Below are 72089 nucleotides of genomic sequence, written 5' to 3'. Positions count from 1 at the left end.
TTCTTAATTACCACCTTATAACACCAGAAGAATCATCTTTTCTGGGGCAGCTTCTTCTCCAATAAAAAATGAGTCTGTGTTGTGGAGTAGCTGCTGCTTCTGAAGACCTCGAGTCCTGTTCCTGCTTTTCTTGCAAAACCAAGGCCTTGAACTGGAGAAACTCTTGGCTGTACTCAACAGTGGAGTCAACAAGACACAAGTAGAATGCATGATTATAGTTTTTATAGTAAAATCCAGTCAGTGAGTGGCAGTATCCTATATTTTTTATTTTCAGGACAAAATATTAACACTTTTTAAGGCTGTAGCTGTGATAAGTACATGTTGTCTTTTCCCAAGCTCTCCCCTCCCATACACACGAGAGGTACTTGGATGTAGATGGAACCAAGTGAATAAGAGGTTATGAGAGTTTGGAGCTATTAGGTTGTTTTCATTTGGCTGGGGAGTTATTTAAATTTACACTTATCCAGAAAAACAATTAGAGACATACTTAGGGCTTGCCTTTTCTTGAATCTAAGCTTTTAAAATGTGATGTTCTTTTATTCTGTAATTAGCTGTGTCTTCTTTAACTAAACTTTACCAAAGTTCTGTGAGTCATTTTGGAGGATCAGACCCCAGATTTGTAGGATTTCTCCTGATCATTGACAGATATCCTTGGTATAGTCCAATAATACCTCCAGGAATTTTCAAACGTCTACCTTCTTATGTCTGTCAACAAGCAGCTTGTGCAAAAAAGCCCTTTGGCACATGCAAACTTGTGATGAAAAAGGGAGCATATGCAGCTGTGTGTGTCCTGTTCACAGACAATGCAGGGAAAACCTGAAGAAAATTGCCATAAAAGAGGAAAAAGTTTCCCTGACAGAGTCAATTTAAGTTGAGAATCAATGAGAACAAACAGCAGGTCTACATTAGTTATACCAGCCTGGATACAAAGAGATAGTGTTATTTCATGGAAGTACAGTACTGCTGGCTAATGCACAGATAACAGGGGAAGTTCAAGTTTTACTGGATTTTGTCAGTACACAGGAGAAGAACTTACTTCCTCTGCAGTTAACTGAAAGGAGAATATGCTCCTGTGCACACCTAAAGTCTCAGCTTGACACAGGCAGCCTTGAAAGAGAATCCTCTTGAAGAGACTTTGCTGAGAGTTTATATTAGCTCCCACATGAATTGAAAGCTATTCCACCTGCTATCTGGCCGAAAGGCAATGTGCATAATTAAAAGCAGACATTTCAAAGACTATGAGTACCCAGCATGATTTTGAATACTGAAAGTAGTGAGGCATTCTACTTCATCTACAGCCATTCCACCTTTTAAGGACTCTGGAGAAATTAACTAGCGATATTTGGTTATTAATCCTTTTTACAATGGAAAGAGCATCTCAAAAAAAAAAAAGTTTGGTGCCAAGAATCTGTTGTTTCAAGCAGTGCACTGAGCAGGCCCAGACACTGAGAACCCTCCCTAGTTAAAGCTTCTGTGGTTTAATTTGGTCCAGAGACTGGATCAGTAATGATGGGAAGGTGAAAATTCTGGTTTGGGATTAAATTTAGTTGGACCGAGAAACTGGGTTTTTTCCAGGCTCAGAAAAGAAACTGACTGGCATAGAATAGACTCTTCCTAGGGAAAAGATTTTATTGGTATCATAGCCTAATTTGTATTTAGGATACTAATTCCAAGTTACATTTTCTTCAACAAAGCCATGTTATTAGATACTACAGACTTACAGTTATTTCATCCCAAATGTGCTTGCTCTTATATCATCTGCTCTGAATAACTGATAATATTGCAAAGTCAGGGAGTCTAATATTTTTAATAAAATAAGTAGTGGCAATAAAAAGCAAATCACAGAGTAATAGAATGATTGATATGATGATGATGAAATGAAAATATAATTGCCTGCCCACTATAAATTTTCCATACTAGGATACCCAGTAAACAAAAATCATTTTTGGTTCAGAAATGGAAGAGCATTGCATACACTGAAAAAATAAATACTCAAAGAAATCACATGCTGATGACATCCCTTATAGGCCATATGGTAACAGAGCTGTCTTTTTCTTCTAAGAATGTGAAGATTAATCACTAAGTACTGAAAGTGTATTTTATGTTAATTAATCTTAATTAAAAACGTAGATTTTCTTTCAATCTTTTTCATTACAAGCCAGTCCTCCACATAGCCATGGACTAGAAGACCACTTCACACCTCTCCAAGACTCATACTTATTCCTCTAAATTAAAATCAATATTTTTTTTTTAAGTATTCCCATCTCATCTTAGAAATATTGTACTTTTACTGGTTCCCCCTATTGTACTTTTACTGGTTTCCCCATATACGAGGGATTCCTACATAATCTCATACTTTGCTGTCTTGATCACAGGATCACAGTATCACAGTATATCAGAGGTTGGAAGGGACCTCAAGACATCATCAGGTTCAACCCCCTGCCAGAGCAGGATCACTTAGGGTAGTCCCCACAGGAATGCATCCAGGTGGGTTTTGAAAGTCTCCAGAGAAGACTCCACAACCCCCCTGGGCAGCCTGTTCCAGTGCTCTGTCACCCTCACTGTAAAGAAGTTTCTCCTTATATTGAGGTGAAATCTTCTATGTTCCACTTTGAACCCATTGTTCCTTGGCTTATCACTGTGAACCACCGAAAAGAGCCTGGCCCCCTCCTCTTGACACCCACCCCTCCAATATGTATAGACATTGATCAGATCCCCTCTCAGTCTTCTCAAGACTAAACAGCCCCAGGGCTCTCAGTCTCTCTTCATAGGGGAGATGCTCAAGTCCCCTAATCATCCTCTTGGCTCTCCGTTGGATTCTCTCCAGTAGTTCTGTGTCTCTCTTGAACTGGGGAGCCCAAAACTGGACACAGTTTTCCAGGTGTGATCTCACCAGGGCAGAGTAGAGACGTAATTTTGTCTGATTATTTGGTCTGATTATTTTGTCTGCAAAAAATATTGCTTTTTTTTTAATGTATAAACCATGTAAAAAAATAGCATTGGTCTGACAGTTAGTCATATGAATACATGTATTTCCATATGAGCAGGGTTGTAGAATCTGGCCAGAATCATGCAAGTCACCACATAATGATGGATTACAGGATTGGAGATGTATAACTGCATGAATTTGTAAACCCTATTGTATTCTTGATGGTATTTTGAATCTCCTTTTGTATTAAATGTTTATGAGTCATAAAGACACCCTGTGAGAACTGCCAGATAGTGCTTTAGTGAATATAGATCCTGCCTGAGGAACCCTTCTACACATGCATAAGTCAGATTCATTTCTTCTAGCATCCAATTTCAGCTGAGGTTGAAACCTGTCAGTACAAGGAGAGTCCTGATGTTTGTTCTATGGAGTACTTTAAGTGCTGGGACTTATTGCAAGAGTGCTCTAGGCCTTTATATATGTGAATAGCAGATGAGTTGTTTGTATATGACAGTCAAAAATAGGCAGCTGGCTAACAGAAAAATTCCTGAGTTTTATGAGATCAGTAAAGCTTGTTGTACAGAGCACTTGGCTTTCACTAGTAGTCTCTTACATCAGCTTTAATCTGGTTTCTTCCTACAACACTGAAGCAAAGGAGGCAGCAGCACTGTGAGTTTCTTTGGCAGCTGTTACAGAAGGTCCAATCTAAGTCCAGGCTTAATGGCCCACTGGAGTGAATGAAGCTTATGGTTGCACTTGAGTGCTTTGCTGAACAGAAGCCAGCCTGGGTGATGATTCCAGGCACCCAGTCTCACTTGTTTTGGAGGCATGTCCATGGTGTGAGATTTTTTTTTCCTTTCATGTGCTATTTTTAGGATGCTTTTAGGTTTTGGGGGGTTTTTTGTTTGTTTGTTTGTTTGTTTTTTGTAATCGAGAGTAAGATCTCCAGGATGAAAATGTGAGATATTCTCTTGTATATGGAAATTTTCATAAATAAGAACAGATGGTCCCAGCACAGAGGCATTAGAAAGGCATTTCTTTTGAAAACAGCAGTTAGGGACTCTTCATAACCCTCCTACCTTTCTTGGATGATGAAATTATTGAATACTGAGACCTGATCTGGAAAGGCCCCCTAATCAGTTCCTTCCTCTATAACATAGACTCTAAAGAGGAATCTGATTTAAATCCTCTCTTCTGCTCATTCTACCACACACCTTGAGTCTGAGGTCAAAACCACAGAGGTCAGCTGGATGATTCCTCTGCAGTTCAGGGAATATTGTATCTGGTATAGACTTGGAAAATGTCAATGAGGCATTCCTGGTTTTGCTAAGGATGTGGGCTGCTCTCATTACTCATGGCCTCAGAAACAGACAACCAGTGCCACATTTAAACTTAAAATTTAGAGAAAACCAGAAAAGAAAGTCAGAATGAACAATGGGCCCATTTGCATTCAATCCCATTTTTCACATCACCAAAACATAAAGCAGGGCCTAGGAGGATGATTTAGTGTTGGCTTCCTTCTAACAAAGTTGTGACTAATGGCATTATGCGTTTTTATTTTATTTTTTAGACCAAAGCTAAAATGAAAGAACAGGAACAAAAAAAAAACTTCTTACAAATAGCTCACATTATGCTCATGGCCTGTCAGGCAAATTGCACAATGGGTGCATCCCTTACCCCCTTCCTCCTGAGGATAAATCTCCTCCAGTTTCCCTGGTTGTTCTTGTTAAATCAAAGACTGCTGTACACTGCTCATCTTTTCACTGAGAAGACTGTATTTTTGCATTATTTGGGAACCTGGATACAAGTCCACACCTCCAGCAAAACAAACAAACAAATGGGAAAAAAACCCACAAGGCTCATATTGTAATGTCAGCCTAGATGTAATACACTTTAGAGACATTTTACTCAAACATTTTGTCTGAACAAATCCAGCAGAATGAGGTTCTGAACAGACTGTTCATATACCAGTGCCATTTTCACTTGGTTTGAGCTGGTAGGTAGCAAAATTAATTCAGTCCCTGCATTGTAAAATAAAACATAGTTCAAGACTGAATGTAGCAAATTACCCTCCCTTTTACTAAAAGTAAAACTTAGGCTTTGAAGTATGTAAAACTTATTCTTTTTAATGGTATATGACCATTTAACTTACCTTATTGGGATAGATAAAAGCTGTTTTATTTGAAACTCTGGCTTAGCTGAGTCAGTAAATATTTGTACAACCAACATCAGCAAAGGAAAAATTATGCAAGGCAAGTTTGCTTTTGTTTAGGCAAACAGAATGATAAAAATAAAATTGTGTCATTTAAAATGAATGCTCAGTGAAATCTTAGTTTTTCAAGTACTGTTATTAGGCAAAGCTGTAGATCTGTCAGCATAGTACTAATAGTAAATGCATGAAACAGAACTTTTCAATGTCATAGCAATATTATTAACAGAATCAAGAGGCACATGCTTTCAGACACGTAAATGCATATGAAAGAAAACTGCTCTTGAATTGGCTGGGTACCAAAGAGTTCTTCTGTTCCAAGATTTGAGAACAAATGGAGGGAAAGATGCAGGAGAAGAAAAAATAGGCTAGCTGAGGTCTTCAAGGACAAGTGAAAAAGCTCACCTTTTCACAAGTTTTCCACAATCACCTCTAATTTGTCACAGTAAATCCACATTGTGGTGATTTTCCAAAGCATACTATTCTGAAAGATTAATAAATGTATTCTTAAATAATTTCAAGTCATGGAAAACTCCATGACCATTTCTCAACCACCTTCAATGGCATTTAAGATTTCCAGAAAGGCCTCAGAGTCTTACCTGGAATGTGAGCATGAGAACCTGTGGAGAAGGTTTTGCTGCCATTTCCCAAAAGCTCTCATTTAGGTAATTTGCACATACTTTGACTAAAGTTTATTGCAAGTTTGGATGTTTATCAAGTTTGGATAAGTGTCTGCCATGTTCAATGCATTCTTAACAAGCCAGAGAACTAAACCCAAAGTGCATCTGAGTTCTGAAAGATTCCTCATTTCTCTCAGTGTCAAAGCCACTCAGAATATTCAGCTGAAATTACATCAGCCTACCTTTTCATCTCCTGTGTACTTTGATAGTTTATGAGTGTGCAAGCTAAATGGATAAAAACCTGACCTCAAACAAGATAAAAGGAGGAAAAAAAAAAAAAAGAGAGAGAACAAGGCCCTGAATAGAATGAATTAACAGAGGGGATTCAACAAATAGTTAATGAGGAGGCCAGAACATCCTTAGAGGCATCAATATTGCCTCCTTCCCCACTGACAGACAGCTGCCTTGCACCTGCATCCCGGGTGCAGCATGGTCTGTGCAGCAAGAGGGGTAACTGGAAGAGATGGAGGGGCCAAGGCAGCTCCTCACCAGCCCTGGCCTTGAGGACAGCGCTCCCAACTCTCACACCTGCTGTGTCTGGGACTGCAGCCCAATATTCTCCTGTTTTATAGGCCATCAGTAGGACCAAAAGGAAACGATTTATTATAATGGGGGTCACCGTGTTCCCAGGTCAGTCTTATACATCCGTCTCTGGCTACTCGTGAAGGTGACTTTCTATCCATGTTGAAATGAAAACAACTTCCTTACTGCATTCTAGGAATTTGTTCCTCCAGCCCAGGCTCTCCAGATGACTCTGCCCACGACACCTGATGTTACAATATAGCAGTTTTTCTTAGATGCTCTTGGAAAGCAGAGTAAGATGAACTTCCCTGTGCTGCAGTGTCATGCAGCAAGGTCTCAAATTCCCTGATAAAGAGGACCTTGGAGAAACAGGTCCTACCCAGGCTCCTTGTTTGATTTAAGCCCCTTCATGAAGAATTTCCCATTATTGGCCTGATTTCATGTTTGTCTACTAAATCTGCATAGCTTTCTGCTGTGACTACTTGATGACTAGAGAAGGAATAGAGAAATTTGCAATAAAAATAGCAGTGGCAGGGTATAAAACATTAGCTTTTGAATCTGCTTAGTTACCAAACACAGCACAGAATGTCTACAGATTTTTGTGTATGTGCATGAGACACTGGGTATTTCAAGACCACTTCACTGTAGGCCTTCAGCTTGGAAAGTTGTCTAGTTTCCAGAAAACCTCTGATTAAGAGTTGCAGTCTCTTTTAACTTTTCCAGGTAGCAAATCTGTTTGCTTTTTGGGGTTTGGCTTTTTTTTTTTTTTTAATTAAGGAACTTTTATTGTTGTCATGATAAACAACAAGAGAAGGTCCCAGCCCTTAAAAGGAAAAAAAAAAACAAAAAACACCTCACATAACCTGTAGCCAAATAAGCTGAAGGCAACTTCTCCATTCCTGCTTACTCCACACAGCTCTGTGGCAATGAAGAGCTTCCAGGTAGAGCAACAAGCCAAATGTGACCTCCCCTGAGGGATGCTGCTAGAGGCAAATAGCCTCTTGGGCAACTGGAAAGAAAAGGAAAGAACCAACCCACTCAGCCAGGGCAGGAGGAGGCTCAAGCAGAGGACACTAAATGCCTGTGATGGAGAGAAATGGGAATCTGGAAGCAGTACCTGTTAGTGACATTTTAAGAAAAGAGCAGCCAGCTAGAGCTGGAAAGGGTAGAGTGTAACAAATCACTGAAGGGTCACAAAGATCTTGCAGCATTCTGCAAAGGTTTTGCAAAATTATTTCCTATCCTTTTGAAAGGGTTTCCTTGCTTTCTTGAGTGGATGCAGTCGAGAGACAAAATAGAAAGCAAAGCAAATACAGCCACTAGATACTGTTAATAATCATTATGAACTGTGACCTGAGTCAGTAAAATACCATTTGACTCAGCCCCAGATTAAAACATTACCTAACAACCTTTTGGAGTGCACTCTTTCACAGCAGAGAGGTTTCATTTTTTCTGTTTTCATTTTTGGGGGAGTTTTTCAAAGGTACAGACAGTATCAACTTAATGTGAAAGACACAGTCATCCAGGGGTCTTTTCAGGAAAAAAAAAAAACAACAACAGAACAGTTATTTTGCACTGGGTTTTGTGTAACAAAATTTTCATAATCATTCATCAAACCTCTGATAGAAAGACTTTCCACTACGACTTACCTCCTACTTCTGTAAAAGAGTTGTGAAAAAAGCTGGTAAAATGGTAACTTTGAATTGCATTTCAGTAATGTTAGTAAGCTGCCAACAAGGAACTTTACCTAAAGAATCTTTCTGAGTCTCAAAGAAAACAAAGCCTATCTTATCTCCACATCAGCTTACATTCTATAATACAGAATGCTTCCACATTTCGTTTGAAGAACTAAAAGAAAGGTTTTACAGGAATTTCCCTTATTTTAAAGTGTCCTAATTAGTCCCAAAGTTTGCATAGATTTCAAATAAAAAACCAAGTGCAGTGAGACATAGATGTTCTTTGCTGTGTTTACCAATCTGTTTCTCTGCATTAGGAGCAGAGGAAATGTGGCAGAACTATTTAATGCAAATGGTACTGAGAATATGGAACAAGTTACTAAGCGTTGGGAGTTAGTGAAGAACATACATGTGTTCAAATCACTGTAGATTTGTTTCTCTGGTAGGGAGGATTGAGGGATGAGAATGCAAAACCCTGGGATTCTGCTAAACTAAACAAAGGAGTTGATACTAAGTTTTGGACCGGATGCCTTTTTCCTGAAAAGGTTTTGCTTCCAAATGATTCAGGTGCAAACTTGTCTGCTGAGACTAAGAGCCAAGAGCCCTTGATAGTGCTTCTGGGCGTGACACGTGACTGCAGGCAGGGGGTTTCTGGTTGTTTTTCTCCTGATGCAAGTCTTACTTTTTTATCTGTAAAGTGTGTGCACTAGGAAAGGAGTCCTACAGGCTTTAGCTGAGGTCTGGATTTTGGCCAGGCCTGAGTGGGTGCAAAGAAAGGGAGAGAAAGACAGGTTGGGGGTGGAGGTTGTTGGTGAGCTGCAGGTGGAGGTTTTTGGTGAGCTGCCTCATGTTCAACAAGCAGGCTACTGGGTGCAAGGATGTTGCCTGAAACTAGCTGTAGATAAAGCATCAGTTCTGTAGAAAAATCTGTTTGGCAAGAGCAATTGTTACGCCACATGCGCAAGAGAAAAGAGATCTATGTAATCGCTTACATGGTTTTCTTTTGAGGTAAAATTCCTTTGACATCCACGGAGGCAACACAACTCTGAATCACCTGAGGACTGAGGTTTACCTACAAGGCATCAACCCAGATGATTGCAGAGCTTTGATATTAGCTCAAACACAGAACTGAACTAACATGTCTGCAGGACTTCTAAATTAGAGCTGGCGTACGTCCAGGCAGTTCGAAGCATAAGCAAAGGAGCCTCAGGTCTGTCTGAATTGTCCGTATAGATGGATTCTCAGATAGGATGCTCTGAAGTGTTGCTTCTTGTGGTTACAGTTAGCATGTGGGTGGCTGAGTTCTCTGAATCACACATTGTAAAAAACAGCAATTTGACAGTTCCATTAACAATACAGATGAGTTTGGTTTCAGTATGAAAATGCTTCTTTTGGAATTCCCCAGATCTGCAGAATGGGTCAAAGGGGGGAAAAAAAATCTGATTCAGAACTTGAAAGGAATTCATGCCTTTGCCACAACATTTACTACTGGGAAACATTACTAACTTTTACTATAAGAGGTATTGACCAATAACTCTCCTAGTGTTTCTCTGGTAGCTCAGCAAAGCATTAAGTAAAAAACCCTACAGAATTAGAGTGGTTTTGTTTCCTGTATTAAAACATAAAGTAAGATCCTCACCTTCTGCAGGCAAATATACGTGCATACGGAGTAGCTTCAAATCTGCAGAAAGAGTCTGAAACTCAAAATAATGGCAGAGCCAACCAAAATTCATCAGGCCTTGTGAACACAGGGTACTCATACCACAATATAATGAAAGCCATCAGAAGTCCAATTTCATGTGGCTTTCATGGACCCACGGCATCTGCTTGCTTTGTTTTGGAATTTTGCTTCTATCCTATGCAAGTCACTGCTTCAAGAGAAGTATGTGAAGGAGTGACTCTGGGTCTACAGAGCAGGAACAGGAGGAATATCCAAGCTGAATCATTCTAGGTGCTTGTTAAAACTGGTTTAGCCAAATGAGAGGAGAAAGGTCCACAAGGGTTATGGTGCAGAGAACACAGTCTGATAAGCCACTGCCTTGCATTTTGTGCCTTCATTATTTTTCACATGTTCAGACTAGGGGTAAGACTCTGCTGCATCATGAATCTTTGGACAATTATGGTGGGGACTACTCCATACAGATTAAAACAAAACAAAGCAAAACAAAAAACAATCCAAGAGATTAGAGGGCCTCAGTCAGACTTTACTTCCAAGGAAAAGTACATCTTATGCACAATGATATGCATCAAGGCTTTCTGTCAAGGCTACATGGATTTTCCTCACCCACTAAATGTTTTCTCCTTGATACTTAAAACTCAGCAGTGAGACTAGTATATTGCTCTTCACTTAAAAATCGTCTGAACAGCACCAGTGAGTGATGAGTTAAAGATCAGAGAAAAGAATGGACAGATGCTTTAATTAGAAGAAGAAGAAGAAGAAGAAGAAGAAGAAGAAGAAGAAGAAGAAAGAAGAAGAAGAAGAAGAAGAAGAAGAAAAAGAAGAAGAAGAAGAAGAAGAAGAAGAAGAAGAAGAAGAAGAAGAAGAAGAAGAAGAAGAAGAAGGAAGAAGAAGAAGAAGAAGAAGAAGAAGAAGAAGAAGAAGAAGAAGAAGAAAAAAGAAGAAGAAGAAGAAGAAGAAGAAGAAGAAGAAGAAGAAGAAGAAGAAAAAAGAAGAAGAAGAAGAAGAAGAGAAGAAGAAGGAAGAAGAAGAAGAAGAGAAGAAGAAGAAGAAGAAGAAGAAGAAGAAGAAGAAGAAGAAGAAGAAGAAAGACGAAGAAGAAGAAAGACGAAGAAGAAGAAAGACGAAGAAGAAGAAAGAAGAAGAAGGAAGAAGAAGAAGAAGGAAGAAGAAGAAGAAGAAAGAAGAAGAAGAAGAAGAAGGAAGAAGAAGAAGAAGAAGAAGAAGAAGAAGAAGAAGAAGAAGAAGAAGAAGAAGGAAGAAGAAGAAGAAGAAGAATAAGAAGCAGAAGAAGAAGAAGAAGAAGAAGAAGAAGAAGAAGAAGAAAGAAGAAGAAGAAGAAGAAGAAGAAGAAGAAGAAGAAGAAGAATAAGAAGAAGAAGAAGAGAAGAAGAAGAAGAAGAAGAAGAAGAAGAAGAAGAAGAAGAAGAAGAAGAAGAAGAAGAAGAAGAAGAAGAAGAAGAAGAAGAAGAAGAAGAAGAAGAAGAAGAAGAAGAAGAAGAAGCAATCTGCAGTGAGAATTCACCAAGAAGAGTTCTTCAGAAGATGCAAACAGGAAGGATCAGAAGTTTTTATGTTTGTTTCTTTTTTTTTTTTAACTATCTGAGTCCTGTGGGTAGAAATATATGTGAGTAGCAAAACCGAGCTGGAGTGAGGTCAGCAGACAGAGGATATAAAGGAGAAAGTGCCCTGTATGACAGAGAACTATTATCCAGCCTTATTACAGTGTAGTTGCTCAGTGTGATTCACATGGATTTGCCTAGGCATAGAAAATATGCAGCGAACATTGACTGTGTTGGAAACAGATAGACCTCAACATGTGATTGTAAAGAAGAAAATCAAGCAAGATTTTCTGGATGAATACCAAAGAACACAATTCTTGGCACAACACAATTCAACATTTTTATCAGTGACCTGGAAATAGATACAAAATCATAAATTAAGATGGAGAGAAACTCTAAGCTTTAAAATGGGCTGGACCTTGACATGAAGAACTTGACAAGAAGCATCCTGAAGAACAAGTATTGAGCAGAGCAGTACATCTGGAAATGAAGACCTTAGAAGAGGAACATTTTTTTCAGAGCAGCAGGTACTACATAAAAGCAAAAGGAGAAGCTGCTACTGTTAATGAGCTAACATGAGTTCCTGGTGTGATGTCAGAGTTATGGCAAGTCATGCTGTATGGGTATTTTACACTGGCGTGAGCAGCATTGTTTTGTCCAGCTGCAATATCCACATCTTAGAGAGAACTTTGATAAACTGAAGAAGTCTAGGGCAAGGACCCTGACTGAAATATAGAAAAATAGATCTTTGTATAGGCACGAGGTCCTTACCATGTTCTAGCCTCCCCCTCAAAAAAAATACTAGTGATATGTCTGTTATCTATAATTTTACTGACTAGGAAAAAGAAATAGCTGATCCTTCAAACTATCAAGGAAAAGTTTAACAAGGTGTGATAGCTGGGCACTGCAGCTAAAGGAATGCAGATTATAGCTCAAATGCAACTTTTTAACAGTTAAGGCTAGTAAGTATTGGAATAATTTACCAAAGGCTATCATTTCTTCCCTGGAAATATTAAGATATTGATTTTAATTATTCAGGTGGGTCAAGCTGAGCATTTTGGGTGTGAGCATCTCATTGACTGCAAACTTTATGTGTGCACTCTTGCACATACATCTGGAAGCTCACATTTGAGAGCTTCCCAGCCACATCAGGGAAAGAGGCTCAAGCACAAAGTATCCTTTAACATTCTCTGCCTTCCCACTGTCTTGGGCATAAGTCAGTGACCAAGGAAGAAGGTGGTAAGGCTGAAAACAGGCTGACTTACAGCTGCCAAATACAAACATGGTGCTAACACTTCCTCACACAACAGGAGCTGGAACATTGTGGCGGACCAGACGGTTGCACTGGACAGTTTTCCAGGATGAAAAGGGTGGGGGTTTGTTGTGGAGGGTCATGGGTGAGACACTGTTTTGTTATATTTTCTTTTAAAACTTGTCACCATATGGTTTGCATGTTTTGAAGCTGTGAACTCCTGCTCTGTGCAAAGGAGAATGGTTTTCCTACACAGGGAATGGGTGAGCTTTTATGAACCACGGAAAGTCATGCTGTTCATTGGCAAGGGCTTGAGTACACACATTTTTCAGTTCATACTGGAGAATATAAACCCCAGTAAACATCAGGGAGGAAAGAAGGTTGCCTGGTGTGGTTGCGATCTGGACCATGACGTGCACATTTCAAAATGTCCTCTTGAGAGAAAAGAAAATCTGAAAATATTGCAGTCAAGGAGGCAGAGAAGCGGAAGAGCTCTGAGAGAGTGGAGGTAATTTGGGGAAAAGCCTGGAGGCTGTGATGAAATCTCTGTAACTCAGACTACATAAGAGAGCAAAAGTTTGTGTTGATTTAGAGGTTCCTTGCCCTGTTCTCTCAGCACCTTGAAAGGCAGGCTGCCTCCATGGGTGTGCTTTGCATACTCATTTGTAAATCTATTCCAGGTCACATGAGAAAGCAATGGCATTTCGTAGCATGAGGTATAGTGGAGGTAGTATTGCTATTGAGTGGACCAGCTCTGTTTTTAACCCTGCTGAAGATCACAGTACATGGGTTTTGAAAGGACCACTTGTTCAGAAGAACTGAGGATCAAGCTATTCTCTGCTCTGCCCATATGTTATATCTGCTAGGCACTTTATTTATTTATTTGCAAATTTCTTTGCAAGACAGCTGAGGAAGATTTTCAAGAATCATATTTTACAATATTTTGGGTGTTCGGTAAAGAGGGAAATAATCTCATCTGGTACATTGCCGTTTCATTTAATTGAGCTCCAGGAAGATTTACCCATTCCTTTTAAACACACTCCCTCCTGGAACAATGGTGCAAATGGAGTCACGACACTTGGTGATTTCCACCATTTAACTTCCTGAAATGAAAACTATAATGAAATACCATGCACTTTATAGTACCGTATGGTCAGGGAAACTAGACAAAGTCTTCCATTGTACCAGTCTGGTTGTTAAGGGAGAGGATCTGCCTACTTTGGTGTAACAGGATGTACTGCGTATTTTGTAGCTTTGCCCAGTGCTCCAGTCCTGGTGGGCTAAACCTTTTCAACAAGAGCAATAAAACTGAAAAAGAAATAAATAAATAAAATTAAATAGAATAAAATGACTGAGGCCCTTCTCTTATACTACTTTTATTTTAAGGGGATATTAAATACACTCTCCACTCTCGGTGGAAATTGTCCAACTGACTCCAGGATACTGTAATCATTAGGAACTGGAAAAACTCAAGCTGCCTGTCTGTAGTGGCTTGGATAAGACCTGCTGGGTGCATTCCAGAAATGAATATTGCAGCTGTGATGAGACTTGTGTTCAGTCTCTTCTTTCAGGGTGAATTGTGCCCTTGTGCCCAAGGCAAGGATAAGCCTTGTACACCATTTGAGATACATTTAAGCCCTTAAAATTAGACTAACCTACCAGTTTAATGCTATATGGACCTCCTAGCCTTTTTGATGGAAGTGTGTGCATTACAAGATATGTGCTAATCGTTAAAATGTATGCTTTCACTGCTAAAGACAGGAAAAGATATTCAGAAAACTACCTCCCTGTCTTACATATATGCCCTTTTCTCATTTCTTCATACAGCACTCTTGCCTATGAGTGTCTAAAACACTTGCATCTGAAAAAGAACACTGTAGAGCCTTTAGCTGATACTACAGCTTGTTTGTGTCCCTCTGATGTTCCTAAATAGTAGTAACAGGACTGAACAGTAGTAGGACTAGGAAGTAGTGCAGCTGGATAGGAGGTGATCTGGACAGCAGAAAAGCTGGTGCTAAGGATGTGATATCCACTCAGTATGACTTTAGATGAGTTTATTTGGTCTAACACTACTCTAGTTCCATGCTTGTATGCTAATGGGAACATATCTGCTGGTTTAATTTCACCTGAAAGGAATCCCAAGGTGCTCCATGGTTTGTACCTGGTACAAACCAAAGCACAGTAACTGGAGATAATAGGGAAGAGTTACTTGAAAAGCACATTCATGATCCTACCCTAGATGCACCCTGTGTGCAGTTATGTGACTTCTTAGTGTACAATACAAACAAGTGCTCACAATATGATCATACTTGTGGATTAATGTTACAGAAGTATCTACAGAGAACAATTTGCAGGGTCTCCACTTTTCCCTTTCATGGCAAAGCATTCTAGGATTCTCTGGTTACTATTTTGAGTAAGGACAAGCCAGATGAAGCTTTGTGCCAGGCATTGGTGCCACCTGATAGTGCTCCCCCCAAGCCCTGCCTCAGAGGACTTGCAAGATACTGTCCCCACAAGTTTCAGGGCAACCAGGCTTCAGGTGAAAAAATCTGTGAGCACAGCAACATTAACTTGATATCTTAAGTGGTGCAGTGTGTGCATTAATGCCAGGTGAGATCTGGCAAGTGAATGTTTGTTTTAAATTTCCCTTTCATCATTCTTACAGTTTTAACTTTGAAGTCTAGGGAAGTACATTTTCTGGTTTATGCCTCAGATGACTTGGAAAAAAAGATATTCCACCTACAGTACTGGAATATCATTTATAGATGTGTAAATTCATAAAGCTATGCCTCTAACAGTTTGCCCACATGGTACTATCCCAATTTGCACCGACTGAGAACTTGACTGAAAAAAAAAAAAAAAAAGAAGGAACATTTGAGGCATTTCTTTTATGATAATTGCCCCAGTACTTCAGCTAGCTTGGAATACATGGAAGAAGACATTTCCAGCCTATGTGCAAAAAAAGAATAAACAAGATTTGGGTGGACATGAAGAGAGGCTATTTTCTGCTAAATCAGTATTCAATTAGTTTCAGTTTAGATGTTAACTTATTAAAGATTTTAAGGCATATAGCTAGCTGAAAGGGTAGATTCATGAACAGAGCTAGGAGGACAAAGGAGAAGCTGAACATACAAATCTTTGCTAAAATATTTAAGGAACTAATGATAAAAAGCAGTAAGGTTTGGAGGGGTATAAGAATACTTGGATTTATTCAAGTTCTGGTTTTCTACTACAGATGTTCTGCTAACATGAGCAGAGATGTTCAGAGACCACATACTGGCTGTAAAATTCTAGGACTGAGATTAATTAAATGTCTGCTGCTCCTCATACAAACTAGACTCCAGAGTTTTTCAGGCCTTCTAGTCTTCTGAAAAAAACAGCTGTCGAATACATCATGTGCATACCTTGCACTCTTAAAATGTATTTTTATAACAAGTGTCATTTTTTACAAGGAAAGTTTATCATCTTACCCTTCCTCTGATTATCTTGCTGCTACTTAGGAAAAAGAAAAAAGAAAGAAAAAAAAGTATAAGGATCTGATATTTACTATGCTAACATCTGATACTTCCTGCAGAGCACTGCCTCCACCCAACATGTGTTTTTAAACAAAATTCATGGTAAGTTCAATGGTCACAATTATTCACTTATATTATGGCTTATGTGAGCTCATTTCTTGCATCAGTTATTGTAAGGTGAGGACCCCATTCTCTAGGTCAATACCTAGGAAATATTATTTTTTCATTTGTGCCTCCTTTTCCTCCTGATTGGACAATGTTATAGGATCTTTTGATCAGTAAACTCACCTCTCCTCTGAATCCTGCATTGCAGGCTTTATATATGATTAATCTTGCAGAAATCTCTTTTCCTCCTCCTTAAGTGGATACCCTAACAATCTGATTTCTAGCTAGGCCTCAGACAGTCTCCTACTTTAATTTGATGAGATACCCACAAAATCACAATATTCTTGTTTTGTTGCACTAAAACAACGCAGCTATTTAAACGGTGTCCAACCCTGCTTAAACACTATACCATTTACGGATGCCTCCTTAGCTCTTATAACAAAATGAAGCTGATGTCAAATGTAAAATTTTCAGCCTGCTGAAACTTGATAGATTACTTACACATGCCACTTATAAAACCTTAAACCCCAAGGCAAAGGCGTCTCCTTCGCTCCCACATGGCTGCAGTTGAAGATGTCATTGACAATAAAGAAGCAAGTAAAACATTTTGCTTTAAAGTTGCAGTGCTTCACACCAAAAAGACTTCCATTTCCTACCAAATATGACTGATTTAAATTCATTATTTTATTGTAACTGAAAATATTTATATTCTAAATCTGGCCAATTACAACTACAGGTGGTCATATGTAGAGCTGGCTTGTGAGGGGCACAAACGACTAATGCCGTCCAGGAACCTCCACACTGAAGAACACCAGCCCGTGTCTTCACTGTGAAAATACTTTTAAATTGTTTTTTTCTGAGGTAGACATTACTTGACCTTTAAATAAATAAAATTTACAGCCTACAAAAACTTTGGGCTGGACTCCTTAGAAATGCCAGCTGTGTGTGGAGGAAATGCCAACCATGGAAATGATAGAACATGCAGCCCACAGCAAGCTTCCCACTACTGCCTTTGCCACATGCAGTGTGAGATGGGTTAAGAAGTTAGTTCATTTTCCAGAAGCACTTAGTTCTCAATTCATCTGGTAAGACTGAAAGGAAGGATACACCACTAAGGGTAATGTTGGTTTATTCATCGTCCACAAAACCATTTCCATATCAACAAGCAAGTTAGAGTCAGACAAAGAAACTGACAGGAAGTCTCCATCTGAATGGGCTTTTATAGCATTCATGCCATGTAAAGTCACATAGTCAAGTACAGGGCAATGTTGACTGTGCCACTGTCTTAGAGTAGAGGTCAAAGGCTGTACAATTTATTCCAAATGCCAGTATTTCTGGTCCTTTCCAGACCACTAACCAAAAATATTCATCTATAGGAGTTCTTTGCAAAATTACTTATAATGAGTATTTTATTTAATAACAAGTTTAGAAATTAATGCCTTCAGTGGTTTTAATGCACTGCCATAGGGAAGCTTTAAAATGAATAGACTTGTATGTTATAATCATAAAATTTGTATTATTAAAACTGGTGACAAGACCAATAAATCATGGTGGATTTGCAAGTTTGAAAGCTGTCCCATGTTAAGAAGCATGCTGCTACAGGTAGATTCTTAGATAGGAACTTACTTGCTGGGTCCAGTTCCCAGCTATAGGCCTGTGTTGATCACAAATCTATCGGATGTTTGGTTGATATTACTTTAGAACATGTTGAGCAGGACACCTTCTTGGATTGAATCTTCCTATAATGGTATAGAAATAAATTAATACATCTCATAGTAATTGCTATCTTCCCTGTGCAATTACATAGAAATGTCAAATGCTTCTAAAATCAGAACAGCTGAACAGAATTTTTTTTTCCTTTCCAAGGAAGAAGAGTTAACGGTGGTGTTGGGTAGGCAATATCTGCTAGGCCTTAACTACTATCAGATGGCTATAGGCAGGCACAGGACTAATTTGCTGACACCTCAGGTTTATGGTTTTCTACTCCTAGTAAAGTGGCTGACATTTGAAAAATGTACAACAGGACCCTTCTATAAGGCAGTTTGAAGGACCTGTGGATAAAACAATTAACAATTTTTTCAGTATCTCCATGTCTCTCAAGCTATTCCTTCATGAGTGTTTACAGTGCTTAGAGTTATATTTTTTATGCAGCTAAAATACTATATACTCTGAATCCCTAGCTACTGAGTCTGTTACTTGAAGGATCCGAAAGGCAAACCCAGAGGGTGAAACACAACCTTAATGAAAGCAGCTTGCAGCTCCCAGAAACTCAAGAGTACTGCACTTATTTCACATCAGGATTGAATTTGATCCAAAGTGTACAAAACTTGTGTTGTGTCTTAAAGCTAATTGAAGATTTGTGGTTCTCAGTCCCTCAGTTGGGAAAGGTCAACTTTGAGATTTCCAGGTCAGAACTGTTTGAGAAGTATTTAGTGTCATCCACAACTTGAGACATGCTAACAAGCTTTCTTGTTTAAAGGCAATGCTCTAACTGTAAAAAGAGGCTAAGAAGGCAAAACTAGGAGGAAATGGAAGACGATGTAAGTGATTTACCCTTACACTTCAACACTCTCAGACTAGAAAAGGGTTTCTCTTGTTGCATGAGGCATGACTGACCTATCTCCCCATTATTGCACTGCAGAGTTATTATGGCTTTGAAATGTAAATAGGAAAGATTTCATAATCTCTGGGGTAATCTGCACAGACTAATTTGTACCTTCCTGGAAAGCCTAGATCCTTGCTCAGTGAAACAGGGCATTGTGGAAGCTTAGCAAACTTTTCCTGTCATTTGGGAAATCAAATACAACACAAGAGATGACTAGTGAGACACACCATTTAATTACCAGTAACCCTTCTCAGCATTCCTGGTTTTCCTAGACTATATGACTGGACAGTTGGAATTATGCTGTAGCATGGGAGAATATTACATTGGCCTCCTGTGCACCATATGCCTTTTCATTAACAAACTAACACTCTTTTAATGAGAGTTTCTGAGGCACTTATCCAAACTACATTCCTTATCCTAGATCTCATCTTTAGCACCTCTCCCAGAAGTATCTGGAGTTTGGACCCAGACATGCATGTGAATGCAGGGCTTGATCAAATCCCAGTGAAGTCAATAAAAGTATTTCTTGCACTGAACAGGTACCTGCTAGGCTCAAATGAAAGGTAAAAGCTTTCCCAAGAAAAAGTGGGAGACAAACTACTGGGTCTTTTTATAATCAAGATATGCCGCCTTCTTCTCAATACCTCCTTTTATTTTTTTTCAACCGTCTCAACTTTATAACTCAAGTAACTGAGAAAATGTTTAAATTTTAAAATGTTGAATAGTCCTGGACCAACGTCCCAAGAATGTTATGTGACCTTCCTGATAAATAACTTCATTTGGGAATTTACTGACTCCAGTCAAGAATTTGTGGTGATGACAAAATACTGAAATGTAGCAAAAGAACTACCAGGAGGTTGAGAAATGAACTTTTGTTCACAGTTATCACCATTTCAGGAAAAATGGACAAAGATGACCTGCAAATCTTTAGTGTCCTAGATCTTTAATAACCATAACTTCAGCATTATTTTAATGTAATCATTTACTTGGGAATATTAATTTCTGAAATGTGTGTTGCATTAGTTAATCTGCTCTTAACAGAATTGCTACATTCTCAAAGCAGCCTCTGGAAGCCAGAGAGGCAGGTGCTGGTCTACTATTCTCTGAGCATCCCACCACCATAGTACTGATTCTGTGAAGTGTTGCAGACGTGCAAGATTCCTTGCAGAGAAAGTGGTTGAGCTGAGATGCTATTTGCAATCTACGACGAGACTGGAAAGCTGCATCTCCTTTGGAGTCCAGCACTAGGGAGCACCTGTTCCTGACACCGGTCTTGGGACGTGGGAAAGAAACAAGAGATAATAAGCAATTTGTTTTCCATACATCCGTGTCTGACTGGTGCACGGCAACGCACCGGGTAATGCTGGCACCTCGGTAAGAGGAAAGCTAGCGCAGTCGGACGCCTCCCGGGTGCTGCTCCTGTCGCCCTCCCAGAGTCCAGGCTGCCTTCCAGCCCTTGCTCAGTGGAGAGAGCGCTGTTTGCCAGTCTCCTCTCATTCTCCGGTCAGTGTTAATGTGGAAAGGGCAAATGAAAAAGTAAATGCAGACATTTGCCCTTTGTGATGTCCCTGGTGGAGCACGAAGCGGGGGAAGAAAGACGAGGGGATTGGGCGAATGTGTGTGTCAGACAGCAGGAGGATGATCTAAGTATCTGAAGTCATTCAAAAGGTCAAGCGAGCAGTAACTCATCCCCGCCCTCTCTCCTCCTCGGGGGCTCTGGGGAAATCACAGTCCGCCCAAACTAGATGACAGCTTGCCGGGCCTTAATGACAGGCTGGGTACAGAGGAGCCGCGGCCTTTCAGACAAAGGGAGGAAGTTTGGTGCCGACACTGACCCGAGAAAAGGTGCCGGGACCGGGGACGAGCCAGGACATGTGGGGCAGCGGCGGGAGCGCGCCCTCCAGAACCCGGCGCAGCCGCTCCCCCCGCCGCGGCATCACCGGCGCTCTCCGAAAAGCCCCGGCCACTTCCCTCCCCTCCGAGCCAGGCGTAAACGTGCCTCCTCCGCTGAACGCTGCAAAATGAATGGCCGCGTCAGGCAGGAGAGAGGGGGAAGCAGGCAGGACGTGAGGTAAGCGCAGCCCCACTGTCCCCGGCCAGCGGTGGCATGTCAAACCCCGGTTGACCGTAGCTTTAAGCGATTCGAGGCAAATCTTGAGGTTTCCACACACAAACATTTTTGCTCTCGGTACCTTTCTCCCCCCGGCTTCCTCCCGCTCTTCCCGTATCCTGCTTCCCTCTCTCCTGCCTCCTTCTCCCTCCTCTTCTCCTCCCCCTGCACCCCCCCGCCTTTCCCCCCTCCCCTCAAGTTTCTCCCTCTGTCTGATTAAATGAGAAGGAAGTGTGGGAGTGGTGGTTTTGAAGCTCTCCCTTTAAGAGGCAGCCTGCAGTGACGAATTGTTGAAATTGCCATTGCAGGATGGCATTCCGCTATAAATTCATTGTTCCACCTCCTCTCATCTTCACATTTCTCTCCCTTCTCCTCTTGTTCACATCGACAGACTGGGGATAACAACAACAACAAAGATACAGGGAGAGGGCTTTTACAAAAATCCGGGACGTTTTTCGCTTCTTGGTGTGGTGGTGTTTTGGTTTGGTTTGGTTGGGTTTTTTTTTTATTTTTTTTTTTACTTTTTTTAATTTTTTTACTTTTTTATTTTCTTTTTTTTCCCCTTTTTCTTTTTATCCATCTAACCGGAGACGATCAAGGCGACTTTCGGTGGCTGAATTTCTTCTCTCCCCTTCTCCTCCTTCTCTTCAAAACACAAGGGGGCAAAAGAAGGAAAGGGAGCCCACCGGAGCCCGAGAAAGTGCCGAGTCGCAGCAGACCTGCCCCCTGCCCCTGCTGCTGCTGGTGATGATCCGGTGACTACATCAGAGAAGTGGAAAAGGAGTGGGAAGTGCTCAGACTTCTCTACTTGCCGGGTCCGAGCCTCCTCTCCTCTCTTTTCTCGCTCCCCTCTTTGCCTCCCCAACAGCAGTGTTTTGGGATTTTTTTGCCTTTCTCTCCTTCCATGTGCTCCCAGCTTTTCCCTGCAGAGAAACACAAAGTTCACACGCGAGCGGCTTTTGTTGACATTTTTTTCTCTCCCACTCACACTTGACTCGAGTTTGGAAGGGACAACTTTTCTGTTTGTGGGGTTTTTTTCCTTCTTTTTTTTCTTTTTTTTTTTTTTTTGATCGTCTCCCTCCCCCCTCTCCCCCCCCCCCCCCCCCCTTTCCTTCCTCCTTCTCTCCTTCCCTTAACTACATAGCCGCTCTACTCCTCCGACCAGCTCTTTCCACCTCCCTCCCCAACTTTTGTTGTTATTATTACTACTCTTAAATATCGCCACCACTGTGGCCGCTCCGACGGCGAGGCAAGCATGTTGCTGAAGCTGGTCACCCTGACGCTGGCTGCCGAGCTGCACCTCGCTCTGGCCCAGCCGCCGGCACCTGCCGACGACGGAGCGCCGCCGCCCCCCGCCGCCGTTGCCGCCGCCGCCCCGCCACCGCCCCGACCCTGGCCAGGCCCTCCCCCCGGGCCGCCTCGCCGCCCCTCGCCGCCTCGCGGGGCCAGCGGCGTCGTGCGGCGCCTCGACCCGACGTACGCGGGGGGCGGCAAGGCGGGATACGTCCTCTACGCGGGGGGCCAGCGCTTCCTTCTCGACCTGGAGCGCGACGAGGCAGTGGGGGCGCGGGCGCCGCGGGCCGGCGGACCCGCGCGCTGCTACTACCGAGGCACAGTGGATGGCAGCCCGCGCTCCTTGGCTGTCTTCAACCTCTGTGGCGGCCTCGACGGCTTCTTCGCCGTGGGCCGCTCTCGCTACACCGTCAGACCGGCGCGGCGTGACGGGGAGGCAGACGGCCCACGGATTTACGGGGAGGGCCCGGCCCGCGCCCCGCACCTCTTCCGTCGAGACCGATTCAGTTTTGAGACGGTGCCGGCCCGCACTAGCTGCGAGACTCGCGACTTGGCCGGAGCGGCGGAGGCCGCGGCCGGGGCCAGTCGGCGGCGGAGACGTCGCTCCGTCTCCCGGGCCCGGCAGGTGGAGCTGCTGCTGGTAGCCGACGCCTCCATGGTCCGCAAGTACGGAAAGGGGCTGCAGCACTACCTGCTCACCTTGGCCTCCATCGCCTCCAGGCTCTATGCCCACGCCAGCCTTGAGAACCACGTCCGTCTGGCCGTGGTAAAGGTGGTGGCCCTGGGGGAGAAGGAGAAGGGGCTGGAGGTCAACAGGAACGCCGCCACCACCCTCAAGAACTTCTGCAAGTGGCAGCACCAGCACAACCGCCTCGATGATGACCACGACGAGCACTATGATGCCGCCATTCTCTTCACCCGCGAGGTAGGCATCATCTCAAACGACAGCAGTTTGCTGCCCTCGAATAGTGTGGGCTGGTTTGGCTGCGATGAGGTCTGCTTGGTGGCTCTTCAGTCGCATTGCCCTGCCTTGACCGGTGATTGCCTCCCTGCTCACAACTTTGCCCTTTCCATTGGGTTGCACTGCATCTCAGTGACAAACACCCATGGTCACAGCCACTGGGGATGAAGAAGGGGTTGAAAACTCAACAAATTGTGTATGAATTTGTGTATGCACTATCCGCTGTGAGGTCATCCCCACTGTGGGTGCGATTACCCCCACCGTGGTTTGTGCCAGTGCGGTGCTGGGACTCCTGCCAGCATGGGGAGGTGGTGATTTGCCTGATCATGGGACTTGGCTGAAACTGCCTTAATTTATCTCCGCTTGAGAGATGACATTGTTCCATCTTTCCCATGAGATGATTCACATACCTCACCTCTCTCTTTGGGAAGGTGGTCCAGACAAAAAGGGCTGATAGCGCTCCCTAGCCTAAATTAGCCCCCAAACAAACTAGCTAGTGAGAATGGTAAACACTTTAAAAGTACACATGACTTTTTTGTTGAGTGCGTTGAGATGCTATTTCCAGCAAGAATAGCTCTGCTGCACTGGAAGCCGGCAGCGCTTGTGGTTCAAGGGTAGGACGTAAATGCAAACCACAGGTAAACAGAGCTGCAGAATTTGAGTGAGTTGGGCTGACTGGTTGTTCCCCAACTGAAAAATGGGTGTTCTGATCAACTCTGGGTCAGATCCGGCTGGTGTTACCCATGCAGAGCTGTGCCTTGCTCTCTGCCCGGTTGTTAATTAATTGCATTACCAGAGGTCGTTAAGGGACATTGCTTTAGTAGACATGTTGCCGAGTTTATGCAATGAAGTTCTTCTGTAAGAGTATCCCTTCAGTGGTTTGGGTTTGGTGTGTTCTTTTTTTCCCTTCCCCGAGAATGAAAAAATAACTGCATGACTTTCCGTTCATCTGAGTTCTGCTTTTCTGCATCTTAGGAGCCTGCCAAAAAGGATGCTTTGGATGGTTTGTGGAAGGAGTTACTCCAGAAGGGGAGAAAAAAAGTGCCTGACTTGCTTTTATAGCTGTAAATAGTTGAAACATTAGGTTCTGTGTCAGTCAGGGATCACTTGTGCAGCAGGAGACTTTTTTAGCAGTGTAAAGCCTTGGTCCAATTTGCAAGCTTTCAATTTTTTATCATTATGATCTGAATGAAAGCAGGCTGCGTAGGCTAGGTCAGAAAGCTCTTGCTTTTTGCTGTAAATATCCTTTTTAATAGTTTATTAATTAAGCCTGGGCCAGAATCCATAACTTTTCACTAAAGATTTTTTTTTCTCTGCCAGTATTCCCATTTATTTCTGTTATTTATGACAATTAAAAAACTGTGTCAGACTGTGAATCTTAGCATCAGCTATTAAGTTAATTTGTGTTGAGATAGGATGTGAATTTAAAGTGCACTTGCTTTCCAGATGCTTATCTGTAATTCCTTTGCATGGGTGCCCTCCTGCCGGAATAAGAGTGTGCTGCTAATCAGTAATCCACTTTCAAAGAGTCCTGAGCAATGCATCTTCCATGCGTAGAGTTACTTCTTTTGGATGTAAGTAGTTCTTGAACAAAATGTCACAGTTCCTGTGGTCTACTTCCACTCTTAAGATGCAAATATCAATTGCCCTGTTAGTTAGGGATGCAAACGCTTTGCAAGAGAAAAGCACAGGCTTCTGTTTTCTTGGTTTACATTTTAACACGTTTAACTATGGGATTAGCTTCTCTGTGCAAGTCAGTATAACTTATTCTGCTTTGAAGACTTGTTGTGTGCACACATGCATTGTTTGGCATTACCTTGTTTGACTCAGTAAGAGTAAGACTATAGTTTCTTACTACATGTGTTCATGATGTTCTTTGCAAAGGGTATGTGCATGTCCAAGGGGTTTTATATGCTTACATTTGAAATGTCAACATGAATCTATTTGCTCTTCTTGGAATGTAAACACAAAAAGGGTTAAAGGATTAAAAAGCAGTAGAGATGTTTCCCAGAGAAAGCAGTTGCATTTTGAACTAAAGAGAGATTTTTTCCAGTTTAGCTTTTCAACAAGAGTGGCAGCATTTGGCAGAAGGACCCAACTTTTACAACTATGTTTTGAATGTATGAAGTACGTTGCTTAGCTACTAGACGCTAAGCCATCGCTGCATGTTTTGATGGGCTCTGAATACCGTCATGCTAATTTTTTAACATCCAGATGTCTTGTTCTAAATGGCTTGTTTTTTAGGCATGGGGTAAATGTGTGAGGTACATTTTCCATCTTTGTTTACTAACTGAGGCCACCTTGAACTTTGTGTGTCTGTGTTGACAGAATAATATTTGCAAATCATTTGTCATCTAAACGCATGTCCTCTGTTCTATGTAACCATTTATGTGTAGTTAGAATCTAACTTTTGCATGCTTGTTGCCATACAAGTCTCTAATGTAATTATTATCTTCATTCTAGAGTGACGTTTACTTGGATGTTATTTTTGTCACTAAAAGAGGCTATTTGACAAGATAGTAGATTTGCTTGAGTTTCTTATAGAGAAAGAATCCTGTCAGAGGTCTGACTTGTCAGTTCCTAAAAGGTGATCATTTCCTGTGAGAGCTCTCGTTAAGGTGACTTGGCTGTTAAGGTGTGTGGTGAGATGGAAGAAGAGCTTGTAAAGCCTCCTTCCTCTGGAGATTATCTCACTTTGTTCTCAATGACAGTGAAGTCAACAGCAAATTTAGAATTTAGTCCGTTTCAGACATTTTTATTGTGAACAGTTGCAGAAGCTGGAAACAGGTTATGTTCTGTCTTCAGGTTTTTGTGGGTGCAACTTGCCAGATTTGTCACAGTAGGAAAACATTATGACTTGCACTCTCTACTTTAACTTAGGCTGTTCTTATTTGAGATCCAGCCTACTTTGCAATTACCCTCTAGTATTCATCCAATCTATTTCATTAGTGACCCTTAGCTACATTTCAAGTGAACTATTGAATACGTTTGGACAAAATCCAGTTCTCTGCCTTTCTTTCCCGCCAGTTCTGAATCATGTGGAAATTAAAATAGGTATTTCTCACAGTAGACACAGGCAAGAAGAGGAAGAAAAAAATGCTTTCCTAAGTGCTTGTTAGTGTCATCTGTGATAGTACCATCATGTTTGGCTCCAGCGGAAAGTTCATATTAGAGCCAAAGGCTACTATCCTGCCTTTCTCCACACAGTATGGCTCTTGCTGTGGTTTAGCTTGTCAATCTGATGGTGCTGTTGAAATGTAAAAGCAAGCTTTGGATTTGAGCTAGCACTGTGCTCTTGTGGCTAAGGCGGCCAATGGTGGTATACTAGGGTGCATTAAGAAGAGTGTGACCAGCAGGCTGAGTGTGACCAGCACTCCCAGCTCTGCCCTAGTGAGGCCACATCTGCATTGCTATGTCTGCTTCTGGGCTCACCAGTTCAAGAGGGATGGATAACTACTGGAGAGAGTCCAGTGGAGGGCTACAAAGAGGATTAGGGGAATGGAGAATCTCTCTTACAAGGAAAGGCTGAGATCTGAGTCTGTTTAGCATGGGGAAGAGAATATTAAGAGGGATTATATCAACATTTGTAAATATATATAGGCGAGTGTCAAGAGGATGGGCCAAACTCCCTTCAGTGGTGCCTAGTGATAGAACAAGGGGCAAAAGGCACAAACGTAGAAAACATAAAGTTCCACCTAAACATTAGGAAAAACTTATTTCTTGCCAGGATGATGACATACTAGGAAAAGCTGCCTAAAGAGATTGTGGAGTCCCCTCCTCTGGAGACTTTCAAAACCCACCTGAGCATGTTCCTGTGCAGCCTGCTTTGGGCAAAACTTCTTTATCAGAGGTATTGGACTAAATGATCTCCAGAGGTCATATCCAACCCCTACCATAAGTGATTATCTTAGCTCTGTGGATCATAATTTTATTGTGTGGAGCACATGTTTTCTTTTGCTCTAGTTCCTTCCTTCTTTTTTACTTCTCTGTATTGTCATTTTCGCACAATTATTATCTCATATTAGTAAAACAAGTTCACTGTACCAATGGTCAGTAGAATATATTTTGCTAATGTTTATTTTAATTATTTTAAAGAAATTATAATGTGACATGTCTATATCACTTTTGTATTGTTTTCACCAATTTTGTTACAAATCTAATACATTTAGATAATGTCCCTGGGGAAAATAAACTGTCACGTAATTTGTGCAGAAATAATGTGATTCATGTTCATCTATAGAGGTGGCATGGAGTTTCCCCTCAGAGGAACTATGGGCTAGGAAAGTTAAATCACATATTTTTCCGTGATCATTCATCGTGTTTCATGACTGAAACTTTTTTTTGCCTTTCCCCTCCTCACGCAGAGTACAAAAAGCTGTATCTGCATTTTTCCAATATTTTTAAATAATCTGTGGTTTGCATAATGCTATGTTTTCTTTATCTGCTTTAGGAAAAAAAGGTTTTGTTAATTTGGACATTGAGAGCATAAGAGCTTAATCCACTTTAGGCTCGATTTCTAATAGTTTATTGTAGAGTGTCCTGAAATCATGAGTGCCTAGAGTCCTCATGTCTCATGTATAAGAGGAAACTAAGAACATGCCTAAGTATCCAGTCTGATGAGGAGGGAATTTCTGAAGCCAGCAAATGTAGCCATAAAGTTAGTTCAACAGGGCATCACCTATACACTGGGTTTTCTTGAATTTCACCTTACCTAGAATTCATAGATTCATAGAATAGCTGGGGTTGGAAGGGACCTTCAAGATCGTCTAGTTCCAACCCCGCTGCATGGGCAGGGATACCTCCCACTAGACCAGCTTGCTCAAGGTCCCATCCAACCTGGCCTTGAACAGGGAGGGGGCATCCACAACCTCCCTGGGCAACCTGTTCCAGTGTCCTCTGTTAGACGGCAACCAAAGCAAAGTACCCCAAGGCCCTTCTGCAGGAACCTGGAGCATCTTCAGCCAAGTGGTGGTGGGTGGGGGATCACCAACTCCCTGCCCACCTCCTGGAAATATTCCTCCTTGAGGCACACCATGATTTTCTAATGGACATTAAAATTCTCTGGATTATATTTGGCAAAACCAGCTACAAAACATTCAAGCAAAGCCTCTGAAAGTTGTGTAGATATGGTGTAACCAGACAGAAAAATGGTACCAAAGTTCAGCATCACAAGTGAGATTAAAATGCCCAAAACTCAGTCCTGAATGAAGGATTTTGACATAAAAGGAAGATGATCTCAATTTAAGCTACTGGAGGAAAAATATGTGACTTCTGTTTTGGACTGTATGGTAGGTATCACCACTCCTGTTTTCCCAGAAAGGTGACCAGACTTAGACCTTTTCTTTCAAGGTATGGCCACGGGAGAACAGAGAAGCAGCTTTATGAGTCTGATGGGAGTCCTTCCTTGCTTTAGGCCCTCTATATGGTGCCCTAACGTGGACAGCCCCCATGAGCAAAGCTCACCAGTGTTTCGGGAAGAGGACTTTAAACAGCAGACTTCCTCCAGGGCAGCTTTCCACCATTTTGGCTTGTAAAGTCTCTCTTTTTAAGTATCTTAATATTGGTTGAAGGGTAAAACAGGTGATTCCTTAGTTACTTTGTTCACCAGTTAGCCCTTATCTGAAGTACCCTTTGTTTTGTCTTAGGTCTTGTGTTTCTTTTGACTTCAAGATATCATGCACTCCTTGAGTGATACTTGTAATATTCTCTGGGTGTACCTTACTTTCCCTGTCATGAGCTGTTCTGCTTTTTTGTGACATTGATAAACTTTTACCCACTTTGCAGAGTGGGGTATGAGAGGGTGGATGCAGAGGTCCCATATACCTCCTGACCCTGCTTTCCCTTCACATGGCTGTGGTGGGACCACTGCTGCAGGAAGTTGGAAAGTCATGTTTAATTCCTTCCTCTGCTTGAAGGATTTTAGGTCAGTATCGCCTGCCTCCCAGGAGAGATCCTTAACCAGTTGGTTGTGAACTGTTCCAGGTGTTAAGGAAACTTTCCACTTCTCTGACCAAAATTACATCACTGTTTAGAAAGTAATTTAAGATTCATATGGTGAGAAGGAGAGAAATTGTGACCTGAAGCCACTGACTGGAGCACACTGCTCAGAGCAAGGTGGGCTGGGTTTCCAAAGCACGGAGAGGAGGTTCTTTCTGTTATTCACCAAAGGACTGTTCAGTGTTAAATACAGAAGCAGACTGAGGAATAGGGACTAAAAGGTAGGTCACTCCACCAAGTACTATAAACACTAACTGCAGGCTGGGGCTAGGGAAAATTTTGGCACAGGAGGAGCCACAACTCCCTGCACACACAGATGTGCAGACCTTCATTCTCAACCATAGTCTGGTGTAAATCATGGGCACACTCCTAAGAAACGTATTTCAAAGGTTCTTCATCCCTGAAAGAAATTTAAAGTTGGATGACAGTCTTATTGGGCGAAGGCTTTAACTGGTGATCCATTATGAAGTAACCAGAAAAGCAAGTGAACAAACACACAGAGATGTAAAAACTGTTAGCTGAGTTTTAAAAAAAGGTGATGTACAGCTATGCCTGCCAAGTCTAATCCTGTTGGTTTCTTGTACATAAGATCAGAGAATGTCCGTAGACTTAACTTCCCTCACAGGAAGGGAACCCCAGTCAAGTTTTAGTATAAGTGCTAAGATGCTCGGAACTGTAAAACTGTGGGACTCTGGGTCCCATAAGGTCACAAACTGCAAGCCATATGAAGGGAAGATAACTCAAAGACCAGAGGACATGTGAGCCAGTTTTGTTCTTCTACCTTTACATTCTACCAAACTGTGCAAGTGGTGCTTTGCATCAGGTCCACAAGCTCTGGCGTAATACCAGGTTTCACTAAGCAGTTTATTCTTGTTTTTAAGCCTGCTGCAGAAATTTGAGAATTTCAGGTAAAATAAATTAACTGCTCCAGCGGGTGCCACAAGAGTTAGCTTCATTCACGACAATGCCATGTATAGATGGCAAACAGCCAGCTGCTCTAGACGTGCTTTAAAATTCCAAGAAAATCTGGCCTTTAATAAGCTGTCTAATTAACTACTCATCTTCCTATGTACAGCTCAGCTTTCATGAGACATTCCTTTACCAAAGCTTAAGTCTTAACATCTATTGTGTCCTATGTAGCCAGTGCATTCCCTATTTATTCTTCTATTTTGAAACTACTGTAATGCAGAGCAAATGCCAAACTCTGCATTCCTACTTTAGAAACATCAAGAAACACTTACTCTTGAAAGCTTCTGTTGCTATTGAGATGCAGTTACGTGAACACACAGATCTGAGTGATTAACTTTTAAAATAGAAGCCACATACTAGAGCAAAATAATAATTGGAAACTGATTTTAACTATCATGTGAGTCCTCACTTTCTTAGTGCTTTATCCTGGAGTATGAATACCTGAGGAGGCACATGCAGACTTTTTAGATAGTATCATTACATCTTTTTTTTTATCAAAAAATAATTATTTTCAAGGGAAATAAAAACTTTTATGGTCTTCTCAGAAACCTTGCTTCATAAAAGTCTAAGACTGCTTTCAAGGCTGCCCAGGAAAACTAAAAATATGGCTATTGGTGCTGGTAACATATAATCCATGGTTTATATCAAAAGAAATTTTGCCATAAGGGTTTAAATCAGTGGAATGTAAACAGACGTGACTTTCACAAATGCCACTTGAAATCAGGCTGTTGGAAAAGACCATGTAGATATGGAATGATGAGTTGATCTGATGGCAAATTTTCAGAAATGTGTCTCAGAGATGCTACTTGATAGGCTTTGGTTATGTATATAATGTATTCTATTCGGTGCTATGAGTAGAAAGATACGAAAGTTCAAATCATGCAGAAGCAAGAGAAATAAAGAATAAATGAGACTATAAATTGAGAACATACTGGAGCTGAGTCTTCAGTAATGTCAGTAAGTGATTATGGAAAATGTCAACACTAGCTTATAAAAGGCATCCTCATGAAGTCATGGAGGACTGACGCCTATAACAAAAAACTCAGCATATGCTATCTGTCCAAAGCACAGGCAACATGTGCCCTTCCCTAACAGCAGATGGGCAACCTGTAGACATCCCTCCCCAGTAACAGCTTCGTAAAAAGAAGCTAATGCCAGAAAATATTTCCTGTCCTTGTTTCCAAGATCATTTACAAGCCTCCTCCATCACTGCCCAGCTGGGATTCAGTAGGTGGCTGCAAGGCTCCCCATACCACCTTGATCAAGACTGCTGGTCCCACACCATCTGGGGACAGCTGTTTTCCAGCTGTTTGTGGAGCTAGGTAATTTTACAGATTAGCAGTTTTCAGAAGAATTTATATTCTGCTGTGGGATTTCCTAGAAGAAACCCTTACGTAATACAAGCTCGTAAAGAAAGTCCTTTTATCCAGCCCAGTCTTAGGGTATTTCATAAAGAAATCATGAAGCCTGCTTTGTTTTGCCTAGGCAACTGTTATGCAAATGAAGACTGCATTGAAAGTGGGTGGGATGCTGAGATGTGTCATAGTCTGGGAAATGATGGACATGGAAGAACAGCGGTTTGATGAAGTGATTGGATTTCTGAGGAAACCCAAGCGTGCAGTATGCTGAAATGTCAGTAACATGTAACATACAACGTATGAAAAGTAAACCAAACATTGCTCTGGCCGTTAGTGCTTGCGTATAGAATCATGGAATACACTGGGTTGGAAAAAACCTTCAGAGTTCATCTAGTCCAACCCCTTTGCAGTAAGCAGGGACATCCCCAACTAGATCTTGTTGCTCAGAGCCCCATCAAGCCTGACCCAGCTTTCTTGTAGGCCTTCTTCAGGTCCTGAAAGGCCATTATAAGGTCTCAGCGAAGCCTTCTTTTCTCTAGACTGATCTACCCCAGGAGAGGTGCTCCAGCCATGTATTCATTTCTGTGTCCCTGCTCTGGACCTTCTCCAACAGGTTAGGTCCATGTCATTCTTGTCCTGGACAAAGTACTCCAGAAGAGGTCTCACCAGAGCAGAGAAGAATGGAAGAATCACTCCTCTCGATCTGCTGACCACACTTTTTTTGATGCAGCCCAGAATGCGATTTGCCTTCTGGGCTGCAAGTGTGCATCATTGGCTTATGTGCAGCTTTTCATCCACTGGTACCCCTAGTCCTCAGGACTATTCTCTGTCACATCATTCCCTATCCTGTGTTGATAATGAGGATTGTGCCAATCCAGGTGCAGGACCTTGCACTTGGCCTTGTTGAACCTTGTTCACCTGGATCCACTTTTCCAGTTTTTCCAGGTCCCTCTGGATGACATCCTGTTCCTCTAGCATATTGAATGCACCATTCAGTTTGCTGTCATCTTCAAACTTGCTGAGGGTGCACTCAGTCTCACTGTCTGTATCATTGAAGATACTAAACAGCATTGGTTCCAGCACAGATCCCTGAGGGACACCACTTGTCTCCTTCTGAACATTGAGCTGTTGACCACTACCCTCCAGATGTGACCATCCAGCAAGTTCCTTATCCACCTATCAAATCTGTATCTCTCCAGCTTGGAGAGCAGGATGTTCTCGGGGACCATGTCAAAGGCCTTGAAGAAGTCCAGACAGATAGCATGCATTATCCTTCCCTTGTCTACTGATTGATTTCAATCCATTGTAGATAGCCACTGGGTTGGTCAGGCAGGACTTACCCTTAGTAAAACCATGCTGGCTGTCTCAAATCACCTCCCTGTCCTCCATGTGCCTTAGCAAATCGTCTAAGAGGATTTGTTCCATGATCTTCCCAGTTACAGAGGTGAGGCTGACAGGTCAGTAATTCTCAGGGTCATCCTTTCTACCCTTTTTAAAAACAGGTGTAATGTTTCCCTTCTTCCAGTCACCAGGGACTTCACCTGACTGTCATGACTTTTCAAATATCATGGAGAGTGGCTTGGCAGCTACATCAGCCAATTCCCTCAGGACTCTGGGATGCATCTCATCAGGTCCCATAGACTTGTGTATGTTCAGGATCCTCGGATGGTCAGAAACTTTGCCTTCACTTACAGTGGGAAGGATTTTGTCCCCCTGGTCCCCTTGACCACAGCCCTTCAGCTTCGGAGGTCTGAGGGGAGAGGTTGCCGATGAAGACGAAGGCAAAAAAAGTTGTTGAGAGCCTCAACCTTTTTGTCATCTGTTGTTACTAGCTCACCATTCTTGCCCATCTGGGAGGAGTTATGTTTTCTTTAACTTTCCTTTTCTGGTTGACATACATGTAGAATACCTTCTTGTTATTCACATCCCTTGCCAAGTTCAGTGCCAGTCACACTCTGGCCTTCCTGACTTCCTCCCTACACAACTGAGAAGCATCCCTATACTCTTCCCAAGATACCTGTCCCTACTTGAACTGCCTGTGCATTTCCTTCTTGCCTTTTAGTTTGGTCAGCAGGTCTCAACTGAGCCATGCTCATCTCTTCCTTTCTTTGCCTGATTTCTACATCTGGGATTCAAGAGCTCTTGTGCTCTGTGGAAGGTGTCCTTATAGATCTGCCAGCTCTGCTCTGCTCCATTGTCCCTGAGGGCTGTTTCGCAGAGGGTCCAACTGACAAACTCCCTGAAGAGCTGGAATTTTGCTTTCCTAAAATTCAGGGTCCTGACTATGCTGCTTGTCTGATTCAGATCCCTTAGGACTGTAAACTCCACCAGTGCATGATCACTGCAACCCAGGCTGCCTCCAATCTTGACATCCCTGATGAGCTCGCCTGCAATGGTGGCCATCAGATCCAGTATTGCATTCTCCTGGGTAGGGCTGTCTATTTCCTGTCTTAAGAAGTTATCCTTGAGGCACTCCAGGAGTCTCCTGGATGGCCTGCAGCTCTCCATGTTACTTTTCCAGCAGATGCTGGGGTGGTTAAAATCTCCCAGCAGGACGAGAGCATGTGAGCGTATCTCCTTTGTCAGTAGGCTCCCTTTTATTGGGTGGCCTGTAGTAGGCACCAACCATGAGGTTCCCCTTGTGGCCTCAGTGTCTTAATTCCTACCCATAAGCTTTTGACTTCCTTGTGGCTATTCTTTAGAGACATCTCTTCACACTGTATCCATTTCTTAACATAGAGGGCAACATATCCTCCCTTCCTTCCTCTCCTTTCCCTTCTGAACAGTTGTAGCCATCAGTAGCCACACTCTAGTCATAACATTTGTCCCATCAAGTTTCAGTAATGACTATCATAGCTTTCATATGTACATAGCTATCTTTTTTATGATGAATGAAGGTAATGTAACACAATCTTGTGCATAGCTTTCAAAATTTTGAGGGTGATATTGCTTACCAGCCAAGAGTTGGAAGGGCTGCTTACCATTAACATTTTCAATGCTCCACACTTCCCATCAGAAGTAGCTAAAGAAGTTTATGAGATGTCTTCTTAGAAAGACTGTGTTCTTTTAATTATATATGTGTTATCAAATCTGGAGAATCATTGTGAGGTCTGGTTGCGTTTGCTGTAGGCGTATCACTGACATTGCTGTTTCTTGTAGAAAAATGAAAATAAATCATGCACTCACATAAGACACCTGTATACTGGTATAATTTTGTCCACACTGACAGCAGTGCTGATGCATCTCAGCAATAATGACCCCCAAATACAAGAAATTACCAAATGACATGGAATCTGCATGCAGAGATAAGGCCTCAGTTAATTCATTTTATACTATTTTTGGTGTTGTCAACTTGAGAGTGATGTAGACTTCCTCCAGTAAGCTGTTTTCTGTCTGGTTTATGTGCTTTTTGATACTTGTATAAGGATTTCAGTTCAACTGCTTGTGTGAATTCAGTACAAATTCCATTAGAATAAAGGTACCTTAATTCCTATACCATTTAGACTCATTTACTTAAACCAATCATGTCACCAGAAAAAGGTATTTTTATTGGCACTATGCGCATGTATTTTTTCTGAGTTTTGTTACTCGTACTGCTGTAGGTAAACCACTTACATTTATGTGGAGTTTACACTGTGTAAACTGTACCCTTAGACTGAATGGGACAGATTAAGAAGTAACATTTAAAAGGCTGGGTGGATATGAGCTCAAGCAAAAATAATAGGTGTTTAAGGATTGTATTTCCCTTGTTGAATACATCCCAGATGTTTGATGCTATAACATGATCTTATTTAGGTCCTCTTCCAACATTGATCCAGAGATGCTGAAAATTATGTGAGGTTTACTTTCCTAAATAAACCTGGAAAAAAGACTGCAATTCTTTTACTTGAAAATCAGCATCCTTATTCTGTATCTTCCCATAACCCATGCAGAAGGCATGTCTGGGGATTTAACTGGATGTCAGAGGTGGGAGTCAGTGGCATTAGAAAGAAAATTGTCTGTATATTATCTGCATTGCTACAGAATGGAAGTTTTTCTTAAACTGTGGATTACACCTGTGAAGATCTGGGAATTGAAATAGTTTTGAACTTTATTCCTTCTCTTCTTGTGAGGCTGCTATGTTCATTGGTACTGAACTGATATTTAAATCCTGACATTAAGTAGCACAAAGAGTTTCCAGACACCTGGAAGCCAGAACTGATCCTGAAATTCTTGTTACACATATGTAATATCACCATGTAATTCTAGCTTGAAAATGTCTACTTCCCTTTGGGGAAAACAAAACAAAACAAAACAAAACAAAGAAAAAAAAACCAGGCTTTTGGGTTTTGTTTTTTTTTTTTTTAACAGATCCTCTATTATGGTATCTGTGAAGTCAAGGTGTTTTCTTTGACCTCAGTGGGATTTGAATCCTGGGCGTTTGCCTAAATTTGAAACTGTGATAATCAGTGAATATTTCTGACCTGAAGCCTCATACAGGACATCTGTTATTCAGATAGGTTTATTATGAAAGGCTTCATAAAGGAAAGTCATTATAAAAGGAAATATGAAGGAAAGGAGAGAGTCTCAAAAATTAAGGGGAAAAGGTACTCTTTGATGATTTTGATAATAACATCTGATAATACTCCCATGCCTTGAAAATGACAATTTCATTCAACCACAGTGAAATGCTGAAGTGTTCCGAATAGCGTAATACCTACTTTTTCTTCACAACTAAAGAAGTATATATATGTACATTCAGACTAGTATTCCTCCCTCTGTTTCAGCAGAAGCACTAAAACATTACTGTTAATTAAAACACTATGCCTGACTGAAGCTGCCGTTATCATTATAGTTACCATTATCATTCTGGAACAGAAATAATAAATCTCAGGAAATCTGCATGGATTTGGAGGCACCCTGTATCTACAAGTAGGAAACATGATCACTAGTAGGACACTGTCATATCACTGACTCTTTAAGTAACCTCTGAGTATTGCTTAAATATTGGATATATTTGGTAATATGTTAGTAATCATTGTAATACTTGATAGATGTGTGACATCAAGTTCAGTATATAGCAATCTAATTTCTTGAAGTGCAGGTATAAGACTTTCCTTTGGAAAAGAAAGGTGATTTCTGGTTCAAGGACTGATCAGGAGTCTGAAGCTTTCTCTCTTTGCTGTGCTTCAGCTTATGTAAATAAAGAGAACATTCTGTTTTTATTGTCAAGGAAGAAATGCTTCTACAGCATGTGTTTTGAGTACCTAACTCAGTGCAGGTTTGAGCCTGTGGATGCGTTGCAGAAATAAAAAATCAACTAAGAACAATTAATTACAGAACATAGTCAAATTCTGTGAAGTCAATAAAAATACTCCCCTTGACTGTACCAGGGATAGAACGGGGTCACTGTGCTTTTAATTCCATTGACATCTTTAGCTGGAAGCTTATATTGATGCTTTTATCCAAGTTCTACAGTTTGCATAGGTCTGGTGACTTTACCCTGTTGCTGCCTGAGGGTGTAAAAAATTTATTTAATGATTTTTTTTTTTGTTTTTCCTTCCTGGGCAGGATTTATGTGGGCATCATTCATGTGATACTCTGGGAATGGCAGACGTTGGGACCATATGCTCTCCTGAGCGCAGCTGTGCAGTGATTGAAGATGACGGCCTCCATGCAGCTTTTACAGTGGCTCACGAAATTGGTATGCAGTGCCTTTTCTGTTCCCTTGCCAAATCAAACACTTGTAACAGCTGCATTAGTAACCAAAATACTTTGCAATTAATTCCAGATTTCCCCTGGTCCAGATACTCACTTGGGGATTAAGGCTGTATACATACGCACTTCAGAGTTAACTAATAAGGGATCAGAAGGCAAGTGAAGGCACACAGTAGGTGTTTCCTTTCTGACAGTGTTGTTTCTAAGTAGTAGTTGAAGTGAAAATTCAAAGGCTGCTGCTACTGTCCAAAGATGTCAGTACTTGTCCCTCCTGAGAAAGCGTTTACCCTATCTATTGTAATTTACATTCATTCAATGTACACACAGTGGAAAATAACCCAATTTACATGGCTCTACTCTTGCAAAACTTTTTCTTGGGACAAAGTATTGCCTGCAGAGAAAAGCTTTTGTGGGTAAAACCAGAATTCGAATCTTTTCCAAACCGTAAGGAAATTCCACCTTCCTGGCAAAATACAGTACTAATAGAAATCCTGAAATAAATGAAATAGGTTTCAGGTGATAAAGGTTTGGTCAAGAAAACTGTGTAACTGTTTCAGTTTTCACCTCAGTAGGCAACAGTTTAATGAGGGTGCCGTATGTGTACCCTTCCTAAGGATTTATGAAAGAATTAGTAACAGAAGTTCATATTCTGAAATACTACATCTTTTATGATATATTCCTTCAGAGAGGCTGCTGCCATCTTGATTATTTTCAGTTTACTAATGTTTTGTGAGCTGTACTCACTGGAAATACTTTTTGTATGAGGGCTATTCGCTTTGGTGAGTGAACAGCAATTTGAAAGTGGAGAACTTTTTTTTTTTTTTAAACATTCTTGGAAGGAAATAACAAGGAAAGGAGAACTTTCAGAGGGAGCCAATTGCTGAATTGCCTTGTACCTCATGCCAAACCAAAGTAAAGTTTGCTTTGGGAATATCATTGCAGTAGTTCAATTTTCAAGTAGCTAGCAGGTAGAGCCCAAGACTTGTGTGCCTTATATATACATCTGGCTCAGCAACCAGGGGTCATCAAGTATGAAAAAGCAGCTGGCATGTCAGCAACCTGACCCTTCAATGATTAGTAAACTCAATCCTACAGCTCATATGGTGCTACAAAGAAATGAAATCAGTAGTGGATGGAGAGGAATCATGCATTGCATGAAAACATAAAATGTTGTGACAGCATGAGTCCCAAAGCATAGATTTTATTTTAACAAACAAGAATGTAATTATAAATGTAATAATTATAATATAATTATAAATGCAATAATTATAATGTAATTATAAAAGAAAAACCTCCAAGAAAGAACTAATTCAGAGCATTTGGAAATAAGCAAAACATCAAAGACAACTTCATATCAGATGAGTTTAGTCTCATCAAACTTGAATGATGTGAAGCTAACAACCCATCAAAAACCAGTCTAGAAATGGGACAAATAGAGAGATTGGTGAACTTACCCCATCACTCAAAGGGCAGTCTACTAGAAGTGATGCTTGTATCTTCTTGCATCCAGAAGTGATTCTTACTGAGGAAAGTTAGTGAGCATTGGTCAGTTTGGATGAGGAACCTTCTTGTGATGACAGTGTGAATATATCTGGTGCATGAAGAAGTGACCAATGTATCTGGGCTACCATTTTATCAGCAGTAAATACACATTTTGGTAGATTTAAAATGAAAGAACATAGACGAATAAAGATAAGGATGAGCACTAAATATGGATATTATTACTTTGAATTCCACACAAAGAAAATGTTAAGTATAGTAAATTATTTTTAAAGATCTAGACACATGTTTTTGAAAGAGAACCATTTTCATACCTAGACGTTTACAGGAATCTGTAAAAGCCGTAATTTTCAATGTAAAAAAGGCATGAATCTAAACGAATAAATAAGTACCCAAATGGACAAAAACCCTCTAGTTTGAGGTTGTTTAAAATAACATCCCTTTTTTTTCTCCTCACCATCAGATATTAAGAAAGGAAGGGGTGTCAGCTCACAGACTGATCTTTGTGTGTGTGGCCTGAAGTGGGAGAAGTTGAGAAGAAAACACAGCTAAAATTGCTTGAGTACTTACATTAAATTAGAGGTCAAAAAAGGATGAAAAATAAAAGTGTGGCATGGATACCATTTAGTTAAGCACGTTGGGGAAAACCTTGCTTTATTTTATTTGGAGACCAGATTTCATCCTACAGTTCAGAAGACATGAAGTTCCCCCTCTCCTGTGGGCAGGGTGCAGCTTTAATTTTACAGTGGCTTAGTTAGTTGGTGGAATTCACGTGGCAACATAGGAAAAGGGCAGCGTCCCTCACAAGACACAGGGGATGCTATGGGCTCTGAGCCTAAGATGCTCTGTTCTGTCAGCAGGAAGAGCAAGGTGAGCTGCTAAGTCAATCAGTCACCACCTGCAGTTTTTCAAAGAACCCTGCTGCATGTGCACGAGTAGCAGATGCAGCATCATCAACACGGACTTGATCCAGAGAATGGCTATGTGTCCTCACTTTGACTTCCAAGGGAATCTGAATGCTCTAGTTTCCTCTCTGAAAGATCCAAGAGCACTTTTAAGGATCAGATTCTTTCTCTGGAAGGCAACCAAAATAAATGGAACTGTAGCTCAACTAAGGAGGATAATGGACAGAGCAGGGTCTCAGATTGGATACATGCATAGGAAGCCAAAAAGCAGACAGCTTGAGAATAAGCCTGCTGCTTCTGTTGTCAGGGTTTCTACTATGTTATGTTAGACGTTTAGTTTATTTCTTTCAGATAAAATAAGTGAATTTTGACTAGTGGGTTTTGAGGGAGAGAGTATGAATGAGCAGCAAAGCAAGCAAAAACCTCCCAAGAGCTGTAAGCGAGAGCACAGAAAGCAATAGATGCATCCAAATTCTTAGTACAACTTATTAGCTGACAGTAAGAGGTGGAGATCCATATATAAAGATTGACAAGGTAGGATGTGAATCTTGTCTTACTTGTATGTAAGAAAATCAAGAATAATTTGTCTCCAATAACAAATGCAGAAAAAGAGGATAATGGAAAAACAAACAAACAAGCAAAAAACCAAAACAGAGGGAACCTTGTAAATTTGAGTGTGATAATCCAGTTTCTCCCCAGAATGAAGAGAAGCAATGCTAATAGCAATTTTTTTTAATCATATCCTGTCAAGGCATCCAGCCATTAACTGTAAAACCATATAAGGTGGTTTTCTAGCAGGGGACCTAGTGCTATCAGTTTGGACAGCAGTATCTTTGCTGAAGCTGAAAGCCTTACAGATCTTGCCTGAAATCATCAGTTCAGCTCCATGGTGTATCATAGGGATGTCTAATTTAAAGCAACTCCTTCAGCTATGCCTTCATAGCTTTGTTGGCATATCTGAGCTAGCTTAGGCACAGTATGTAGACATTCTCCAATCCTTTTTTATCATCAACATATTGGCTGTAAAAAAACTTATGTCTCCTTATTTTTCATGCAGTTCCATGCTTCACAGTGGCATCTGGAGAAAAGTATTAAAGAACCTATGATTGCTCAATAATCTCAGCATTTGTTTAGTGTTTTCCATGGATCAACACTAGTATATTGCTTCTCCATGTATCCCTTATTAAAATAGCCATCAGGAAACAAAAATAACTAGATTCTCATTCTAATGCTCTGGACTCTTGGGTTGAGATCTGTTGCTTTAACAATGTTGAATTACAAGACAACCATACATCCCAGGAAGATGATCCAACATTGCAAACAGATACAGTCCCTCAATTTGAAGTTATGTTTAACAACTCTCATGATGGGATATATCCAATACATTGTTTAGTAGTCTGGTGTGGCATTTTGTGATGCAGTCACAGTCCAAAGTTTATGCTGACTTTGGCTCCTCCAGAGTCCCATATGCTTCAGTACAGACAGCCCACCATCCTAAAAGGGTTTCTCATTTACAAAACAATGAGAAGACTTCAAGAGAAAATAGGTGGAGCTAGTGCTTTTATCAATAGGTGATTTCCAAAAATCACAAAAGACATTTCAAGGAGAGCCAAATATTAAACTTGTTTCTTGAGTTTTGATCTAATCCTTAAATACAAACGCATCCTCCCTGCAGTCTTTAAGCTAGCAAAGCTATGGTTTAGTTCAGTGAGAATTCTGTGGGTCTAACAACTTACAATATATGTATCTTTGTTCTTTCCATCAATCTTGATGATCTTTGTTCTTTTTTTCCCTTTTTAAGAGGAGATAAAGGGAATACACTGGGATTTTTGCTCAGTGGTAATGTTCATTTGACCTTTTACAAAGTTCCTTTTTCTGTTATGCAACCACACTGGCATGCTATTACTCCTTCTATCCTCTTGAGTAATATGGTTTACTGATGGTCTTTTCAAGTATTTTATTTTTAGGATATAACTTTAAAATTGCTGCATGGAACTAATTAAACTTCTGTTCATTAATTTTACTTTATCCTTTACATGTGATTTTAGAGAAGGGGAGGCCAAAGGGCAGCACAAAAGCAGTCTTCAAATGCATTAAAAATTGTTGCAATGATCTACATAATAAATCATTCTCATGTCCACCTGGGACAGCATAAGTGGTAATGGCCTTAAATTGCAGCAAGGGAAATTTACTTTAAGCATTAGCCAAAATCATCTAACCAGAAGGACAGTTAAGGGCAGAAATAAATTGCTTGGGAAGACTGTGAGATCTCAGTTACTGGAGGTTCACAGGAGCTGGCTGGCTAAAACAGCAGTAGGTTAGGGGATGCGGAACCTACCCCAGGGCAGAGAAATGCGCAAGATGGTTTTTTGAGGTCTCCTCTCAGCCTCGTTTTCTATGGTTGTGTGTAATTATCACGTCATCCACAACTATACTGCATAGCACCTAAACCCAAAGAACTGTTCAGAAACTAAAACTAAAACCTAACAATGTGCATGATATTTAAATGATAGTCTTCCCATCGATGTCCATAAAAGAGTCAGAAATACTCTTACTACATATTTTGCATGTGCTCATTTTGCATACAGTCAAAAGTAACTAAACACAGTCATCTTTTCTTTTCCACTGCTGAACATGTAGTCCTTTGATTTCAAGGCTGTTGAGATAAAGCAGATAAAGACAGGCTTCAGACCTGACAGGTACAAATCTTTTGTAGCCTTTCATTTTAAGGGGGATACATTGCCAAGGGCACAGAATCTCAGAGGCACATGAAAAAAGGTGGTTGTCTGAGTTTTATATTATGTTTCCTTCACAGCACACAAAGTTTAGGCAAATATCCAGGTAATCATAATTAGGCAGATTTGCTTTCTTATCAAATAGAGAGAAAGTACACTCATCCAAGTCTTCTCTGATGACATACATCAGGAAAATTGCTTGATTCCTTCTCTTTGAACCTTTTTCAAAGTTCTCTCTAAACTTAGGCTTGCAAAAGCCCTTGTGAATGTATCCCCTTTGGTTAAGAGAAAAGATGGGCAATCAAAGCTAAGCCTTCACAAGAGGTAAGAAGTGGGGCAGAAAATTGACCTGATGCTTCAAAAAACAAACAGCTGTACAAAGGGTTGCTAGTTAAAAATTCTTGACTGGACTACAATATTTTGATTAACTTGTAATATTGCATGTAATATATAATTATTCCACCTGTAGCACACATGGTGCTTAAAGCAAACCTTTTTTTTTCAATGAAGCTGAGCGAGTTTGCATGGAAAAGGGGAGAGATGGATAGGTGAAACTAATATGATGTAGAAAAATGGAGTCTGCAGGTTCTGAATATGCTAGAGTTTTTCTATATCTACCACATGCTTTAAAGTCTGAGGAGATGGGGGAACTTTGCCTTCTTAATGTCTGCAGTGAGGAGGTGGAGGTTTTCAACAGGAAACTTCAGGAAGTTACTCAGACACAGTACTAACATTGCCAGAGTTTTCAGAGGTTTTTAGGAGCTGTGCTGATCTTTGTGTACATCTAACCTCATGAATAATTAGATTAAACAAGCACTATGCACTGAAAAGCTATTGCAGATTCCAAAACATCGTATCTGAAAGCCAAATATGTAGAGTGAGATATCAGTATCTCTGTAACTGTAAAGGAATTGAGAATAAAACTATGTTTTGCTTAATGTTTCAGAACAATTAGTATAAAAAAATTATTTAAAGGACATGGGTTAGTGGTGAACTTGGCAGTCTTAGGTTTATAGTTTGATTTAATGACATTAAGAATCTTTTTCAGCCAGAATGATTCTATGATTCTAAAAGAAGTCCACTTCAGCTTTGTGTGCCTGAAACCCTAGTCTTCCAGACTGCAGGAGAAAGTAGAGATTACTTTCCTCTTTGGCAGTTAAGTACTAATGATATTGTCATGTAATTCTTTTTGCAGCAAGTACTTCCAGTACAGAGAGGAAGGCAAAATTACCAAGTAAACAGGCAGCAGGCAATGCAATTTTTTATGTTCTTGCAGTAGCTACTCAGAGTTCATGGGTTTCCCATGAGTGGCCATCAATTCTATTCTTTGCAAGTTACTTTGAATTGGACAGGTGTCACCATATTCTACTTTTTCATTAAAATTAATGTTTATCTTCTACATGCCCCACTGATTAGCACAGCAAATGTAGCATGGACCTCCAACACCACAATTTTTTAATGATTATTTGAGTCTCTGTGCACATGGTGTTTTCCAATTGCCTGGTTCGCATTGCCTGGACAGAATCTTGCCTGCAAATTGTCTGTCTGACGGGGCTGATGTATCTGTGATCTCCCATGGAAGTCTGTTATAACAAGCCATTTCAGCAGAAGTTTGTTTTGTGTAAAGTCTGCAGGGCTGGTGTATGAATGTCTGATTGGGGCTTTTTTTTTATGTCGGCTCCTGAAAAGGAGCTGCACTTCAGACTATTGTTTCATTCAGTGTGAAGAACTCTTTTAAACTAGAAATATTAGAAACTGCCTCTGGCCTGGAGATGTTAAAGAGAGAGTGATTACTTTTTTTTTTCTTTTTTTCTTTAATAAGTGATAGTAGTCAAAGAAAATGAAATCCAAGTATGAAGAAAGAGGAATGGCTAGTTAGATGTTCAATGCATGTTTTTTGTACGATTGTGTAATTCAAAACACTTTATTATTATTATTTATTATTATTATTATTTATTATTTATTTATTACTATTTTTATAAAAAATACAACTTTATTAATCATTATTGCTTAGAACCATCATTTCTTGTGCAACATTTCCTTGACTTCAAGAGGATTTCTGAGTGATACCAGTATGCATTTCTTAACAAGGAGTCAAGAACTTGCACAAGGTAGTTGCATGCAGAAATAAACCCATTTATTTATAAAAAGTTACTTCACGCAATCTTTGTTTAGCGAAGAAGAGAGTGAGAGAGGTTCATGCAGAAGGTATAGGCTGGAGCTTAAAACAAGGACTGTTGAGCCAAGAGCTTCCTGAATCCTGATCCTGTGAGAGCCAGTGACTGACTGGGTAACCTTGGGTGAATCACTTGACCTTCTTTTGTACCCTAATCATCCCCACTGAAAATTACGTGAAAAGCATGACCTCACTGAAGAACACATGCTTCACTGGAGCTGAGCTTTTCTAAGAAAACATATTACAATGCCTGCAGCATTTGTTAGCATGCTGTGTCACTTTTCATGTATCCTGTGGTCAGATTCAGTGCAGGAGCTGTATTCTGACGTGCTGTTCATTTTGACTAGAGATCTGTGTATGTCCATAAACAAGGTGGTTGAGGTTTTCTTCCAAAGAGCCACTACAATTTGTGTCTTGGCAAAAGCCAAGTTTTACTTGCTGCACACTGGAGACACCTTTTGTTTTCTTTATTCCTATACTTGAGATAGCAGTGGAAAATAAATGAGATTAAAGTAATTTTTGCATGCTGTTCACTCAAAGAACCTCTATAGATAGTGTGGCAACATATTTTAAGAAAATTCCTGGGAAGAAAATGCAGTGTGTTTCACCACACATCCAACATAGCTCTGATGAGCTCCAGATTTGTGTCTTAACATTTAGAATGTATGTCAAGTTTTAGCTGACTTGTCACAATTACCTAGGAGCATTCCCTCTTCGGATTAGGAATACACATCCCGTTCCTACAAGGTGTAGGAATTATTTTTAACCCATTAGGGGGTATTATTTCCTGTTGAGCTGTAACAGGTGTTAGCCTTCAGTAGTTGTAGAGGTAGGGAAACTTCTGCAGTGCGAGGTCAGCTATCAGGAACAGACAGGGCAAATGAACTGGGATCCAGGGGCTGACGAACTGCTGTTGAGTCTTTCATTTCTTGCTTCAGGATCTAAACAGACTGAGCTGTGCCAAGTGCCCATTTCAGATGATGTTCCAAAGTCTGCAGGTTGCTTTCATGCTTGTTTCAACAGTTCAAGGGGAGAAGGAAGGCTATGAGGGTAGGCTCTCAGTCCATTTAGTTGGTTGGTCATTTTGCTGTTTGGGAAGGAGCCAATTTACAAAGCTATCTCCTCTTAGCTTGCATGAGAGTAAACGCTGCCTCCTCACCATCTGTTCCTCTTACCATTTTGTGCATTCCTACAGCATAACTTAACCAAACACCATCCTGCTGGTAAAATTATATTATGTCATTTTCACTCAATGGAAACTGTCAACACTAGTAAGATACTTCATTAAGGAGAAAGCATCAGATGATCTACTAACTCATTCTCAATCAGTCATCATTCTACAGAATTGCTGGGAGCCTTTTTTTTTTTTTTTCTTTTTTTTCAATAGCCTGGTTTGAAGTTCATAGTAATAAATGGTGTGGTAGTAAAATTGGCATTGTTTTTAAAAGTCTTCTTTTTAAGATTCTTGTTCCCTAAATATTCACTTTTACCCAACGCTTTCTCTGGGATTATGCTTACATACAAAATCACTTGAAGAATCAACTGTAGCTTTTTCATTTTGGTTCTTATGAAAGGAAGCACCCCACCAATAAGTGCCAGAAATCACCCTAATGTCCTGAGCAATATGTGGTAATACCAGCCTGTTATTCTCACAAACTTCACTGGCAGCTAATTTAGAAGCTCAGATACTGACAGTCCAAATTATGTATTTTACAAATTACTCCCTACTTAGTACTTCTTTCCTTGTCACAATTATTGAAAATAATTTTTGAAAAATTTAAAAATAACGAGATTCACAAATAATTTGGGAAGGTTCTGCTCAAAAAGCTGATGTCTGCCAAGTAAATGACTTAGTTCTCACCGTGCATTAGAACAATGGTCTGATTTAATATGGCAGAGTAGACACTGTTAATGAGGTACGTCCTCAATTCACCTCATTTATCACTGTGTAGAAGCTACTCCGCACTCTAATTAAAGGTGAAGCCAATAGCTTGACACTTTTCCAGAAGACGACCCTGTTTCAGTTTCCTGTGTTTTTGCCAAAGCATTTGGGATGAAATGTTCTCTGCTGAATAGTCACCTGAAAAGCACTTCATTTTATTTACTCTGAAGTTCTCCTCAGAGACTGTCCAGTGATTTCTGAGAGGGACACTGACTAGCAATCTTTTTATAGAAGAATTTTCAGTCTCTACTCAAAATGAAGAGCTTAAAGTTTGGCTGCAAGCTTTCTTGTATCTGAAAGAATTTTTTTTGTCTAACTGAAGGAAAAAGAAAGTAAGAACAACTTCAGTCCATAGCTCAGCATTTTCTGCAGTTGGTGTGTCTGAGAGGGAAGAAAACTACACCATCTTTAGGCAGGGGAGCCAGTAGTGAGATAGAGCACAATATACTCCCTGGCCTGCTCCAGGAGCAGTCACATTGCCTGGCTGTAGGATTTCTGTAGTTTGACGTGGTATCACTGCATTGCTCTGACAGTAGGTAATCTAAGGTGAGGTTCTTTACACATTGCTCTACAGGAGGAGCTGGAGCCAAAAAACACACCTAGGAAAGACAAAGAGGTCTTTCCAAGGCCAGGGCTGATGAAATTTTTGCAAGGAGGAACTTAAACACACAAAAACTGTGTTAGTAGAATGCCGTAGGTAGCAGAGATACTCAGAGTTGTCCAAGTTGCTCATTCAGAAGCATGTGTGTTAACAAGGCCTGAGCATATTTGAACCATATTAAGTCTTTTATTATGTGCTCATTTGAGATGTCTGTCACCCAAGACGAACAGTTACAAAAGGTGAAGTATGGTTATGCAACTCAAGAACAAAGTTGTATCGTCAATGAATGGAGTATTGCAGAGCATTATCAGAGGGTGTGAAGGTTAAGAAACCTGAATTCTGTCCTACAAGAGCAAATCCTTCATATCACAGTTTTTGGTAGTTCTGAATGGTGCTGCAAAATGTTGAGCACTGAAAAATTAAGTTCTTAAATTGCAGGGAACGTGCATTGTGTACCATATGATGTTATTCAGCTTAACTTTTTAGAACAATTCTCTAGCTTTTGCTATTCATTCAGAACTACTTAGTACCAAGTCCAGTGACTCAGAAATGAAACTCCTTTTACACTGACAAAACCTCATTACCTTACTTCTAAAGTATGCTGCAGTGATTTCTTGCGGTGTTACAACTTTGAGCAGTCTTGAGACATTATATACAAACTCTTCCTGCAACCTTTAAGCATACAAGTTATCTCAGAAAAGATTGGTGTAGTGAGGCTTAGGTCTAACCAGCATGGTGTTTCCTTGCTTACTGGACTAATATTTGCAAATACTTGTTTAATTGATTGCTAGTATATGAATGTTGAAATGCATGGATTGGAACAAAATACAAGAAACTGACTCAAATTCCTGAACAGCTCTGCAAAGCAGAGTGTGTGTGGTCCTGATTTAAATGGAGAGCCGTGCCACATATTGAGGGGTCTGTCAGCACAAGCTAGTGGACAGGCCTACAGCCCTCTCTAGTAAATGCTTGCTTAAGTTACTGGAACACGGGTGAGACATACTACAAGGAATTAAAGTCAGCACAAAATGGTTCTATTTATATTACTTCTAGGCATGTGTTGAGGTTCATTAACCTGTCAGCTCTGCTTATAATTCTCAGACATGGGGTGTGACTTGGTGCCATTCAGTGCATAAGCATGAATACAAGCTTAGTGATAACACTGTATAGAATGGCAGCCAAAAATAACACTGTCTTTGCATTTCCTGAAGACATTCATGTCAGTGTCTAGGACCCTGGCAAAGTCAGAGGTAGTCTTCATTGGCACAGTAGCTGCTGATTCATCACTAATCGCTTACTCTGTGACACTTCACAGAACCTGCTCTATAGGTTAGAAGTGATGCACTGATTATTTGGTTACTCTGTCAGAGAAATGTGTGTCTTTGAAATAATAATCTTACTAGTGAATTATTTTGCTCAATACCAGCATTTGGCTTAAATAAAACAAAGATGTCATCTCTTCAGAGTAAGTATTTATATAGTGTTATAGCAGCTTGAAACTTGCCACGGACCTACTGATACTCAGTCATGTCTCAGTGAAAAATGAAAACATCGTTATCTGGCCCATGTATAATAAGGGTTGCCAAAGGAAAGTGGGTTTGCCTGTCAGAGAAAAAACAAGCCCTAATCTTACACATAAAACACACTGGTAATTGGACATGCCTTCTGTATGAAATTTTGATTTTGTTAGGTTTTTGCAGCAATGAACTTGTCATGTAGCATTGCACTAGCAATTAACAACAGTAACCAGAAGTATTAATTCTCATTAGTGTTAACCCAGGCTCCTTAAATAATTTTTTACTAGTATTTATAATACTAGAGGTCCTTTTATTCAAACAGTGGTTGTATTTGCATGATATTGGTAAATGTGTGCACATCAGGCAAAGAGATTAAAAAAGAGAAATGTCGTCTCCATTCTCTTTCCCTCCTTCCCTCCAGTAAAGATTCAATTGCTGCAGAAGACAGACACTTTTATTAGTCACCACTAATACAATTAGAAGTAACAGATCAAAGTCCTCTTGTCATTTTTCCTGTATCTCCATCCTTAGGTCAGGAACCTAGCATGTGAATAAGGATGACAGATGATACCTTGACTTCTCTCATAGGACTGAAACTGATTTCTGATGTCCTATAGCCTTCTGATAGCTACTTTCCTAGTCCTAGATACAGTTTGGCAGTGAGTGCTGCATCCATCTCTTTCCTCTTGGCTTCTCCACCCTTTGGAGCAGATGAAAACAATATAACAGCAAGTGTATTTAAGACAAATAGTAAAAATTGCTTTTTGGGGTTTTTTTTCCAGCCTGTATTGTAGGCATTATTATTGTTATTATTATTGTCATGCCTGTTGCTATGGTGTCATGGATTGAATTGAACCTGTTGCTGTTATTCATACCATACTGCAATCATGCCAGCATCAAAAAATGAAAGTGCTAACTGGAGCAAAGTATCATGGGGCTTGAAGTTAAGATTGCAACATGGGAGGCTTCCTGTTCCAGTTGCTGCTTCTGGGTGCTTGGGTGCGGTCTCTTTTCTGCAGGCACAGCAGCAGAAAAAGTAGGAGTCAGGTAGATGCTGGTTTTGGCTTTCTGTTTTATGCTGTTGTTTTTTTTTTCCCTATGTGTTTCACTGCACTTCTGCCAATAGGCTAAGCTAAGGTGATCATGCATTGTATTATTAGATTAATTAGATTATTAACTAAGGTAATTACACATTGTGCTTATGATATGTTACAGTAAAATCTTTATCTCAGCCCTGAGCTGTATGTGTTACTCTTCCCCTCACCTGTGTTGGAGGAGCAGGCAGGTTGCACTATGGATATCAGAATATGATATCCATCAGTGTCCCTACTTGTGTCACCTTACAGCTAGTCTGCAGCAGTTACATGAAAACATGAAGTTGGTGACACATGGAATGTTTTTAGTTACTGTGGAATCCTACAATGATGTCTCTTAAGCTGCTGCTTGAGGTCATCAGGTTTATTTTTCTGCGGTGTCTTTGTCGTGTGACCTTTGCCCTTCTTTAATCTCTCTTGGTCTAGCCCTGAATGTCTGATTAATTGTCTCCTGGCCTAGGCTGAAGACTGTCAATGTTAAGTTCAGGCTTTGTCTCCCTGCAACTTTTGTTCCCATTCAGTCTTCTACCTCTTGGATAGTAAGTTGGCTGTGAACTGTTAAGTTAAACCGGGGCACCAGTATAGACATGGAAATGAAAGTCAAACCTGGTGCTTACAGAGGGAACAAAGTGTGTATCTGAAATCTATTATTGTTGCCCACAGACTAGAGTTAAGGATCACTGATCTCCAGAAAAGGTTGCTGTCTCACTTTTAAGAACTCATCTAGCCCTGGACTGAATTCCCCTGAACATTAAGGATATTTGCAACTTCCATCATCTGCTGCTTTGTGTGCATAATTGTTTTGAATTCTGCAGTATAAATATTCAATACCATATACTTATTATAATAAAAAAGAGCAAAAGTAAAATCCTAATCAAAACTATACAAAAAAGCCCTCCCACAAAAGAAGACTCTCTGCATGGAAGAGATAATTCAGATTGTTTGATGTATTGTAAGGGTTACTCAGGCTGTAAAAATTTACATAGTTTGTTTAGCTATGACATAAATATTAGCATTTTTGTCCATTTAGAAAGATATTGTAGCACCTTTCAAGACAGTTGCAGAACATTTTTACAGTGAAGTATTAGTCTTCTTGCTGAAGACGATTTGGAAAAACAGTAAGAACCAAATTGCTGACTAATATAAAGAAGTACAACTGACTTTAGTCTGCATCAGGTTTCAGCTAGTGCAAGTTAATGACATGTCAGCTGATGGCATTACTTCTTTGCTATATGTAATGGTGTGAACTGTGACAGCTTTTTTGTCTTCAAGCAGGCAGGTACCACGTTTCAAATGGGCTGCTGTTCAAAATTGGAGAATTCTACCTTGACCGTGAGCTCCACATGGAAAATTCTGTTAAGGATACTCATATAATTTTATTTATTTGCTTCATTTCTGTAGGTCACTTACTTGGGCTTTCTCATGATGACTCCAAATTTTGTGAGGAGAACTTTGGTTCCATGGAAGATAAGCGCCTGATGTCCTCCATTCTGACTAGCATTGATGCTTCAAAACCCTGGTCCAAATGCACTTCAGCAACTATTACGGAATTCTTTGATGATGGTCATGGTAGGTATTATCACACCTTGTGCCAGCTACATGTTAGTTTTTATTCTGATTTTTTTGTTTTTAATAAGAACTTTTTATACCAGCTTGTACATTCCTTGCTCATCTTCACAACCGTAATGGAAGTGCTTGCAAAACAAGCAAAGGTCTGAAAGGCTCTCAGAGTCTCACTCTCCCTTTACATGGTTCAAATGTAAGAGAAAAGAAAGAATTGATGGAGTGTGTGTTGGCAATAATTTGGCTTGAAACATGGACTGTTTTTTTTTTTAAACATGAAATTGGTCTCGTCTTCCCAAATGCCAGAGAGAGGAGCTCAGAGATTACTTTAAACTGAGAACACAAGTATTGCAGAGATCACAGAGTTCATACTCTGGGTAAACCAGGATCAGCCTCTGGAGCTGAACCATCCCCACCACAGTTCATCAGAGCAGCAGAGCTCAGCGGACGGGGTCTTTTTTTCCCTGAATCCAGTTACACATGCCAGGCGGAACAACCCCCTCACTAAGCCAGCTGCTTGAGAGAGAGGTGGGTAAGGCATGGGCAGATCTGCAGCCTCAGCAGGCTATTTAAAACCCTCAGGAGCACTGGGATCACACCAAACAAGGTCAAACAAGAGAGGCATATCACAGCATCTGGGCTTTTCACAGCAGTTTGTGCGGTTAGTCACAAGGGCAGGAACAGCTATGGTTGCAACCTGGACAAAAGCTGTTGGCAGAAGAAATGTGGTGACACAGGCAGTGGTCCCACGTAAACAAGCAGGTGTCCAGGCCCCTGGCTGCAGGGAGTGCCAGAGCCTTTCACTTGCAAAGGTGTACCTGTGTTTGCTGTAAGCAGGTAAAAGATCTGCTTAGCCTGGTGGCTGAGCTGAAAGAGGAGGTCAAAAGGCTCAGGACTATAAGTGCGCATGAGAGGGAGATAGACTGGTGGAGTCAGACTCCACCTTCCTTGAAACAATCCAAATCAGCCCAGGGAGCTAAGGATGCAGAGGGCTCCCCATTCTCTCTCTAGCTTGCTGCACAGGCTGACTTAGAGAATAGGGAACAGTAGTGACAAATTGTGGTAGGTGTGTCACCTCAGTACCTATTGCACCTCCACAAATTCCTGCCAAGTGTGGTTGGTGTGTCACCTCAGTACTTATTGCACCTCCACAGGTGCCCTTGCAAATTGATCCACTTTCTACAGGGAGAATCAAATACCGACAAAGATGAAGATTCAGATAACTTAGTGGAGTCACCAATACTAAGTCATACTAAGCCTTGTATAAAACTGCCTCAGTAAAATAAAAAAAGACACATATGTTGTTGTCATAGGGGACTCACTTTTGAAGGGAATGGATGGTCCTGTTTGCAGACTGGACCCACTTCTTAGGAAAGGCTGCAGCCTTGCTGGGGCAAGGGTCAAGGACATAAAAAGAAAATTTCCCATGCTGGTTCAGCCCTCAGATTACTACCTGTTACTAATTTTTTAAAGTAGGTGTCAATGAACTTAAATCAAGAAATCCCTGGGCAATGAAGAGAGACTTCAGAGCCCTGAGACAATTGGTTAAGGGATTGGGAGCGCAAGTAATGGTCTCCTCTATTCCATCAATTGCAGGGAGTGATGAAGGCTTTGACGAGAAGAGCCATCAGGTGAATTCTTGGCTTTGAGCCTGGTGTCACGAGCAGAACTTAGGGTTCTTTAACCATGGGTTGGTCTATAAGACACCAGGCCTCCTAGCAACAGATGGAGTTAATTTGCCTCAAAGGGGAAAAAGGATCCTGGGACAAGAATTTTCAGGGCTTATAGGAATAGCTTTAAACTAGATGTGAAAGGAGACAGGATGAAACCAGGCTTGCCAGAGAGGAGCCTGGACACGGCATACCGGTGCTTGTGGGTTGGTGTGCTGGCTTGTTCTTTCAGTCTGACATCTCAGTTGAAATGGGGGACCCGTGGAAGCAGTCAAAGAGGATTTGGGGCTTCTCTGCCCCAAAACAGTGGCAGGATCATTAGCCCAGCAGAAGTGCATCAGTACTAGTGCACCCAGCATGGGCAGCAAACAGGAGGAACTCAAGATCTGTTTTTGGTCACAGGGTCATGATCTTATCACAGTTACTGAGAAATGGTGGGATAGCTCATATGACTGGAATATTGTCATGGATGGATGTCTACTCTTTAGCAAAGATAGACCAGGCAGGTGAGGTGGTGGTGGTGCTCTTTATGTGTGGAAACAACTACAATCTATTGAGCTTTGCCTAGTGAGGGATGAAGTACCTGTTGAAAGTTTATGCATAAGAATAAAGAGGCAGGCCAAAATGGGAGGTATTGTCATGGGTGTTTACTATAGACTGCCAGATCAGGAGGAAGTAGACAAAGCCTTCTACAAACAACTGGAGATAACCTAAATTTCACATTTGCCCTGGTGCTTATGGGTGACTTCAGTCACCCAGATATTGGGTGCCTTTGACATGTTCCCCACTACATCCAACATGCCAAGTTGGAGAGAGAGGAATTTGACGGGTGGACTGTTCAGTGGATAAGGAATTGGCTGGAAGGTCACATCCAGAGAGTAGTGTCAGTGGCTTGAAGTCCAGATGGAGGTTGGTGACAAGTGGTATCCCTTAGGTGTTTGTACTGGGACCAGTGCTGTTTAATATTTTTATCAGTGATATAGACAGAGGGATCATCAGCACCATCAGCAAGTGCACCACCAGCAATTTTGCAGATGACACCAAGCTGAGTGGTGTTGTCAATATGCCAGAGGGATAGGATGTCATCCAGAAGAACCTGGACAAGCTGGAGAGGTGGACCCAAATGAACCTCGTGAGGTTCAACAAGGCCAAGTGCAAGGTCCTGCACCTGGGCCAGAACAATACTCATTATCAGTACAGGCTAGGGGATGAGGTGATAATAAACAGCCCTGTGGAAAAGGACTTGGGAGTTCTGGTGGATGAGAACCTGGACGTAAGCCAACAATGCGCCCTTGCAGCCCAGAAGGCCAATCGCATCCTAGGCTGCATCGAAAGAAGAGTGACCAGCAGATCAAAAGAGGTGATTCTGCCACTTTGCTCTGCTCTTGTGAGACCTCACCTGGAGTACTGTGTCCAGTGCTGGCACTCTCAACACAAGGACATAGACCTGATGGAGCTGGTCCAGAGGAGAGCCACAAAAATGATCAGGGGGCTGGCACACCTCTCCTGTGCAGACAGGTTGGGGGAGCTGGAGTTGTTCAGCCTGGAGAAGAGAAGACTCTGGGGAGACTTAATAGCAGCCTTCCAGTACCTGAAGGGGGTCTACAAGAAGGCTGGAAAGGAACTGTATACAAAGGCTTGTAATGATAGGACACGAGGCAATGGTTTTAAAGTAGAGAGGAGCAGATTTAGACTGGATGTTAGGAACAAGTTCTTTACTATGAGGGTAGTGGAACACCGGAACAGGTTGTCCAGGGAGGTGGTTGAGGACCCACCCTTGGAGATCTTCAAGGTCAGACTCAATAGGGCTCTGGACAACCTGATCTAAAGGGGGATGTCCATGCTGACTGCAGGGGGCTTGGCCTAGGTGACCCTTGGAGGTCCCTTCCAACCCAAACTATTCTATGATTCTATATTTGCTGAAAAGGCCACACATGGCATGCACAATCCAGAAGGTTCCTTCAGGCAAGAGACCTGCATGGATGAGAGAATTATAGGCACATATCTCCTGCCTGGGAGGATTATAGGAACATAGTCAGGGTATGTAGAGATGCAACAAGGAAGGCCAAGGCCCTCTTAGAATTAAATCTGGTGAAGGAGGTAAAAGACAGCAAAAGGCCTTCTTGAAATACATCCATGGCAAAAGGAAAAACAGGGGAAATGTAGGCCCACTGCTGAATGGGAACCCTGGTAACAGAGGATGCAGAGAAGGCAGAGTTACTGAGTACCTTCCTTACTTCAGTCTTTACTGCTAGGACCACCCCCCAGGAATCCCAGATTCCGGAAGAGAGAAAGCCTGGAAGAAGGAGGGCTCTACACTGGTCTGTGAGGACTGAATTAAAGATTATTTGAGTAAGCTGAACGTACATAAATCCATGTGCCCCAATGGGATGCACCCACAGGTCCTGAGAGAGCTGGCTGATGTTGTTGCTCTGCCACTCTCCATTATCTTTAAAAGGGAATGGGAGAGGTGCCTGTGAAATGGAGGAAAGACAGTGTCACTCCAGTCTTCAAAACGGGTAAGGAGGTGGACCCAGGAAACTACAACCAGTCAGCTTCACCTGCATCCCTGAAAATCTGATGGAGCAGCTCATTCTGGAGGTCATCTCTAGGCACATGGAAGAAAATAAGGTTATCAGAAGCAGCCAACATGCAAGGGAAAGTAATCTGATAGCCTTCTTTGATGTTGTCACTGAATGGCTAGATACAGGGAGAGCAGTGGATGTTTTCTTCCTTGAGGTTAGTAAGGCTTTTGACACCGTCTCTCATAACATCATTGTGGGAAAGCTCAGGAAGTGTGGCATAGAAGAGTAGGCATTGAGATGAATCAAGAACTGCCTAAACAACAGAGCCCACAGATCGATGACACAGAGGCCAGTTGGAGACCTGCAGGCAGTGCTGGGTCCAGTCTTGTTCAACATATACATCAACAATCTAGATGAAAAAATGGAATGTACCCTCAGCAAATTTGCTATTGATACCAAACCGGGAGGAGTGGCTGGACACACCAGAAGGCTGTGCTGCCTTCAGTGAGACCTGGACAGACTGGATATCTGGGCAAAGATGAACCTAATGAAGTTCAACAAGGGTAAGTGTAGAGTACTGCACCTGAGGAGGAATAACACCATGCACCAGTACAGGTTAGGGGTTGACCTGATGGAGAGTAGCTCCTCAGAGAAGGACCTTGGAGTCCTAGTTAATAATAAGTTGTCCATGGGACAGCAATGTGCCCTGGTGGTCAAGAAAACCAGTAGTATACTCGGGTCCATTAAGAAGAGTGTGTCCAGCAGGTCTAGGGAGGTTCCCCTCCCTCTCTACTCAGCCTTACTTAGACCACATCTGGAATATTGTGTACAGTTCTGTGCCCTCCAGTTCAAGAGCGGCAGGGACCTACTGGAGAGAGAGTTCAACACAGAGCTACAGGTATGATTAAGCAACTGGAGCATCTCTCTTAAGAGGAAAGCTCAGAGACCTGGGACTGTTTAGCGTGGAAGAAGACTGAGAGGGGACCTTATCAATGTCTACAAATAATCTGAAGGGTGGAAATCAGGAGGATGGAGCCAGTCTCTTTTCAGTGATCCCCAGTGATAGGACAAGGGGCAGTGGACATAAACTCAATCACAGGAAATTAATTCTATCTTGACATGAAAAAAACTTATTTGCTGTGAGGGTGATGGAGCACTGGAACAGGCTGCCCTGAAGGTTGTGGAGTCTCCATCTCTAGAGATCTTCAAAACCTGCCTGGATGTTCCTGTGTGACCTGCCCTAAGTGGTCCTGTTTTGCAGAGGGGTTTGGTCCCTTCCAACCACTAGCATTCTATGATTCTATGACTGCATTTTTCTCAAAGAGATTAAAATGGTTTGTATGATCTACTTAGCATTAGACTACAGATATGAGTAGAGTGTATGTGTTCTTGTTACCATTAATTACATTTATTGTGTTTATAGTGACATTATATTACATTTATTATGCCATTGTATTTATTACATTTATGCAGAGGGGTTGTTACGAAGAATTAAGACTCCTCTGTGCTGTATATGATGAAAGATTACTTCTGCTTTCCACGTCATGTAACTAATATTTGTTTAGAGAATAAGTGCAAAATTTTATTTTCCAAAAGTATTAATAATAAAAAAAAAAGCACAGTCTTCACTCTTTAATGAATTTTAAAGTCTTCATTGTGCTCCCAAAGCAACTGCAGGTCTTAAACAAACCAATTCAAATTCTAAAATGCTGAGATAAAAATTACATAATTGGGTGAATGGATCAATTTGTTATGGTAACCAAAATGCTTATGGATAAAAAAGTATGGTATGTCTGCTGAATGTAAAGTTCTTTTCACTTTTAAATACTTTATTGGCTAATTTAAGTGTTCTCTGAAATATTTCCTCCTATTTTCCTCTATTGGAAAATTCCTTTTTTTCTCTTAATTATTTTGGTAGTGCAGTTAATCGATACTGTCCTGTTCTGTGGCCCATATTGCTCTGACATTGACTCAATATTACCAAGTTAGTTTCCATGTACAAAGAGAACTTCCCTTTTTTGAGTTTAGTTACTGAGGTACAATACAGTTCACTGGGCGTAAAAAAAAAAAAAAGGACCTCCCTTGCTATTCATGAATGATCTCTTAGCGCAAGGAACTTACATTCCCTCTTCTGTTCCTCTCCTGCTGCAAGCAAGTGGAAAGGTTGTTCTCATTCTTATGATCTGACTTCTTCTCTACTCCACATTCAGGTGGCTACTCTCTTCAACAGTAAAAAAAGCCAGGAGAACATTTCTCTCATGCACTTCACCTTTGGTTTGTTTGTACTTGGAATGATGCTTGAAAACTGGACCTTTGTCTATAAGCTGGACCCAGTCTCAATGTGGAAGTTAAGGCAGGTTGTAACTATCAGTCCTACAGATCTAAGAATATAACTGCCTTTTTTTTTTTTTTTCTGTTGAAGTAGTTAGGAGCTTCACATCCTTCAGAGATGGTTTATGGTCTTCTTGTTCATTATGAATGTTGAGTTCCTGTGCAAGAAATTTGACAGTCCTCAACTGCTGACGCTTTGCTGCATGTAAAGGGCTTACAATCTGTCAGTCATTGTTCTTTCTAGTGCTCCTGAGTAGTTACCACTCAAGCATGTAGTCTCAAAGAGTAACTGATGTGATGAAATAACTCATAGCAAATTTGAACCTCTCATCACACTAATTTTGTTAGTGATGCTTTTGGTGTGGTTTCAAATACACAGTGTTTAGGGAATCTCTTTTCTTGATAGATCAGGCCTTCAGAGACTTTTTCTAAATAACACTCTATTCTGTTTAAGTTTATAATTTTCAGTTATTTATTTTAAATCAAAGATTCCTCTTAAGAGAAGACAAACACTATCTATGAAGTAAAAATGGAAGTCAATTATTTACATTGCAGTTTCTTCAGATTGTTGTGATGAGGAAAAAAAAAGGTGCTATTTTAGAAAGGGAACTTCTGGTTTTATTTTCTTCTAGCCAGTGAATGAATCCATAGGTCTATAACTGCCATTTTTGCTACACATGGTGTGTATCAAAAACAACACAATCCTACTAGAGAATGACACTGCCTTTCAGACTGCTTTGGCCTTGATAATAAAACAGTGCAAACAAGCCATATTTCCATGCCTCCTTCAGAGTAAGCATGTGTCTGCCTTTTGGGTTGCTCATTTTCTTCCTTACCTGGGGCAGGTGTGCTGTTGAATAGTTGCAGTGGTTTTGTCCTCTTTTTATTTTTTCCAAGAAGGAGCTTGCCTGCAATCTTCCTGTAGAAAGAAGAAAATCCAACCTCTCTCAGGTGCTGCTAGGCAGAGGAAACAAAACTGTACCCATTCAGGTGGAAATTTGAGCAGTGCTGCAGAAGATAAGACAGGCACAGAATCGCAGTTGTGAGAAAAGAACGCAGGTGTGCGCATACCAAGCTTTCTTTGAGAATGTCTGTGACCAGCTTTTGCACAGTCACAAGATGCTTATGTGGGAAGAAATGCTGAACAAGAGGAGACTTCTCCATTCTCTGATAGGCAACGTAAGCAGTTTGCAATGGGCTTTTGGTCTGAATGGGCATAAGCTTACGAACTGTGCCTTGTGACAAACAGAGCCTGGCAACATTGGTGTAATGAAATAAATTAAGTACTTACTTTGATGCTCCTTCCAGCTAAGCATAATAAAATGTAAATGAAGTCCAGAAATTTGGATCTGTGAGCAGTGTTCTGTTAAAACTCATATCAAAGCTTTGTTACATAGATTTAGATGTTCACCCCTTACTGCTGTAACAGAAAACGTCACAGTTATGAGTCTCTTAATTCCTTAACACGACTTCTTGAAGTATTGATGTTCCTATTTTCCAAGTTTGGGAAGTGATGCTGGGGAGCCAATTCATCTTACAAAATGTGAGTATTTATGATGTAGGTAGATGCTCCTAAACTATGTATTTAAGTTCCCATCATAGTGCAGAGGGGATCTGATCGATAACATCAGTGGTTGGGCTGATCTCATCAGTTGCATTAGTGGTGCTGAATTACACCATAAGCTTGTTTGCCTGAGTAGTGAAACATCTGACAGCTGACTGAATTGCAGACACCAGCATTACATACAGTTGAAGTCAGCTAAATAAATCCCAACATAAATGTCTTGGCCAAGGTCAACCAGGAGGTCTGGAGAGGATCAAGGTGCTGATTCCCTGTCTCCCAAGGCCCACTCTGAGAACTATAAACATCACTGGCATGATACAACCATTTGTTTTACACTCAGGAGATGACCCCAGACAGCAGTTCGACATTTAGAAAGAAAAGGCTCAATTAGTGTCCAGAAGACAGTGACATTTATTTCCATCTGCTTTTAGCCAATGCTCCTCCTAAGGTACTAATTGCCTTTATTGTCATGCCAACCACTAGACTGCGGTATGATTGCTTGCAATTTATTGTGTTTATTCAGAGTGCTCGGTGCTCTGTGCAGTTTGAGACAAAGACTATTTCTATTTTAATTAATTTATATCCTAGTTATCTGCTTCCTGCACAGATCTTATTCTGCCTTATTTTTTCCAAGATATATTACATGTAACATTGAGGAAAGATAATGAGATGGCTTAATTAGCACCGTAATCAGCCAACAATGCTGCTCTATTCCAGGGCACACAGATGTTCTTTGGTACTTGGGACACAAAAGGGGAATAGCAGAATATACATGCTTTGCATGTATGTAGTGAACTGAAGCCTTCTCTGCTTTCTAAACCAGGAGGCCCAAGACAAACCATTCTTAACTCCACTTCTAACTCTGTCTTTTCTGACTATTACAAGTATGAGGTTGGACAAGCTGGTAGTAAAAACACCTGCACTTTATTGCAACTTATCTAAAGGTACGCACTGCTGCTGTCTATAAATGTAAGAACTTTTGTGTGGGTGGGTGTGAGAAGTCTTTAGGGGCCTTTGCTGTCTTCAGTTTTGAATTTACCATGTGAGGTCAGGTGGAACACCTCTGACTTTATAGAAATCATACATTTCCTTGGAGCAGCATCAGTTAAGAAGTTTGGATCTCATTCCCCTGTGGTCTGGAGGGGAAAAAATGCTCTATTTGCTGTGTAAGCTTGTGAAACCTGTTGTTCACGTTTGAAAGGGATTCAAATGAGTGTTAACTAAACTGATTGCCAGATCAATGATATGCAAGGATGTGACTGTTCTGTTCTCTTTTCTCAAAATTTTTATTTTTAGTCATGGTATACGTCAGTGATGGGCAGCAGTGTCTGTCATGTGAAATTAAGTGCTATTATTGTGCATTAAAATACTGAATAATGGTTCTGCCTGGGAGTTTGATAAACTACAGTATATATACAACAGTAGTGTATATTAATGAATGTTGGCATGCTAATTCCTTCCCATCATCCTAACACTGTACTAACTTCCTCCCTCATCAGTGGGTGCACAAAGTAGAATTTATGCTATTATTTACTTGTACAAAGTATTTTTAATAGCAGTTGTGCCAATTATGTCCTTTTCAGAAACTCCAGGAAAAAGATCTGTGTTCCTCACTCCACACCATGTCTCTAATGTTTTATACTACCAGGGGGGTTGAGCAATAATAGGGTACTTTATACTCGTCTCATGGTACTCAGCTCATCAGTTAGCATTGGCACACCTTTGCATTAAAAAAGTCATCATAATCCAGATTAAACGTAAGACTAGAGTAAATCAGGGTCAGCAAAGGACAAATGGAACAGGTTTAACTAGACAGAGAGGATTTTGGTAGTAAGTGATGATGCAAAAAGAATTTTTGGCTAACTGGCCTTAGTCTTTAGAGGGAAAAAAACGAAAAGTTGCAGGGAAGTGAAAACCCAACCCAGTGAGAGGTGGGGTATTTGTTTTGTTTAAATTCAGTGCCATAGGTTGAAATTCTATTCCTTTTTGTGTAAATAGTGAGGGTTTTATAGATAGCCTTTTTTCATCCATGATCCAACTGAAGAATACCAGTGTAGGTTCCAAAGTGAGGTTAATTGTGGTAAGTTATTTTGGCCAAGGATAAGTGAAGCTTGCCCAGACCACATATCCCTTTCATGAAATGTAGAAGAGTTTACACTGAATAAATAGTTCTGCATGTCGACAACTGAAATTTTCAATAGTAACAAATAAATAAATCTATCAGTAGATCCTCTAGAAACTAAATGTGAATTCCAATTTTTAGTCTTGCAGACGAATCCTGACCTATACAATATATCTCAAAACACATATACAATTCTTTATGTTTATGCTACTTTTTTCCTTCTCTTGCTGTTGTTTATGTATTTTTGTGTAAAATAGATAACCTTCTTCAAATGAATTCCAGAAGCAGCCAAATGTCATTCATTACAAGGAAAGCCCAGTTCAGGTTTACTGCCAACATTAGGTTGGATGTGCAGCTTATACCTTTCCTTTTTTTTCTCTTTTGTATTTTTTTTCTTTTTCCTTTTTTTTTCTGAAGTGCCTCACTGGCTACAAGTCTATTTTTTGTGATTTTTGTGACATCCCTTTAGAAGCTTTAGCATTTCTAGCATTCTGTTTCAAAGTTCAAATGACAGCTTTGCTTACTTTGCCCTGTGTCTTCTCATTCCTTAAATCACAAACTGATAAATTGAGTAGAATGTGCTCAGAGTCAATTCAAATAAAGGAAACCAGGATGAAAGGCCAAAAGGACCTGAGTAAAACTCATTTACACTCTCAGATTGGAAATAGGCAGCTCAATAGGTAGATCACTGCTGGGGAAGAACACAGTTGCAATAGAAAGATCTTTGTCAAGATCTGATGACACCTCAGAAGGCCTTTCTGTTCATGTCAGCAGCCTTGGAATGAGGTTCTCTGCTATTGTTTGCCTGCCCAACTTATTATTGGTCTGCCTAACTTGAATGAGGAACAGCTGAGAAATCCGGAGTTGTCCAGTCTGGAGAAAAGGAGGTTGAGGGGAGACCTTATCACTCTACAATAACCAAAAGGGAGGTTGGAGGAAGGAGGGGGCAGCCAGTTCTTTCTGGTGGCAAGTGACTGGACTAGAGGAAATGGATACAAACTGCACCAGGAGAGGTTTAGGCTGTATATTAGGAAATATTTTTTCACAGAGAAGGTTATCAAACACTGGAATGGGCCCAGGGCAGTGGTGGAATCACCATCCCTGGAGATGTTTAAGCAGCATGTAGACTTGGTGCTTAGGGACATCGTTTAGTGTTGACCCTTCAGTGCTGGGTCAAATGTTGGACTGGATGATCCTGAAGGTCTCTTCCAACCAAATATATTCTGTGATTTGTGGCTGGACTCAATGATCTTAAAGGTCTTTTCTAACCGAAATGATTTTGTGAAATGGTTCTGTGATACTGTGAAGCACAGCAGAGAAAACTAGCAAATGAGTAATAAAAGGTCGATTTGCTCTTTTAGGTAACTGTTTGCTGGACCAACCAAGAAAGCAGATCCTGGGCCCTGAGGAGCTTCCAGGACAAACCTACGATGCCATTCGTCAGTGCAAACTGGCGTTTGGACCTGAATACACCGTGTGTCCTGGTATGGATGTGTGCTCTCGCCTCTGGTGCGCAGTCGTGCGCCAAGGCCAGATGGTTTGTCTGACTAAGAAACTGCCTGCTGTGGAGGGAACACCATGTGGAAAAGGGAGGATCTGCCTCCAGGGAAAATGCGTTGACAAAACCAAGAAGAAATACTACTCAGTAAGTTACCAACTGTGAACTTGGGGAATTTTAGAAGGGATGATACTCTAAGGTGCTGGTTTTTGTGGAAATTAAAAGCACTTTTTGGAGGTCAGACTGAAGAGCTACCTTAGTTTTTTGGCATGTAATTGGAGTGTTATTGGTGATACAGGAAAAATGCCACTTAGTTTCATGAAGCATGTTTTCTTCCTGAAGTATGAAAGCTTTCATTCCTGGAAAACTGGGAGCATCCCTTCAGAATAGAGCATTTGCACATTCAGTAAGTCAGGTCTCAGGACACATGGAAAGACTGTTGAAGACCCATTCTGAGCTTCCTGACTTCTTGGCAATGGTCTGTAAATTTCATTTGCAGCCCTCATCTGAAAGGCCTTGGGGCTCTAACTTTGGTGAAGAGGAATGGGGATGAAGTTCATCCAGAATATAATTTCTGGAGCACAAAAGTTTGTACCTCTAGTGACAGAGTCTCTTCTGTCAATTTTATACACCTGATCAGTCCCCAGGCTCATGAGAACTGTGGACTGCACAGTTCAAATACTTTGACATTTACTGGGTAGACAATTAGCAGTGACCCTTCTGTTGCACCCACTGAAGATGTATGGAATTATAGAGCTTGTGAAGATACTTGCAAACTGTGAGAATCATTCAAATCAAGCTCCATATAGCACCCTGTTTTAAGAAATTCTATGCTTCTACATACTATTACAGTACTCTTTCTTGGTAGCCAGTTTAGCAGGGTTGCCACCTATGTCTGACAACTCTATCTCTTGCCAGTAATTCAAAGCAATACCTACACATCACAAGAATTGCATTTAATTAATCATAGATTAGCCTTATGAGCCTGTTCTGGGAGCCAAATACCATGAAGCTAGTTTAAGGGAGCCTATTAGTCAGAAGAGCAATAGAGAGCAGTACATGAGACTAGGGGCTTCTTTCCTGGTGCGTGGCTGTCTTCCATGAAACAGACTGAAGTCAGCTGTGCAGAGCAAGACCTAGTCTTGCCTTTGCATGCACAGTGCCAAATGAGATGTCATCAATGTGCAGGTAAAAGATGTAAACTCTCCTGGGAGGAAGAAGTCTCCTAAGATCAGTTCTCCCCAATTAAAATGACAGAGAAATTGCCTGGAAAACATTAGCAGTGTGTTTGAGATGTAGCACTTTTAGTCACACTGGGATGATGTCCTCACCTCCTTACTATTCCATATATTTCAGGCTTCAAGCCATGGTAACTGGGGGTCCTGGGGACCTTGGGGACAGTGCTCCCGTACCTGTGGTGGAGGAGTTCAGTTTGCTTATCGTCACTGCAATAACCCAGCTCCTAGAAACAATGGCCGGTACTGCACTGGCAAGAGGGCCATCTACCGCTCTTGCAACATCACACCCTGCCCAGTCAATGGTAAGTACCTTCAGGCTTCAGCCTCTGTGTTCATAGATAGTAAATACTGAACATCTGCTGTGAAGGGGAACAACAAAGGTCCACAGTAGTTCCTCCAAAATGTATTTACCAAGGCAAGACATTAGTCATTGATACAATACCATAATTCTTCCCCCATCCCCATCCTGATGCTACATAGAAAGGACAGTTGAATGAAAAGAAATTTCAGTCTTGGAAAATGAACTATGTGGTGGGTTGAAAATTCCCCCCAACATTAAATTGCCAGACCAGCTCAGCTGGAAGCAAATTAAGCTGTATGTGCAAGCAAAACTACAATATGAAATGCAATGAATATGTACAAAATATACAATATTTACAATATTTACAATATTTACAGGTGTTTACAATTTATAAACAGCACAAGAACCCCCCTGGACAAAACCAGGGGGCTAATAATAGCTTCCCCTTCCCTGCTCCCCCTCACTACCCCCCTGTACAAGAGAAAGAGCAGAGAGTTTGTTTGTTATACTTAGCCACAACAAGAATGCATTTAAGGTCAGCAAAACCAGCAGAAGCACAAGTTAGTACCTGCTAGAGCAAGGAAGCGAAAAGAGAGAAAGTTAGACTACACAGATCAGCTTTGTTAGTAGTCTGTCCAATGGGATTGTTTAGAACTTATCGTTATTTTCCTTTTCACATCCAAAAGTGATTTGTTTACATTCTAACAATTTCTGTTCAAGATCTGTGGAAAATTTTCCAGGCACAGCCTGAAACTACCACAAACTGTAATGCAAACTTTAATCCTTTAGTGCACATTATGTCATGGGGAGATTTGCAAGCTAAAGCAATCAAATGATTTGAAGGCCAGTGCTAAGTAAAGACGTTGGGTGATGTAACTTAAAAATTATGTAAAAAAAGAAATTGGAATAATAGATGGGCATAATGATATTTGCAGCATGGTCTGAAATAGTCACTAATGGTGTGAATAATTCTACAGCTAAATCTTTTCGACAAGAGCAGTGTGAAGCAAGGAATGGCTATCAGTCTGATGCAAAGGGTGTCAAGACATTTGTTGAATGGGTCCCCAAGTATGCTGGAGTACTTCCCGGAGACGTTTGCAAGCTTACCTGCCGAGCCAAAGGAACTGGCTATTATGTGGTATTTTCTCAGAAGGTAATGGCATCTCTAATCACGATTTCATGCTCCAGTTGAGAAGTGTCCTCTATCTTAGAAAACTTTTCCTATGACAAGGGGAAAAAAGTTAATCATATGATTCAGAGATTTAACTTTGTGCTTAGATTTAATAGTTTCACCCAGTGATTATACACTGGGGCCAGGATTAGCCTCTAAAATGCAGTAAGTTTTTCCACATCTCAGTATGTGCAGTCATGAAAAATAAGGGCCTCTTAATGTGCTCTGCACTAATTTGTTTTCAGTAGTAGATACAAAGTTTTTTGCCTGAAGAGTCATCTGTCATCCTGGGGGTTTCAGAGGAGAAGTATAAGTAAAAGAATAAGTTTTCACCTCAATTATGTTAAGGTAGTCTGGAATGATTCTTACAGACCCAATTAATAGAGTACAATCAACCAATTAGTATAGATGAGACTTGTGGTCAGTTTCCTGTGTCAGATGCCATTTGAACTGAAACATCTCCTGTGCTCACACTTGCAGTTTTCTCTTTCTGAATGTTATAAATGAAACATTTGGATGCAGTTAGGTCAAATGCAAGGCTATCTACAAGTATTATTATCATTGTTATTAATAAACTGCAAAATTAGCACTAAAGCCAGGGTCATTTTAGTGTCTTAAAGTGGAGTTATCTGCCATTGCTTTCAGCCCTTTTGCACTGGGAGTGTTATGAGAAACTCCATCTCATCTGTTAGGGTAGGCACTCTGTTCTGAGGAGGTGACATAAATAAGTAACTGAGTTTTGCCAGAGAGATTCACAAAAGCAAATCTTTTCCATGGTAGTTTAACTAACAGCCATTTGATTGCCCAGGTAACTGATGGTACTGAGTGTAGACCCTACAGTAACTCAGTCTGCGTCCGGGGAAAATGCATAAGAACTGGCTGCGATGGCATCATTGGTTCAAAGCTCCAGTATGACAAATGTGGAGTGTGTGGAGGAGACAATTCCAGCTGCACAAAAGTCATGGGATCTTTTACCAAAAGGAGGTATGGCTCTTCAGTATTAGTAAATGTACCTTGTTGTGCAAATAGTAACTCTGCTATGTGGTTGCTTTCCTTCTGTCTCTGAATGCAATTTGCTGTCGTAGGAAGATTGAGCAAGAAACTCCATGGCCTGTGCTTTATTGCACTTTCCAGATGTTTACAGCTGGTCTCTTAACATTAACCCAAAGCTGACAAATAATCAACTGGCAAAACACTGCACCAAATTCTTTTCTGCTCTAAAGTACCAGTGGTACCGATGAGCACCCCATTAATAGGAAGTCTGCCTAGAATAAGGCATAGAATCTTGTGCTACTTGCTAATCTTGATGTGTCATAGAGGAAAATGAAGAGAGGAGTTAATCAGAAAGTTGTTGGAGTCAGAATCATCTAGGTGTCTCTGAAACTCTACATTTCCCAGATGATTCCGTGCTAGCAAGTTACACATGAAGAATGCATTTCATCTACCTTTGAATAACAGTAGGGACATCCCACCTGATTTAGTGACATGGAGTCCTTATGTAGATAGTGGAGACAAGCAGGGAGCCTTAAAGCACAATTGTAAAAGTCTTCTGAACAGCTGAAAGGGATTATACCCTAAAAATGCCTTTTCACACTGCTGAATATATGTGGAGCTTAGATGGCTAGTTGAGATGTCAGAAGTAAACACAGGCTTAAGTATGACTTTTGCTATATCCCTTCATGTCCACTGGCATTATATGAATCTCCAGATGGATTTTTTTATATATCAAATAGTTACAGCAACTATCCGTAAGACATTTTTCTGTTATAGTTCAGCTTTCAGTAAAATGAAAGGAACTACCCCCACGGTTTTCCCTGATCACATTGAAGGCAGCCATAAGATTCATACTGAGATACCAATGTCAAGTAAATCTGCTTTCTACCTGAAAGGTCTTAAGATTCACAGAAATTTGTTTAATGATCACTTATATAGATAATAAGGTCTCAAAGGACTGCTGTAGTGATCTACCTAGCAACTTTCAGTTGACAATTTCTTCTCAGTGTCTGTGGCTGCATTAGTGTACCACTTTTAAAATGTACATACACTCGATTTTGTTTTATCTTCCAAATTCTTACATAGCATGTTGAAAGCTACCAGAAACTGAAATCTGACTCCTGAAATGACCTTTTATTTCTATGCATTTCAACATACTGATTAATAGCAGTCAAAAATGACTTTGAGTTTATTCTAAAAATAAACATAACTAATATTCTTTCTGGTAAACCAATGATTGCTCACCTAACGATGCCAGAAGGCCTCTGCCAAAAACAATTACTTTCCATACAAATTAGTAATTATAGAAACCAAATATTTTCCAGTTTGTAAATATTGAAATGTCTGGGATGTCTAAATGAAGAAGACAATGTGAGATATACTTCATGTGATTCAGTAATCATCCTTGTTCTGGAATCTAGGCTCTGGCAAAAATGGTAAAGGGACTCCATGAATTTCAGCAAGGCCAAATTTGTATCACAAATACACTTGGAAATGGAAAGATTCTACTGTGATTTTTCCTATGATTTTACAACACAAATCATGCCTTTAACTGAAGTGAGACTGATGCAAGAGTAAAATATTGATTCAACCTCACTGCATTCAAAAGTTGCCCCATTTAGAAAGCAGTAGTCAACCTGTAATTAACAAGTGTATTCTAACTTGATTTTGATTGAATTTTGGAGCAATGAGGATTTCTTTTTTATTGGAAATATTGTTTGAGACAATTCCCTTATGTGACTTTAAAATAAACCCCTCATTAAAATAATGAAATCTCAATTTTCTGTAAACTGTTTCTACATATGAAATGGCAGTGGCTGTAGTAAAATTATCTTTTCCTCCACTGAAAAAAGCAGCCCCTGCATTTCTGTCCTTTATAAACCAATCTATACATCAAATATACAGGAAACTATTCAATGTACAAGGGGAAACAAGCATTTCCAATACAGACAATTGCCATAACAACATTTGTTTGTACTTTTTTCTTTTAAAGTAATCAAAGCATAATCTTCTAGAAAACTTCCTTCCTTAGAACTTTTTTTAAAGGCTGTAAAGCCACATTGTCAGAAATTGGAAAGAGGAGAATTAAGGCTGCATGTGCTTCTTTGTGCACACAGTGTGCACACAGCTCTTTGTGCAGACAGCTTGCATTCTCCAGTGCTGCTTTTTTTTTTTTAACAAATGATTTTGTAACTTCAATAACATGTTTTAACAGAGTTATTTTGGCAACTGTTACATAAAAATATTTGTGCAATGCTGTAGAGCAGAGTTCCACCCCCCCAGCCTGTTTTTCACACCATATTCCATCAGCCTTATGGATGTGCTATAGCAGTAGTTAGTCGTTGTCCCATAACTGATGGAAATAGCAGGGGAATAGCGCAAGCATTTAATCTGTAGTCTGTGCAATATCTACTTGTGCAGCCAAAAATTGTCAAAATTAACAGTCTGTTCTTTAAACAATCCCAAAGGAGGAGACCCCTTCACTTTTACATAATTTTAGTATATTTTCTCATTCTGTTTTTTTCTAGATGTTTCAACAATAAGCTTTTCAGAAACAAGATACTTGCAGAATGGTTTTGTCACAAGATTACAAATGAAAATACGACTCCAAAGTCCAGCTGCTAGCTCATAGCTATGTGTAGTCTTTAGATTTTGTTTCTATATATCAGTAAAGTTAAAATAAATAGCATGTTTGAGAAACTGATAAGTTCCAGCACACACTTGAAGGTGTGGAATGTTTGTCACTTTTGATAGAAGAATTAAATAACTTTTCCTAGATTTGAATTAAGATACTTCATAAGTAGTAACAGAGCGAACTCTGTGATGGTATGAATTAAACATTTGGGTGCATCTCATATTAGATACTTGACAATTAATCTTTGGCTTTATGAATTTCAAAGTAAACAAATTCTTTCTCAGTGATCAAGATTATTTTTGAATGTTCCCAAGGTACCTCTACCCAGCTGTTACTCTGCTCATGCTTTCCTTAATCATCATTATAGCAAAGACAGCAAGAAACAGCTGTAACCAATGCATATCTCATTATCTTTTCTTTGGCAGGCAAAACGTGCATTGTATTTCACATCTCCCACCCATTGCTGAGACATATAAGTTATCTGTTATTTTTCATTCCTCTTGTATCTGAGTCACATAAAATTATTACTAAAGCTAAAGATTAAGCAATCTGAAATGAGTGCAGTAGAAATTTCTTCAAGAACATAAGGAATAATACAGTAGACAAACAGTGAAACCTGGTTAAATTGATCTTAGATGAGCTTCAAGCCAGATCCATTCAGAGCCTGAACTAAAACAAAGCAACGTGTGCCATGCCAGCACTAGGCATTGCAGCAAGGCTTGAGGCTCATTTCACACTATCTACTGAATATTCTTTTATTTTTTCCCTTTTTTTTTCCCCTTAATTCAGCAAGGGCTACACAGATGTAGTGAAAATCCCAGAAGGGGCGACCCACATCAAAGTTCGGCAGTTCAAGAATAAGGACCAGAGCAGGTTCACTGCTTACCTGGCACTGAAAAAGAAAAACGGTGAGTACCTTGTCAATGGAAAATACATGATCTCCACTTCAGAAACTATCATTGACATCAATGGGACTGTCATGAACTACAGCGGCTGGAGTCACAAAGATGATTTCTTGCATGCAATGGGACACTCTGCAACAAGAGAGGTTCTTATTGTGCAGATACTTGCGACGGATCCAACTCAACCGGTGGATGTCCGCTATAGTTTCTTCGTGCCAAAGAAGCAAGGGCAAATGACTAACTCTGTCACTAGCAGTGGCAGCAGCAGCAGCAAAGTAACTCCAGAGCTCACGCAACCCCGCTGGGTTACGGGGCCGTGGCTTTCTTGTTCTCGAACGTGCGACACAGGATGGCACACCAGGACTGTCCAGTGCAAAGACGGGCATGGAAAATTAGCTAAGGGATGTCTTCTCTCTCAGAGACCATCAGCATTTAAACAGTGCTTGTTGAAAAAGTGTTAACCTGTGGTTGTGATCTTTCTAAAAAGAGGTTTTATTAAGCCATTGTTGACATACTGGTATTAGGTCTGCCCAGTCAGAGAGGAGCAGAAGCTTCAATGTACTTATTTACAGTCTCAAATTATGGGCAGAATCTGCCTATTTGGACCAAATGAAGATGTGCACTGCTTTCAGTAATAGTAGGGTGATCTTAATATGTCAAAAACCTAAGCATTAAAGTTGTTATAAGCCCTCTGTGTCTGCAAAAAATATAAAATAAAATAATGCAAAAGAAGAAAAACTAGTGAATGGAGGATCCTGGGATATCTGAAGGTTACAGAATCATCTCCCCTTCTTCACCTACCTCTAATACAGTATGTCCTTAGAAAACATCACATGTACCCATGATATTACAGTAGCTTATTTTATGCTGTTTTGTAAATATCTTTCATTTGGTATGTCACTTTATATCACTTGGTTCTATTAAAAAAATCAAAAGACAAACTAGATAAGCAAAGTGATTGACCAAAGTATATCTGCAGCTCTTCTGGGCTTGGTCCACTCTTCAGAAAGGGCCGCAGATGTTTTACTGGAAAATTAAGAGCTTGCTGCTAGTTTTAAGGTTTTGACAAAAGGAATCATTTTTATGCTAGGAATTTCCTGAAGCAGATCTTTATTCTTTGACAAACACTGTGTTTTTCCACCAGCGAATTCTCAGGAGCATTGCAGCATCTTGCAGACCAGGGATCCCTACATGTACACTGCTCAAATAGCAGCACCATCAGCGACTCCTTACTATGTGTGCCAGACACACAAAGAAGGAGGAGTTGACTGCTAGAGGAAACTGTGTACACTTTGCTTATAAACCTGCTAGTTCCAGCTGTGTCACAGCTTGGGGTCTTTGTTATTGATGAACAATAGCTGCTAGCTTCTTCTTTCCATCAAAGGCATACTGTATTTTGTAGAAACCAGTTAGAGAACCAAAAAAAATTACAGGTAAGATAATTAAGTGTCTTCTAACTCAGATATTCTGAGACTGTATTCAGCTGCTTTCTCTGTTATTTTCTCTATGGCTTCTGCCTTGACTCTTAACAATGTGTAATGTACCTACATCTTCTGAAGAGGCTATAAAGGTCAAAAAAACACAGCAAAACACAGTTAATACTTTATCACTGTTTTGTCCATCATTGTCTAACTCTGGTATTCATCTTACCAGCAAAAATTTGTAACCATTTGTCTTATTTTTATTGTTTTCTGTGTGTTTGAGTTTTTTTTAAGACATTCATGTTTTGTACTTTTGGGAGGAAGAGGGGTCACTAGGAAGTCAAACCACATCAGGATGTGGAGGACTTGCCCAATATCAATAAGACTGTTTCCACGGTACAGGCACTAGCTGGTAATAGTTTTCATTGGCAGCAACTTCTGAATCCTGGTAGAAGTTCTGGTGACCAAGGATGGGCATTTCACCTTAAGCAGGTAGTAGGTGAAGGCTTGATAGCAACCCTGTTAAAACTGCCTCTTTTCTATCAGCAGGCTTTGAATTAAGCCCTA

General features: G+C 40.7%; 1 protein-coding gene across 1 annotated transcript; it reads left to right on the top strand.

Moving 5' to 3' along the window:
- Positions 1 to 22098: 22098 nt before the first annotated feature.
- On the top strand, positions 22099 to 70562 carry ADAMTS5 (ADAM metallopeptidase with thrombospondin type 1 motif 5). The gene is made up of 8 exons (XM_054389007.1): positions 22099 to 23061; positions 36972 to 37104; positions 50990 to 51157; positions 62725 to 63008; positions 64218 to 64401; positions 65378 to 65553; positions 66380 to 66555; positions 69989 to 70562. The coding sequence occupies exons 1-8, from the start codon at positions 22099 to 22101 to the stop codon at positions 70560 to 70562; spliced, it is 2658 nt and encodes an 885-aa protein (XP_054244982.1).
- Positions 70563 to 72089: the final 1527 nt, after the last annotated feature.

This window comes from Indicator indicator, chromosome 1, assembly GCF_027791375.1.
Source record: "Indicator indicator isolate 239-I01 chromosome 1, UM_Iind_1.1, whole genome shotgun sequence".
NCBI classification, from domain to species: Eukaryota; Metazoa; Chordata; class Aves; order Piciformes; family Indicatoridae; genus Indicator; species Indicator indicator.
The sequence above is the reverse complement of the archived record's forward strand: the minus strand, read 5'-3'. Positions and strand labels throughout refer to the sequence as shown.

Excerpts from the sequence above, each read along its gene's own strand:
- ADAMTS5 (XM_054389007.1), top strand. The coding sequence starts at position 22,099 with ATGTTGCTGAAGCTGGTCACCCTGACGCTGGCTGCCGAGCTGCACCTC. Across the intron at positions 23,062-36,971 it reads CCATTCTCTTCACCCGCGAG|GATTTATGTGGGCATCATTC; the intron begins GTAGGCATCATC and ends CTTCCTGGGCAG. Across the intron at positions 66,556-69,988 it reads GGATCTTTTACCAAAAGGAG|CAAGGGCTACACAGATGTAG; the intron begins GTATGGCTCTTC and ends CCCTTAATTCAG.